This window comes from Colossoma macropomum, unplaced genomic scaffold (genome assembly GCF_904425465.1).
Source record: "Colossoma macropomum unplaced genomic scaffold, Colossoma_macropomum, whole genome shotgun sequence".
In the NCBI taxonomy this organism is placed as follows: domain Eukaryota; kingdom Metazoa; phylum Chordata; class Actinopteri; order Characiformes; family Serrasalmidae; genus Colossoma; species Colossoma macropomum.
Genome location: NW_023494789.1, coordinates 15,058,693 through 15,118,934, shown reverse-complemented (window position 1 = coordinate 15,118,934; position 60,242 = coordinate 15,058,693). Strand labels below are relative to the sequence as shown.

The window sequence follows — 60,242 nt, the reverse complement described above, 5'->3', positions numbered from 1 at the left end:
ATGCTTTGCCAAAAATAGGGCGACAGGCAGCTTTCTGAACACCAAAGAGCATGTAACGTGATAAGCAGTATTTTCTAAATGCATGAACGCTAGACTTTCATTCTTACTGTGCTTTTTGTCCCCAGTGCTAAATATTATACAAAGTCCAAAGCACTCATCATACCCTACAGCACTGCACTGAAGTGCTTTTCGGCTTCACTGGGCTTTTTCTGTTGTCTTTTGTAGGTGACAATGACGCTAAATTAACCTTTGTCCTTTGCTCTCCAGTCCTGGAAAGGCTCCTGCTGAGTATCAGTAAGGCTACACTTCAGTTTCATCTCAGACCTGCATATTGATTCACAGCTTCAACTAACACCACTATCTGCAACACGAAAGCCGCTTCTATTTTGCAGTTGTTCAGGTACCAAAAACAAAGGAAAACTGCGCATCCTTAGCTGGATGCCTGCATCACAACGCAACTGAACTAGCTACAAAAAGGGAGAGGAAATACTGTTTTTGATCATTTTAAAAATAGATATGTCAGCTATACCTATCCGTAAGCATGCCCCAAAAAAGGCTTGGTGCCTTTTTTGATAGTGGCTTACTGAAAACAGCTGTTTTATCACATATTCACCAGTTACAGAGTCATTAGTCTGACACTCAGGTACACTGTACAGATGAAGACTGCAGTGTCTATAGTAAATGGAGCAGGATCCGGGATGGGGAGGAGAGCAGGAATTTGTGTTCGGAGGATGGAGTTGGGTATCACATGCTGACTGGTTGTGTCATTGACAGCTGTAGGAAGGGGCTTTCTAATGTTACTCTTTGTAATGAGTCTTAGTACAGAGCTTTCTGTCCTTGGCTTTCAAATTCCGACCAGGCATCGTTTAGTTCCATAAAAATCATCTTGGCATATTGTTCATAGGGCTCTCCAGTGGCCTTGAGAGGGAAGAAAAGAAAAATATGCACATACATTTTTGCATATACATTTTTATACGTTTATACAGCAAATGTTTAAAACTGACTTTTTAGTAGACTGAACTGTAAAGTGCATATCGTCTCTGTCAAACTGAATTCATATCATCACTGTTGGAAACAAAACCTTGTATTTCTCTCAATTTTTGTTTTTAATTTATTTGTGTGTCAACATTTTATGATGAATGGACCAACAGAAGTGGTATAAATGACTAAAATCTTGTTCCATGAACCTGAAAGTTAAGAAGGTTTTTTTCTCCTCCTGTAAAGTTATTTTTGGAGATACAAGGTTCTGTTTCAACAGTGATGATAAGCATTCAGTTTTAGATTTTGTTAATATTTTAACAGAATATTATACTACTTTGAATATTACACCCCTCCCCCACCCCCGTGTTTGGTTAACATATCTACGTGAAATAGCTATTTATATATTTGTTTGTTTGTCTGTTTGTTTGTTGCATGTCACTTTTCTTTGACCAGGTTAGGCAATTTATAACGATTAATACATTCTAGAAAAACTATTAACAACAAACCTAAAGCAAAATTGTAACACAGTAAGTTCTGAGCTCAGATTGTGATGGCTGAGTATAACTCAATATCGACACGTCGCATTTTAAAAAACTCCACCTTGTTCACTTGTAACCAGCAACAGACGCCAGAATATTTAGACATTTAATGGCACAATTTTTCATCACAGAATATAAATAAACTTCCTGGTTACTATCAGTAACCAGCAATGTCTAAAAAGCTAATAATAAATATCAGTAATGAAACAGGGATGCATTAAATGCAATAATGCCATGAATTTTGGGCTGTACTAAGAGATACTGGCGTTGGGGCTATGAACGGAACACAATAATACCAATATGACTGTTTTATTTCTGAAATAAAAGATTTTTGGATGCTTAGGAACCATCATAGTGTCCTTAAAGCATGCACAGAGACCCTCTCACCTTGTCTGGATGGACAACCAGCACAGCCTTCCTGTAGACCTTTTTCACCTGTTCAGGTGTGACCAGGTCAGCCATGCCCACCGGCTTCCAGCGGGTTTCTCCCTCCCATAGCACCGTGTGCATGGTGGAGAGCAGCGCACGGATATTCCGCTCTTTCCCCTCAATCCAGTCCAGGATCTACCACACACACAACTTTGGAGCTTAACTATAAGCGTATTCAAGCTCTACTCACTTACTCAACACCTGGGCTGTCATGGTAATGACTGTGGGTAGCAATTATATCTAATCTGGGTATCTATTATATCCAATCCTGGATTAAAATGAAACCTTTAACAAGCATCATGGATTAAAATGATTTATTCTCCAGGACTGTCTGTAATATTGATGTAAAGCACAAGCTCAGTGCTACCTGACTTAATGATGCTTTTTGTTGTGTTTTTGGTCATTTTTTTTACCTTGAGTTTCTCTGGGTCCATCTCTTTTGCCATCTCTTCTTTTCTCATCTCTGCTATTGTCTTTGGGCCTTTCTTTTCCTTACTGCCTGTGAAGCCTTGTCCAGAGAGCAGGTCATCAAAGTTAGCGTCTGTGGCCTTCGGCTTGGCTCCTGGAAGAAACAAAAGACTATAACAGGTTATGCTACGTGATTTACTGATTGATTTTCAATTGAAGGAAATGATTCAGTTAAAATAGCTCTCTACATGGAACATGTCATGTGCTGGCATTGTATTTTCTATTAATATTCTAAAATATATGTGTGAAATGCTTTCAAATGTGGTACTGAAGTTTGAAACATGTATTACTTAAGGTTAGTATGTGTGTAATATAAAGTATGGCCTCTTTTTAGCCAGTGTAGTCAATGTGAACAGACTGTACTCAGAATATCAGAGTGTCTGTCAGAACAATTTGTCTTGTGCTACTGACCCATGTTAGGTTGTGCTTTGCCCCCTGCTCCTCCTGGTGAAGCTCCACTCATGCTGGAGAAGCTAACGTTGTAATTGGGTCTGTTCTGTGGAGAGCTGTGGGGCATGGAAGGTCCTGGAGGTTTGGGCTGGGCCTGGGGCTGCCACCCGCCCCCTCCGCCAGGCTGCCAAGATGGGAAGCCTGTGCTGGGCTGCCAGCTGCCAGTAGTGGTGGTATGCTGGGGAGAGGGAGCAGGCCTCTGGGGGGAGCCCATTGGGGGAAAGCCTCCTCCTGTGCCTGTGGGAGTGGTGGGCTTACTGGAAAATCCTGAGCCACCTATATGAAAGGTTGAATGGGGAGATATGTATATCTTCATTTTCGCTACTTCAAAAAAGTTTTTTAACAAATGGACATGTTATCTTTGTCAGTTTGCATTAACCATTAAACAGAAAGCCTTATTAACACAGTGCATAGAAACTTGTTAAGACTGTGGCATTTCCATTGAGAAAATAAGGAAAACTGAAGGAATAACTAACAAAGTGCTACCTTTAACTATAGCCTGCAGAAGTAAACTGTCAAATCATTATTTAGGCAAAACCTGCTCTTCAAGAATGACACACTGATGAACATGAAGGTGAATGTTGCAAAATAAATTCTCCAAAATGGTAACTTTACAGGAGAAGGCAAAACATCTTAACATTTAATGTAAGTTAATGTAAAGAGATTTTATTCCAAGTGATTTTGGAGCTTTTCTATTGGTTCATTCATCAAGAAATTTCCACACAATGTAAAGCACTGCCGTGTTCAACTGATGCAGAATGAAAATCGAAAAATAGAGATACAGGTGCACTACTATCAGATATTAATTAGAAAATTTTAGAAAAGGAAAATTTCCTCTTACCTCCAAGACTGGCTCCTAAGTTGCCCAAGTCAGCAAATGGGTCCAGAGTGTTTGGTTTGGGCTGGTGGGTAGGAGTACTGTGAACAGAGCCAGTGGGACTTGTACCAGCTGACTTACTGCCCATACTGAAACCTCCACCTGCTAGTATGAAGGAACACATCAGTACTGAATGCCCATTCTCTCAGCATCATCAAAACAGCTCACAGGTTGTCAAAGTCAGCATTATTGTCATTTCTTATCATCACATATGTTGAAAAAAGAATGAAATGCAGTTTCTCCAGGAAACGGTGCTAACATTTAAATACAGAACGGCAGCAGACAACAGTGATGGACAGGACATGGAAAACACACATTAAATGTAAAATAAACAGAAAATATACAACTTGTTGTGAACCAGAAAAGCTGCAGCTTTGGCAGGGCCATAAAAATTTTGGTTAAACCCCTTACATGGCCAGGACAAGCTAGTGGTCCAAAATACTATTACAAATTACTATAATTTATTAATTACTCAGTCAGTTTGCATTGTAGTCTGTGTTACTGAATTATAAGCACTGGGATGTGCTGGGATGTGTCAACCATGCAGATTACAAATAATAACAACTTTTTAATTTTATTAAAATATATCTGAAAATGCAACAGCCTGTGTATGGGCACAGATTCCTCACTTTTACAATTAAATAAATAACATATAATTAATTAATGACATATTAGCTTCATATTAGTTAACAAATAATGCTACTAAATAATACAACTTAAGGTTAACAGCTAAATAATACGCCTGCATTTTACAGGGAAAGTTTACAGAAATATGAAATTCATAATCTTTTCCTTACCATAAATGCAGTCAATCAGTCAAGACATGTTTGGTTTCTGAAGTTTTCTTATGTTAAATCTACAATTCAAAAGTATCAAACAGTTGCACATGAATAAAATGTTACTTCTGCTGTTTTTCAGGTTACATTTGGCAAAAACTGCACTGATGTAACACATTTTATTCTTGTGCAACTGAATGACCCGTTTGAATCACATAAATAAAAAAAAATGCCCATAATTGTTTTGATTATATCATTTTACAGCTGATATTTTCATGGTTCAAGAAGCAGCCAGCAGGTGGCCCACTTTAGTTTCGGAGCTCAGTTTCACTTGCCTGGGGGAGCTGGTCTGTTCCAGTCCCATCCACCCATAGTGTTTTGCTGCTGAATGTTTACTGTGGGTGTAGTTGGAGGCCCGGGTGAGCTGCGGCCTGGGCAGGGGATTAGCACAGGTTAGCACTGACTACACTCCTTTAGCTCTTTCAGCCACGCAGGGTGCCAGACACCCAGCATAGCTCATGAGATCATTTTAGACTGAGAAAACAAAGTGGTCTCAAGTGGTCGCAGGTCAATTCAAGAGCACTTTGTGGTTTGCAGTTTGCCATTATGTAAAGAGTTTAAGCTTGGATAAGCTTTTCGAAGTGTAATGCCAAGCTTAACAGACCATCGTTTGAAACAAAAGCTAAGAGACCATTTTGTTAACACACTGCAGTGTTAGACAACAAATTCCCTCGTCACTCACAACCAGACCTTTTCATGCAATCTTGAGCCGAGGCCTTCAAGAAAAACACATATTAACACTTGCTTGCAACATCATTCACATCATCTGTACATTTTCAAACCAAAGGCACCGCCATCCAGGACAAGCTGAAGCCTTCAAAAACTACTAACACTCCCACTCTGTACATAGCAAACCAGTGCAAGCGACAGCTTGTCAGAGAGGCACAGTTAGGGCTGCACAATTAGAGATGTATTACAGTCTGTAGTCCTCATTACAAAACAGTTTGGTGGCTGTCATAGAAACAAGTTGCCCACACAAACACACTGCGGACACACGCTGGCAGCTCTGAGAGCAGCAGGCGTAGGCGCATGCCTTACCCATGCCCATGTTCTGCATAGTGGGAGACGGAGACCGTGCGGCATGCAGGAAGGGGTCCGGCTGCCCCACATTACCTGGACCCAGGAATGCCCCCATGAAGTCTTGAGGCTTTGGGGCAGGTGCAGCGGCCGTCGCTGACCCAAATGGGTCAAAAGCTGAAAGAAAGGACGCAAATGGCATTCAGTTAATGATAAAGAAGCTTTTAGTGAGCTTTAGCTTAAAGTTCTGAAATATTTACATTTATGGCATTTGGCAGATGCTCTTGTCCAGAGCAACTTACAATTTGTTCATTTATTTTACACAGGCAGGCAAAGGTAGTAGGGTTAGGAGTCTTGCCCAAAGAATTGGTATAGCGTATGGTGCTTGCCCAGCCAGGGGATCGAACCCCCTGTATGCCGGGTGGAGGGCAGAGGTGTTACCTACTACACTACACCACATGTAAACATGCAAATGCTTTGAGTTGCACAAAATCAATTTCATATATTGCTGCATTATGAAATGTGTCACTTTGAGATTCATAATGTCACACAAACGTGAGTTGTACTCTATGAGTTGTTGCAAGGAGTTCTTTAGTAGGTAGGGTTGCCAGATTTCAGCCATGGCAAAACCAGACAGGGGGCTGTGTGGGAGAGGGTGCTCAGCAAGCATCCAATATTTCATTATCACATCCCTCAATCTGTCTTTTCTGGCATGTTTTTGTGTTATAAAACATTTTATTGTCATTGTTTATTTAGTTTAGATTCAACATTTTTCTTTTGATTTTCTATAATGAACACTAGGGTGCTGTTACAATAAATTGTCCTACTATTCGTTCTGTCCTTGTGTAACACAAATAAATACATGGGGAAACAACCCTTTGTTTACTCTGTCTTCTGCAGGCTAACACATGCACAGAACAGATTAATATTTAATTGCTTTTTGAAAGTAGCTGTAAATGAGAAATAATATATCTCAATCTGCATTCTACTGTACTACATCTTACTGTACTAAAGTAATATGTTAAAATAGTACTGGTGGTGTACAAATTTGACGTGGTATTTAGTGTGGGATATGCAGTTTGGGACGTAGCCGCAGAACGCAGTTGCCTTCGACTCACCCTATTTGAGAGAGACTGCAATGGCAGAGCTAGAATGGCACTTTATCTACTTAAATATACGAAACACATTTGGAATGAAACATATGGAAACGCCTGGCCAGTGTATTGCAAGTGTACGGCAGTAGAAGTTGTAGCAGTTGTTAATATCTAACTATAGTACGCTTGTTAGTGGATTAACTTTGAACCAAACAGGAGCTTCTTCTGCCCAGACTACGGCTCTGTACTGACAAAGTAAAAATGAGTTTTTATTCCAACAATAAAAGTGTCATCAGTAGAGGAGTGGATGCTGCTTTACCTTTGATTTGGCAAAAAAAAAAAACAAATGAAAAAGAAAGTGGACTCTGCGGCCACTGAACGGATCTCGAAGGAACGATGGAAAGTTTCTCTTGTCCAAATGACAGGTAGGCGTTTCCATATGTTTCCAGCCTAAGAGTTGTTAAAGTAAGAGTTAAATCCAAGAGATATGGACAGGACACTTACTGTCTCCAGGTCGAGGTGATGGGCAGGGTGATGTAGAGGGGGCAGATCTCCTGGGTGTGGACTGGGCAGAGCCAGGGCCACTCGCAGACTGTGGAGGCGGAGCTCCAAACAGATCTCCCAGCAGGTCAGTGGTGGTGGTAGTGGTCGGGGGCTGTGGAGAAGCTGGAGGAGGCTGGACGTCACCTCCATCCAGACCCAGCAGGTCCACGTCCTCAGCAGGTGGCGGGGCAGGGGCAGCCTGAGCCTCTGCTTTCTTTGCCGCTTTGGCTTTCTCACTGCTAGCATTGCTCTGCTGGCTGGAAAGGGACAGCATCTCATCGTCTGAAGGCTCGCTCTCTTCATTTGGCCCCAAGCGGCCCCCAGGGCCCCCATGTGACTGGGAAGGATCTAAACAATGTACCGGGGAATAGATTAAATTTAACAGAGACTTCAAACTTTTGCATATGGCTGTAACCATATAGCTCAGTTCAATTTTCACATTCAGTATGCAAGTGTGGAATCAATCAAATTCTTTTGAAAACAGCCTAAAATGAAACTGTTTATGAGCACAACTACATTAAAACACTACATTACTAATGATCAAATTAAACCTCTTCAGTAACAATAAGTATTCACTATCCACTACCTACTCATCTATGAATTGTTTTCCACTAGGCACCTACACTAAGTCTTACCTTCCAGGTCCAAACCCTCCATTTCATCTTAAGCAAGAATAAAAATGGAATTTAGGAAATGCTTAACAGCACACAGAGAGATTCAATAGTGTCCTACAGAAAGACTTGTGTGATCATGAGTGCCAGTGTGTTTGTCAGTCAGTCATGATTGGAGGATGCAGAGAATCTGTTTGTGTGTGTGTGTGTGTGTGTGTGTGTGTGTGTGTGTGTGTTACCTGCGATTGCAAGTGCGTCCTTGTGTTCCTGGTGGCAGGAGAAGAGCACATTCGGGCTCAGGTCTTTGGTGGGGAACTGTTCCCATGGTGGGGTCAGATCCTTCTGCTTCTCTGTGTTCTCCACCTCAATGTCCAGCAGCACATGGAACAGCTGAGGATACTTCTCTGGAGAATCACACGCATCCAAGTCTGACCTGCACATAAACAATAGTTAATTTCTTTAGTTGAATCCATAAAAAAGCAACACTAGTAAGATCTAAAGTTAGAATGCACTTATAATCTGTATCTATATAATTAGGGAAACTTCATTATGTTTTATTAAACAATTCATTGCACTTCAGAATCACTGTTTTTGATTAATATAAAATTAGCTTTGTTTCAGTTACATAAAAAATGTTTCTGCAATGATACACTTTATATATAAACTATAAAACTTGATATGTTTCAACTAATTTTTAGGAAGCTGTAAAAAAAATCAAGAAATTAAAGAAGTGAAGTTTCAGATAATTAATTAACCAATTAGCATCCACCATTTATCATTTAATAACTTAAATTTTTGGGGCGTTCCCAAAAATATTGAACTCATAGTATTTCAATCTACACTGTATAAGTTATTGAATAAAATGTCAGCTATTATTAATATGACAAGTCATTCCAAACTTTTGAGCGGTAGTCTAGATTTTGCCATATGCATACACACAAATACTGAGTGAAATATGTTTAAGCTTTTAAGCTTCTTCTTAACATAACTTACATGACTTAAGACCTGCAAGGTACTTACTTCATAAACTTTAAGACTGTGGTGCCAGGGGCGATAAAGCCTGTATGGAACTGAATCTGGAATATCTGCGTGTTTGTCACCTGCAAACAGCACAGGCAGTTAATCAAACACTTTTTAACAGCCATAGTATTACTGTGCTGTATAGGGTCATTATGTTGCCAATACTGATTAGGCTTCAATTTGGCCAACACTGGCAGGGCAACAATTTCTCTGTAATACAGTATGACAGTATGAACTTAAAGGAGAACTCCTCTGATTTTTCAAAAGTTTGACATGGTTTAATAGTTAAGATTCATTCAGAGTCATTCAGAGTGGTTTGATGTGAAATTGTAGAGAGACTTACCAATTCATATTTCTACACAGTGGTAGTGAGAGGAACCAGGGGTTGCTATGTCTACAACACAAACATAGCCATTTTATTTACTATCCAACACCACTAGTGAACCTACACAAACCTACACGCGTCTTATAAGTTTTTATATGTAATGTTGATCATGGTTAAATAGTGCAAGATCTGAAAAAGCTTTCTGCATGTACCTCCCTGCCATATATGGATTTTGAAAAACAGTGGGAAACAGAGGCCAAAAGCTTCTCAGAACTATCCTAAACCCTGGTGGGATGTGGGGGAGGGTGTTGTTTTAGGCTTGCTTCACTTCTGTAATCTGTAATATTGTGATAAAGTGCTGTTTGACTAACAGAAAATAAAATCAAAAACTGAAAAAAAGAAAAAAAAGGACTATCCTGAAACAATATCTCATCAGGCAGCATATTCATAACCATTTAATGTAGCAGGTTTCTATGAGCCAGTTTTAAGAGACTCTTCAAAAATATCTGGTTCCCATCACCACTTCTGTGAACCATTCTGACTTGTTAAGTTTCACTAGAACAGAGCAATTTACTTCAAATCACACTGAATGACTTTGTTTACATCTTAATGATTAAGTTATACAGACCACAAAAAACAGAATTCTCCTTTATATCAGACTAAGACGTACATTAAAGTTAAACTAGCATAGAAAGAAACTCTTTCCATGACAACCAGATCCTTACCTTGGCCTGTAGTGCATGGGAGCGCATGTGATAGACTGAGATCACTACATCTCCTTGGACGCTCACTCCCAGAGAAAACAGCACCTTCCCCTCCTGCACTCTATACTCTCTATGGGGTGACAGAGGGAGAGGAGCATGTAAAGATGATTCACAGCCCATGTAAAATACTCTGAACATCACAGCCCTGTAACACTTTCACCACAGAAAGTAATACTGACACTTTTTTAATGTCATTGCAGCATTTGATTAAAGAATGAAACCACCAACATCTGAACACAGCATAACTGTTCTTGCCATAACATTAAAACCTGATAAATAAACAATTTTGTTTGGCTCCTTTTTTTCTGTTTCTATGGATACCACTGGATTCCACCATGTTTAGGTCTGCTGCAGGCAGCCACAGATATGCTGATATGATTTGAAAAAAAAACAAAACAAAATAGACACAAGGGTGATAGAAAACTCCTGTATTGATTTTAACAATATTACATTAGCATGATGTGCTGGTCCAGCATCTTAGTAGCACATTACATTAACTAACCTTGGGTCAGACTGGCAAACATCCGTTCTGTGAAACAAGCAGAGTTTCAGCAGCTAAACAGGCGATTAGCCTTTTTTGTAAAAGACAGAATGTGGCATCAAAATGAAGAAATAATGTTCTTAAACACTGATAAACAAGAGGGCTGTCACGGATGTCATGATTTTAAAAAAGGCTGGTAAACAATTCAGCTCTCAGGTATAGCCACTTATTTTGTGATGTTCTTGGTTTGTCCAGCTCATGGATACCTGATCTGACTCACCATCACGGTAATGCAAACCCAAACTACACCAGTGTCGTACTGTAAACTGTATGCATGACAAATGAATATCTGTGTTTCAATTTCAATATCTAAAAACATAAAAACCTCTCTCTTCCAGTATAGCTCTGTGCACAGTCACCTCTTTTTCCCAAAATATAAATAATGAATAAATAAGCAAACAGATTGCGAACAAGTATTTTATGAATGGAAAATGAAAATAAAAATACAATATATTGAATAAAAAATTAAAGAATAATAAAAAGCCATTGAGAGAGGCTAAAGAAATGTGTGAATATCTGTACATATGCAGATGAGAGCATCTATGCATATGCAGGTATGAGTAGACAAATACAATAAGACCTATAATATACAGAATATTATGGAATTAAAATCTGTACAGGTGATGTCCAGGATGAGAGCAGTCAGCTGTTATTTTGCTTCATCACCCTGCTGTTGTAGATGTCCTGAAGCATTGGCAGACTACATCCAGTGATCCTCTCTGCTGGTTAAATTTCTTCAGCTGTCTCAGGAAGAACATTTTCTGCTCTTCTCTCTTGGCAATGGAGAGTGTGTTCCTCTCCCAAGTCCCTGGATATGGTGGTGCCCAGGGATATAAATGACTCCACAGTGGTAACCACAGAACCACTGATGCTGAGGGGGGTAGGGAGGAGGGTTGCGCCTAAAGTCCACCACCATCTCTTAAGCATGTTGAGCAGCAGGTGGTTAATGCTGCATCAGGAGACCAGCTGCTCGACTTCCTTTCTGTAGACAGACTCATTCCTATTTGTTAGTCCACAGTGGAGTCTTCTCCAAACTTCAGGATCTTCCAGCTGGTTCCTTAGAGACAGAATCATTGGTGAAGAGACTGAAGAGAGGGGGTGAGAGCACACAACCGAGTGGTACTCCAGTACTGAGTGTCCGGAGGTCTGATGTGTGCTTTCCTAGCCGCATCTGCTGCCTCCTGTTTGTCAGGAAGTCCATGATCCACTGACAGATGGGATCTGGCACAGACAGCTGGGTCAGTTTGGTCTACAGCAGCTCTGGCACTGTGGTGTTGAATGCTGAGCTGAAGTCCACAAACAGAACTCTAGCGTAGGCTCCAGGACTGTCGAGATGCTGTGACATGAAGTACAGGGCCATGTTGACTGTGTCATCAACAGACCTGTTAGCTCTGTATGCGACCTGCAGGGAATCCAGCAGAGGGTTTGTAATGGCCTTCAGGTGGGCTAGAATCAGGCATTCAAAGATGTTCATGACTGCAGAGGTCAGGGCTCCAGTCAAGTTTATTTTTGGGGACTCGAATGATGGCAGATGTTTTGAAGCATGTGGGATCAGAGCAAAGATCCAGTGATTTGCTGAAGATGTTCATGAAAATTGGTGCATAATGGTCATAGCAGTGCTTTAGGATGGATGGAGAGACTCCATGGCCCCAGAGCTTTCCTCACCTTCTGTCTGCTAATTCTTATAAGTAATTTTGGACAATTTCTTTAAGTCCATTCATCATGAAAAAAAACACTGCAAAGAGGAAATGGAGTTTTCAAGTTCTGAAAAAAAGAAGAAACATCAAAAATGGAGATACAAGGTTTTTGCATGACTACTGGGCCTACCTCATCCTCTCGTACTCCTGCGCTGTGGAGAAGATTTTGGTCTCGCCGATCAGGACATCACAAAATGGTCGACAGCCACTGCGCTGTTTGTTGAAACATGGGATGGGGCTCATGGTGACAGCTTTGATGACCAGAGGTTTGGAGTGGGGCACTGTGGGTTTCTCTGACACCATGCTGCACACATAACCTACGTACCTGACCGCACACAACACATACAAGAATATTAGACTACCGGCAGTCTATATCACAGGAACTTCATCATAGTTGCTATCTTACATACACTGTCGCTGTCAGAACAAAACCTCATATCTCCAAAATGGTAACTTTACAAAAGAAGGAAAAAAAATCTTAACTTTAAATGGAGGCTAGTGGAACTAGAATTTTTTTAAGTGAATTTAGGGCATTTCTTTTTGTTGATTCATCGTGACATTGTAGCACACGTAAAGGCCATCAGGCATTTTTAAATTCTGTTAAAAAAGATTACAGAAAAAAATGGATATACAAGGTTTTGTTTCGACAACAGCAGTATATTTGTATGTTACACAGTGGCCCTAATGAGCTTCTACTAATGTTCTATGGTTATTCCAATAACTGCGTTATAGAAAAAACACACAGGACCCTTGTTTACTTATAGGAATGGTTCAGTGAAAAATAATTTAGCACAATACCTGCTTTCTAAACTGGCTGCCTGTTGCATTCAGCTACATGGTAAAGTTCTCTTTGCTTTTGTGTATATATATTTATTTTGCACATTGACTAATCTGACCAACCTTAATGAAGACCTGGATGCAGTTTGAGTGGGTTGAGAAAGGTTTTGGGCATGTATTTACAGAAAAGATTTGGATGACTATTTATTGTTTGACAGCAATGTCAGGCTCACAGCCCCAGCATTAATTTAAAGAAGCAAAATTCCATACTAAATAGTCTTGGCTGATGAACCACATCTGGAGTAAGTAAAAAATTGTCTAAATTAACTCTTTGTCCAGGCCATCAATTTCCTGTCCTAAACGTCTGTCCTTTAACCCTTTAATGCTGAGGCAAAAAAATGGCTAATGTTACATTTGCAGTTACATTAACTGCATATTAATGTACTTGTCTCTTTTGAAAGATGATCTCTCAGTGCTGTTGATGCATTTATTTTAATATGTAATGAAGATGATTTACCAAAGCTGACAAAGAAAATGTGTAGATTTTAGTTTTGTGTGTCACAAACTATCTTTTATAGGAAGAAAACATATAAACATTATACTTATGAATTCTGCCACATAGCTGCCTTTTACCACGAATCAATAATCGTATTCTGAATGTTGCGCTCGCTCAGAAACTATCACAACACATTCAACAATAAATGTAGCATCATGCTTGTTTTATATTTGTTTATTTTTAGGATCCCCATTAGCTGCTATTGGGATCCCCAGGATCCCCATTAGCTGCTATAGTGACAGAAAACACAGTAGTACACAAAAAGCTCCAGTTCCATGCTTTTTCATTTTACTGTTCAACATAAACAGACAAGTGATGCAAATACTCTGAGAGCAGATTTTATTGACTAAAAGAAGACAAAGCCAAAGTCACTGACTTTAATGCCACAGATATACTAGGTATGCGGTGCCGGCTCTACTTAATAAGCGACATAAGTAGCTGCTTGGGGCCCATTATGAAACATAAAGAGTCGCCAAAGAAGGAAAAGGAAACTATACTACCTAAATATACAGGAAGTAAATTATTTATAATGCTAAAAAGCAATGTTGTTGCCAAGGCCACAAGATTGTGGTTAGATCAAACTTAAAGCTTAAAGTGAGCTGAGGAAGCAAAGAATACTGCATCATGAGACAGACCCCTGGATCCAGACTGCTGAGAAGATTATCTGTAATTTAAATGGCAACTTATCACAACTACAAACAAGCAATCATCAGCAATACACAATTAGTTATAAATGTGTATCATTTAGACAGCTTGTGGTAATCATTGTTATTAGTTACCCTCTAATTTTACATTACAACAGCTAGCAAGTTGGAAGGCTCAAAAAATCCTGGTTAGGGCCCCTAATAGGCTAGAAGAAAGAGGATACCTATAACTGTCATGTAGTTTACAGCTGTATGTACCTCCTGTGTGAAGGCCACAGGCCGGAGCCTGGTCTCTTGGCGCTGAGTAGCTGCATGGCAGGCACGGGGTTGGCGAAGAGGTGGCAGAAGCAGAACATGGCACACACCAGCACACCTGATGGACCTCTGCCATCCTGAGAGACACACACAGCACAGACACAATCTGAAAAATCTGAACTTTAAGTCTGTAATTACTCAAGATGCAGCCCTGCAGATGGTGGCCAGTAGATCAGAACATGAGGAACCAAGACGATGCAATGCATCTTCTTACAAAAATTACATTAAAAATTAAAATTATATATTAATTAATCCCAAACAGTTGGTGTTTTGAAAGAAATAACTCTTTTTAATAAATCTTACATTTTATTTATTTTTTTTATGTTATGAAAAAAAGTTGTGCTAATTCTTTTGCATTGTTTTAAATGCAATTTTGTTAGTGCAGTTCCAGCTTCAAGCAGCTGGCAGTGATTGATGCTATCAGTTCACACAGGTTGCTTTTGTTTTCTGGGTTATGTCACATGTTCTATTTTCAGAACTCTCTGTTTTGGACTTTTGGGGGTGTTCTCTTACCGAGCAAGTGATCACACACACGTTCTTAGGGTTCTGCTTGAGCCAGTTGTGCATGTTCTTGCACACAGCAAACAGGTTGTGAAGGCTGGGGGCTTGTTTGGATGGCCAGTTGCATTCAGATACCTGGAGGAGGGATAGAGAGAAAAAAGAAACAGATAAAAGAAGAGGTTGAAAGCAAATGAGATTTGAAGGGTGTATAATGGTAGAAAATATACTGGAAGAAGTCACAGTAGTAGTTGTGGTAGCACAGTAGCTTTATAGTTCTAACATAACCTTAAACCAGGTTTTGCATCAAGCAAAAGAGAACTGAGCATCTTTTATTGCAGTAATAACATAAAATGAGCCATGTGAGTTAGAGACTAGAGAGCGTTTATAGAGTTAATATGTTGAGTCATTTAACCACAGCACAGGAAAAAGAGCCCATTCAGCTTTTACTGCAAGACAGTCTTTAAGGGTCTATAGGATTTCCTTAGCCACCAACACACAGGGCCCAGTTGCCAAACCATCATAATAATACTGCTACACACTAATAACACCATAACATAAAATGATACTAGGAGGGTATGAGAGTATAGTGGTGTTCACTCTGCCATCTAACCAGGATTCACTGCACTATGATGATCTGCTTTGTGGTCTTTGTCATGTCAGTCATCGCTCAGCGCGGTAGGGTGACAAAATAGGCACACTTTTCTAAAATCTCACAATATTGCTGAGTTTTCCTTTGATTGTATTGTTCCTTAAAAGAAAACTCTATTGTTTTTAACCTAACCTCTGTTGCTTCTGTAGTTTATGGTCCATTACCACGGATATTACTTTTTTCTACACTTCCATGTACTGCAATTCACTGTGAATTCAAAAAGATTTCTAAGTTAAGCTATAAATCCGTCTGATTCGTTTTACAGGAATAATTTCAAGAGAGAAGAATCTGCAGTAATATGTTACCAGTGTAGTAAATTGTGCAAGGCTTACAGAAAATCTTAGGGAAAGTGAAAGTAGCCAGAACTACTTGTTGGCTTTGTTGTTTCAGTGTCTTAAAGTTGGATAAATCTCATCCTAATTTCTATATTGTTAGAGTGTAACAGTTGTTTTTCAAATGCTTAAAAACTAATAACTGTTTGGCTTCTATTACAAGTGATAACTGAGGCAAAAAAATCTGTCCTTTCCTAAAAACAAAAAAGCACATAGGATTTATTGTCCATGGTAAGTGATAATGTGATTTGATGTGGCAGATGGAGATTTGGCTGAAAAACACATCACTTCCACAGATCTTCCTTCAATGTTTCCACATTTCAACAAGATATTCTTATCAATGTTTTTAAACAGTCTTTTAAACACAGATGCTTATCTTCCCAGATTCTGGACAGTATAAATCCATAGCAGTCTTCTGACCCTGTTGGAGAACTTGGCTCCACGATAGTTCCTCTGGGATAAGTTGAAAACAGTGTAGTGGTCGGCATGACGTGAGTCCAGGAAAGAGCGGATGTCCTCCACATGATTCCTATAGCCCAGCTCCACCGCCTCAGCAGGATATGACATCACTGTGTGGGGAATAGGGCAGAATTTTACAATCATCTTATCACATCTTGCACTGGTTTTAATAGTTTGTGGGCTACAAAACTAAACAGTCTCATATCTTACTGAGGTGACTCATATTAGTAACCTTCAATCAACTCTTTCTCTGGACAAGTTTGTCCATTTTACTTTCGACAGATGTGTAGATCTCACGCACTGGAGTTTTTGTTTCATTTGCATGTTTCCCAGCATTCTTTGCCAGACTGAACATCTATGTCATAATCTAATTGACACCCAAAGTGTATATATATGTGTGTGTTAACTAGAGGGTAATGTTATGCTTGTATGGCCTATTATTAAGTGCAATCTCTTCTACTGTACACATTTTTACCCATTAAATGGCCAATGTTTTATTACACACTTTAATAACTTAAGAATGGCACAGCCAGTTAGCACTGAACTCCCTGTAGTTACTAAATAATACGTCTTAGTATTTAATAAGCCTGGAATTGTAAGGAGTTAAGTAACCATAGATTAGGAAGATTGTACAAAAGGAATGGTTATTATTCTATAAATTATATAATTTATATATATAATTTAAATTATTGTGATATTCGCTAATATCAATTATTGGCCCAGGGCTAGTTTTAGTCCAGGGTCTCTATGCAGTACATATTTTTAATCTAAGACACCTGAGCTCTATGAAGACTATATGGTAGTAGTGTAATAGTATAATTGGGTTAGAATAGAATAGGGCAAAGTCAAAAACATACAGTCCCTGAGTCCCCTATGTGCACAAAGTTTAAACACAATCACACAGAAACGGAGTGATCAGCCTGCCCTCAGGCCCACTCAAGGGCAGTGTTTGCAGTAATAACATTTCAGAACTCCATAACTGAAGAGAGAAATTTAGAGATAAAAGAGAGATGTGCAGACAGTGTTTGTGGATCCACAAGTCTGCAGCAGATGTATAAATAAGGGATGTTTACTCACCTATGATACGTGAGGTGATGTAGGCAATGTCCAGCTCACCTTTTGTATAGCTAAAACACAAACAGCAGAAAGGCACATTGTCTTTACCATTAAAATGTTATGCTATGATTTTATACAGTGCAATATTATGCATATGCTGAAAGTGTTGCTTTTTGAGATATTTATGCCATTATCATGACATAATGAATGTTATCTATAACATGATGTTTGTTATGTCATGATAATGATATAAGTAACTCAAGATCTTGAGAAAACAAGGTTTGTTTTGCCATGATAACAACACAAATATAACGAGACCTTGACAAAACAGAAAACTAACTCTCTATCATGGAAAAAGGCCACGTAAAGACATGCAAATCTACGTCTTTTAGGACTTCCGAACAAAAGCCTCCAACACTGAAATATAAATTTAAATGATTAAATATCAAATCTATCAGTATTTAAATTGTCCACTCTTTACTTTTGAGCACCCTACTGCCACTTTGACTTTAACTTCTCATTCTTACAATCTAAATCCAACCAGTTACAGCTGTGTCCTCCCAACAAAAAAATATAAGTGAAAAAGCAGACATTTCCAAAACTGAAGTTGAAAAAATGGGACTCATAACAATCGTGCAAGACCTAAAAAACAGTACTTAAAGCTTGCAACTTTGAGAGAGAGAAGAAAATCAAGCTCCACTTCTGCTCCAGATCTGAAAAACCCACAAGTGTTTCTCTCCTGAGAAAGAGTCTGAAAGAATGTGTGAAGAAAATTTGCACTGGAACACCAGAACTGGAAATCTGAGATGTGGAGTAAGGTTTTAGGGCCTGAAGGGTCTAAATCTGTATTCTGGATTACTCGGATTGTGATAAGCGAAAAACATAACCAACTTCTAAGACTGAACTTTGGAGATGTGAAAAAATATCCCTGCAGATTTCCTGAAAAACTGAAAGCAAGATTTCTGAAAAGAATGAAAGCTGTAATCACAGGGGGAAACAGGTGGACACACTAATTACATTTAGTTGTTGAGTCTTCTGTGTAATGTTCTGTTAAATATATGTTTTCTGCTTTTTTCTAACACTGAAAAATGAGCAACTTGTACTTAAAGGCTATTTTGACTGGGAATGAAATACATGAAAAGACGTGACTTTTGCACAGCACTGTACATCAAGTTACACAAGTGGGAAAGATTACAATCACAAATGACCCAACATGTCTTGGGAAATAATGATGTAATCCAAGGTTACAGCCTAGTTACCAAAAATAACTTTGAGCAATCACGTCTATTTCAAAATACTTCATGTGTCTGTGCCAGGTGAACTGTTTTGACCTGGTTTACTTCACCACAAAATGACTTTATTCTTGGTCAGTCTAAAGCATACAAGTGTTTACATGCAGTGTACAATGTCAGTGAGAAATGACACATGCATGTTTGGCCTTGCTTAAGCAATTTTACTACAGCAAAGCAGCCTTTCTACAGCAGAGTTTCAACCATATTATTTTACCTAAAATGCTGGTGTTCTTGGTCAACAGAACGTCTTATGATGTGTACAAATGTACAGTAAATTGTACATAAAGTGTGTAAGACACTGCATATGCACTATTAGCCTTACTGAAGTGACGCTGTTCTATATTATGCAACAAGTCAGTCACCCAAGTAAGCTGTGTAAATCTCCAATCCTTTTAATGAGATAATACGGTAATGTCAACAGTCTGCTATTCTAGGCTTCTGTGAGACGTGAACAGCGCATGCAAGTTCATCCACACACACAGACAGACAAAAAACATACACAAACACACACATACATAGAGTACTGTACAAAGTCCAGAGACCAATTTCCAGTCAAAATAGCCACTAAGTAAATGTTACTTATTTGTCAATGTCAGAAAAACAGCAGAAAACATGTAATTAACAGACAAGTACACAAAAATCTCAAAAATATTTTTGTGTCCACCCTTTGCTTTCATTATAGTTTCCATTCTTGTTAGGAGACTTTCTTTCAGTTTTTCAGAGAAATCCACAGGGATAATTTTCCACCACTCCAGAAGTTGGTTGTATTTATTCCTTCTCACAATCAAAGTAATCCCAAACACATTCAGTGATGTTGAGGTCTGGAATGACCTGTCGATTGTTCCGAGAACGTCAGTAGCTTCTGCATCTGATTCTTTTCTGAGAAACGACTGAAACTATTGAAAGCTACACATCCTTTAGATCCAGTGAAGCGCTGAGTTGTCTTCTCACAGCGGAAGGATTTACAGAAACGCCTGTGGATTTTTTCAGATCTGAAGCAAGAGTGGAGCTTGATTTTCTCCTCTCTCTCAAAGATGAAAGCTTTAAGTACTGTTTGTCCGACAGTCACAGTTTTGGTGGTCTACCAGGCTTTGCATGATTGCTAGGAGTCTCATTTTCTCTGTATCTTTTAATTTTTTTAACTCCAATTTTGGAAACTCCTGTTTTTTCACTCATTTTTCTTTACATTTCCATACCTTATATATCTTACAACCTCCTCATAATGTCTTCTGAAAAATGAATAACTTGTACTTAATGGCTGTTTTAACTAGGAATTAATTTTCACAGTACTGTATGCACCATAAGAACTATATCATTTAAGAATTAGAATTCAAAGAGAAAGAAATTCAGACAGAAGGTTATATTAAAAAGCACAAAGCACATGGCTGCACAACAGTTTAGCAGCAAGACCTCCCATCTTAAGCTCTTTTCCTAAGCACCCCATGCTGTTTTTGTGAAAAAACGAGACCTAGCTGTGTCTGGGGCCATGCAGGGTCACCCGGCCAACAAGCCAAATTACGTCACAGCAGCTAAGAAGGCAATGCATGTCAAGGACTGAAAAAAACTGCACAACTATGTGAATTATAAGTATGATAATGTATTTCAAGTCCTAAACTGCAGTTAAACACAATTAGCTATCAAAAGCATAAAAACAGAATAAAATCAGTCAAGCAACCGAGCATTTAACTTGTACACTGACATGTTTCCGGTGATCCGTGACATGTACTGGTTCAAATCGTAACCCTGCCATAGAACTACACTGAACTACTGTACTTCAGGAAGCATGTCCACTCTTGATCAGATGCAGGTTGCTATGGAGCCATATTTTCTCTCAAGCTGCTTAATGTTGATATGTTGAATGGTACATTGTGTCAGTAGGCCTACTGAACGTGCACTGAGTGCTTCACAGTCGGTGAGGCTTACTGAAGACAATGGGTGGGGTAGGAGAGACTGCGGTCATATGGAAAACAGTTCTAGTTATATAGAGTGTAAAACCCAGCATACAAACCAACTTCCAGAGATCCACACAGAGAGAGTCTCTCTGCTGCTGTAGCAGTGGACCATGAGAATCAATTATTATAGAAACCTTTTCCCAGTGAGACACCTTTTGGCATGACACAGTTGCTTGTGAGGCTTCACACACCTCATAAATTAGCTCTGTGTTTTTTGCAAATAGCTCAAGTGATGCTACTTCAGTGTTGCAATGCTGACAGACCTCCTGAGGTCGAATGAAGATGCTTTCTGTGGTGGTTTTCTGCTATTTAAAGTGGATTTGAAAGCACTGGTAGTGATTTCATTTAATAGGCTTTATTTTGAAGGAGAAAAACAGCTACTGCTGAAAATGCTAACTGCTAGCCTCAGTCACAGTGAGCTGACGTCAATTTAAAATGAACTAGTCATGATAGTTCAACTTAAGACTCAGAACTACAAGACTTTAAACTAGAGTATGAACCATCTATTGCTAAGAACAGAAGAGAGATGGAAATAATGGAGTGATGAAGGGAAATCTGAATGGTCTTTTACTGTGAAGTAAACACACATAAATAGTTCATGAGATTTGGAAAGCAGCCACCTCTTGCATTCCCAGATGCTTTCCTGTTTCTGAAACTTGGGCTGCATTCCAAATCACAAACTCATGACACATTGGCCCCACTTAGGCAGGGCTTTTCTGTTATGCTAAGGCTAAGCAGCAGTTACAGCAGTTACATGTTAGGGATTTCCAGTGTTCCAAACAGTGATTTGGCTCTCAGAGAGTTCGTAATGATTGTATGAAGAAGATAAGATAAGACTGCACCATGGGAACACTTGTGTGTGCAGAGCTTTTTGTCTAGCCAGATGCCGAGGCCACAGAAACAAGCAAAGCGCTTCCCTTCTTTTATTGACTCTTTCTTTCTTTTCACAATCACTTTCATTTAAATCAATTAATCTCCTGTGACTTTACTTCTTTAATTATCAGACCCATTCCTGTCCCATTCGCATTTCCCCTCTCTGCCTAAACAAGGATTCTTGAATGGAAAAAAAAACATCTCATTTCCATCTATTTCAAACTACCACGCACTTGATGGGTTAAATGTGTTTCTACTTCAGTAAAATAATGACTAAACTAAAAGTACCTTTCCAATCTGAGAAGTACAAAAGCTTCACGTCGAAAAAAACTACTTAAAATGCACATATAATTGAAAAACAAATTTAGAAGGAATTTGGTGTAGTATATAAATATTGTCTTTCAAAGCATTCCACTCACTCCCAGTCCATACACTTCATATATGGAAACCATACTGCAAAACAATCTCTTTTAAATTCATTGTTCCTGTGACGTCATAAGAACCAACTCTTTCATACTATCCAGAAAAAAAGTCAAAATATTCAGCTTACAGCACTTTAGCTCCACCCATTTACACTGAAGTTCTAGGGAGTGTTTCTGCTCTGAGTGCTGAATGCTGAATGAGGCGCAATACAGAACAGCCAATCAGAACAGAGCTAATTTATCTTATATCAGTCTTAAAGGCACAGTAACAAAGACAGCCTGTTTAAGAAAAAAAGAGGGGTTGAACAATTGTCATGTAAAATGATTTATGAGCTGAATTATGAATTAAAGTATGATTCAAAATTTAGAAAGATTAATTATAATTGTAAAAACACCAATGTCATTTGTGGACATCAAGGGAAAAATAACAAAAGTAAATCCAGCTTCTATCAGCATAGAAACTGAAGTTAGGCGTTACTCCTCTCTTTTTGATGCACTCTTGACCCACATCTAGTTCATTATGCTCAAAAGTCAGATTGTGACTAATCACGAAGCAGTATAGATGCATAATAGAACGAAATTAAGCCCAAAAAATGGAGTTAGTAACTAAATGTTAATGAGTAAAAAGTGCTTGTAGACGTAAAATTATTGGCATTTGAAAACAGAAAAACAGGAAAGTACCACTCCAGTTCTGTGGTTCTGTTGGTGTATGGTCTGTGGTCAGAGACACTCTTGGCTGTTTATTTTTAGGTGGCGTACCACTCTCAGAGCAGTGACACTAACATGTAAAAACCCCAGCAACACCGCTGATACACCACCACAAACAGATGGGCTCATAGTCTGTAACTGTACACCTTTATAATGGACATATGAATTACAGTATTGTGAAAAAGTCATAGGCCACCTTTCATTTATGTAATTTCCAGTCAAAGTGGACATTACGACAAAATTCGACAGAAGCCTCAACAACTAAATCTAATATCACAGTTTTAAGGATTGGCTGTGTCCACTCTTTGCCTTTATAACAGCTTCCTTTCTTTTTTGAGAGACTTGCTATTATTTTCTAGAAGAAATCTACAAGATTTTTTTCCTTATGCCCAAAAGTCAATCTTAGAAGTTGGTTGCATTTTCTGCTTTTCACAGTCTTAGTAATACCAAACCCATTCAGTAACTGCACTCTTGGGTGGCCAGTTCATTTTTCTGATGACACCAGCAGCTGCAGTTTTCCAAACAAGAGTAGAGATTAAAGCTTAATGTTACTGTTTATCTGATGGTGTCAGTTTTTGTGGTCTACCAGGTCTTGCATAGTTGTTAAAAGTCCCATATTCTCTATAACCTTTATTAATTTTTTGAACTCCAGTTTTTTCATTTATTTTCTGTTCTCCTGAAAAATGTATTACTTGTACTCAATCTCCATTTTAAACAAATGAATGACAGTCTCTGACTTTTGCACACTATTGTAGGTATAACTCATTTTGTGGTCACTGGATGGAAGTACAAAAGCAAGTGTAAGGTAGGGGGTTTCTTATTAAGCAGACAGTGGGTGTATAGAGTATACATCATTATAATTCAATTAGTGATCTCAAGCATACTTGTAGTATCACACACATACATATACATTCGTAAGTGTCGTTCAATCGCACTTGTAAGACTTACGTGGCCACTTGATGCATAACCTTGGTTGACGTGTCTTTGATTGTGTCCTTCAGGTTGTCCTTGAAGTTGCTGAAGAACTTTCCGGCGCCTCCTTTAACCATGTCCAGCAGTCCGCCCCCATAATTCCCGTCCATATCTGGAGACGGAGGGCCTTCAAATGATCAGAATTTGATGTCTTACAACAACACACACAGGACGGCACACCACCAAAAGTGCACATGCTGAAACTAGGGCATACAAAATAAACCAAAACAATGCAACATGCAGAAATACACATGGCATGCATAAGCAGTAAAGCATGTACTTGAGGACTCTCACCTGTAATAATAATAATACTTAAAGCCTCTCAATGCTATGAAATGCAGTCAGATTTCTCCCTTACATAAACAGCTTGCTATATACTTAATGCAATTCAGTACTGTCAAGAAGCCCCTCTGGCTTTATGAACAAATAGTTAGCATAGGCCCTAAAAATCACACTCAACCTTCTTGATCAAATAAGCGACTCCACATAACAAAGACGTGTAATGAGTAGTAAATTAGCTCCACTTTGGCACCTCAGTTTTCACCCAATGTTGGACATCTTTTTAAGCTGCTGCTCACATTGCAGTATATGAGTGCTAAATTCTCTGTGTATTTGGACAAGCAGCCACCCACGATTGATTAGCTTTGCTGTGTATTGACAGGAAAAGAGGAACTATTATCCCCCCAATAAGCACGCATCACTAAATTCATAGTCTTGTTTAAAGGAGCATTCTGGCGTAAAACCGGCATTATATCATATTATGTAGCTCAGCATGGCATCCCCCAGCCTCACTGGTTTGATGGAATTCACAGTTTTGTATCATTTTTGGGTTTTCGTCCTTTACTTACTTACCTTTCTCACTACATTAACCCAGCATGCATTACACAAATACATCAAATTACTGAGACACTCCACCATAGTCGCAAAGTAATCCTGACTGCAAGTGTAGCCACTGATGCAGAAGCTAATAAAAACAATCAGGATGTTTGGCTTCCTAGCAGTACGTTAGCTATTTGGCTTCCTTTTGCCTTAGCCAGATAGCAGGAAAAAGTAAGTATCCACCCCAAAGTGCTTGCAGGTTTTCAAAAATTCCACCCACCAAAATACATCATTAGAAGGGTTTTTTTCTGGTCTTTAAACTAGAATGTCTCACTCTAGAGGCTGCTACAGTACAGTTGTGGGATGCAAGTAGGCATGTTTGCAACACACACTTCTCCTAATAAACAGTCATATGCAAATGTTTGACCCATGTTTTGATGATTTTCCTAAGTTAAAATAAGTCCGCTAAAGAGAACTTCTGCACATTTTGATACAAAATCACTGGCTACTTGAATATAATATACTATAAAAATCATCATATACTATATACATAATATACTATAAAAATATAAAATATATATAAAATATGACCTGTGTAAAAGTTACAGCACATTTTATATTTAACATTTTATTATTTTCCAATATATGACAAAAACTTACAAACGTTAACACCTTGATTAAAACTCAGTGTGTACGGGTATCTTTCACATGCACCCACGCTGGACCACTCCCAAACTATTAGCCTGACTCAGGCACCTCCCACTTAGCTCTGCAGACCTTGTCTGCACTTTCTTAACATACAACACACACACATATACACTCACTAGATATTTTATTAGAAAGCCCTACCTTGTAGCTCCCCCTTGCTGGTGTACAATTAGAGAATGTAGTCTAGCTGTTGCTGTACAATTATTGTTAGCCATCCTCTAGACCCTCATCACTGGTCAGTTGCTTGTGGCTGGATATTTTTGGGTGGTAGCCCACTCTCAACCTTGCAGGGACTCTTGACATGTGTAGAAACATCAATAACACCTCTGGACATGATCCGCTTGTGCTGGCACTTCCATGTCAGTGTCACTGCTGTGCTGAGGAATATCCACCACCCAAATAATTTCTGGTCATCACTGATCCTGTGGTCGGAAACTGACCAGTGACGAATGGAGTAGAAGGTGGCTGACAAATTGTGCATTGACACAGATACGATAACAGATACAGTGTGAAACTGTACACCCATAAAGTAGCCCTATAAGGTAGACAGATCACACAAAGTGACAGGTAACTGGAAGGTAGTGGCCAGTGAGCGTATATATAACATACTGACTGTACCAATCATTTTCTAAGCTGCACAGAGAGCGATCAACCACTGAAAGACTGTCATCCCTGTTTTTAGGCATTGAGTCATTGGAGAACAGGTCAGACCATTTAGCGATGATTCAGCGCTCTGTCACGCAGTTAACAGCATATTTAACTGCTGCTGGATCGATCTCTAATATATTATGGACAAAAATTACCTTCAAAGGAATGTATTTAGGAGTGCTTCTGCAGGCATGTGAAACTTTTTTATGTTCTTTAAAATGTCAGTAAATACTCATTAAATTCAGTGATTTTAAGAGCAGAATATAATTGCACAGGCATGAGAACCTCTAAAAAGTCTGTTTTATCTGTTTTAGTTGTTACAACAACTATAATTTTTGCTAGCATCTCTAAAGGTATCACTGTATAGTGTTAACATAAAGCTAACTGAGGTGTACTTTAACTTCTCCACACTGGATTTAGTACCACTTTTGGCAGCTCTACGTAAAAACAAGGACATTTGAACATACCATGCTGGTAAGACATACGTGTAATATACTCTTTACTTAATTTAACTTAAGTTTTTTAGTGAATTCTTCAGAAATTATTTTAGCTTAAAGCCTTATTCTCAATGTTAATGAAGGAGACTGTTAGCCTCCTGGCATACTGAGCTAATCATCCGCAAAGTAGTTAACCTAAAGGACATTCTCACACAGTGTATGTTCAGTATGATTTCACGTAATTTACTTCATATATATGCAGTTTGTCACTGCAAAAACATGTAGGTTAAGTGCATTTATGCATTCCTTGCATTTCAAGAGTTGTTTCCAAATGCTGGCCAACTGTCTTTACTTCACTATGTATATTGCTGTATCATTAGCAACCTAGCTCTCTATATACACTCACCAAGCACTTTATAAGGAACTTTATTAGTCTCAGTCTCAATCTGTCCATTTTATCAGCTCTGCTTACCATTTAGGTGCAATTTATAGTTCTACAATTACAGACTGCAGTCCAGCTGTTTCTCTGCATACTTTGTTGTACCTTTTACCCTGTTCTTCAATGGTCAGGACCCCCACAGGACCACCACAGGCCAGGTATTATTTGAGTGGTGGATTGTTCTCAGCACTGCACTGACAATGACGTGGTGGTGGTGTGTTAGTGTGAGTTGTGCTGGTATGACTGGATCAGACACAGCAGCGCTGCTGGAGTTTTTAAACACTGTGTCCACTCACTGTCCACTCTATTGGACACTCCTACCTTGTTGGTCCTCCTTGTTACTTACAAGTCAGAGACTGTAGCTCATCTGTTGCTGCACAGTTTGTGCTGGTCATTCTCTAGTCCTTCATCGGTGGTCACAGGACAAAACACTGCTGGCTCGATGTATTTGGTTGGTGGACTGTTCTCAGCCCAGTAGTGACACTAAGTTGTGTAAAAACTCCAGCAGCACTGCTGTGTCTGATCCACTCGTACCAGCACAACACACACTAATACACCATCTCCATGTCAGTGTCACTGCAGTGCTGAGAAAGACTCACCACCCAAATAATGATGGCTCTGTGGTGGTCCTGTGGGGGTCCTGACCATTGAAGAACAGGGTGAAAGCGTGATAATAAAGTATGCAGGAAAACAGATGGACTACAGTCTGTAATTGTACATATACTAAGTGCTCCTACATGGTAAGTGGATCTGATAAAACAGATAATGAGTGTATATACAAGGTGATGTTCCTAATAAAGTGCTCATTGTGTGTTTAATTATACGTAGGACCTAACATAATTTCTCTGGAGAAGCATGAAGGGCTTGGAACCAGGAACAGCCCTTCTCTTCACACAGTACTGCTTTAAACATGGTTTCTTAATAGGGAAAGCCATTTTAACCATTTTTGCTATTTGCATCTCTTAAATCGCACAGACACAGATTGAGCCTAGGCCTACACTAAATGTGAATTTTAAGTGGTGAAAATCCATTAGAATTGTTGATGGGTCAACAATTAGGCTCAATCCATGACTGCGAAACCAGCCCATAATGTTCAAATATCCCACTGTGAACAAATTCTATAGATATAGATAGACAGAAAGACTTTATTGACAATTTCTGTAAATTTACCTTATATATGCACAGATAGACCCCAGATGGTAGTTTCAGCCCCTGCACTTTTGCCTTTACCCCTCTTGTGCAGTACCACTCTAACCTATCACGCATGCATGCATCACTACAGTGCTGGACGTTCTGCTGATAAAGCACTGATAACCTCTGTAAGAAATCATTACATTGCACAAAGTGGTTATTTTTAACAACAACCAAACAAACATCAGTAGAAGCCTAGAAGTAGAAGTAGAAGTAGAAGTCAGCTTTTGTGACTGTAAAAATCAGGGATTAGTGCAAGACTCTGTGGAGCAATGAGATTCCCAATTGTTACAGAATATATTTGTGTAATATATAATGCTGGGTATCATAGTCAGATACATAACATGACAAATAACAATAAATGCTAGTTTTAGGCCAGAATGCTCCTTTAATAAGAGTTGTAACTCTGCACTTTATAGCAATTAGATCGCTTTGGGCATCTAATACAGCATATCGAAGCAACAAAGAAAAATATGGAAAAATATGGCCAATAAATGTATGGCAGATCTAGAACAGGGGTCACCACACCAGTTTTATCCACAAGGCCAGTGTGGCTGCAGGTTTTCAATCCAGTCAAGCCGAATGGAACCTGAATGAAACCAGCAGCCATACTGGCCCTTTGTGGATAAGATTGGTGACATTTAGGAGCGAATCAACAGTAAAACCACATTTTCAGCAAATCATCAAAGGTCTACTCATTTAAGAAATCTGCTGATTTATCTTCTCACAACATACAGTGCATCTCTATAATGCAGCCAATACAAAATGACACATGCAAAAAATTCAATCCATTGTCTTTTATATTGAGTGTGTGGCAAGAAGCAGCACAAAGTTTTTACTTGCTTTTTGCCATTTGCCACTATAGTAACGAATAAAAAGTAGTGGGTTTAACGGGGCATGATGATTGGATAGTGGAGCAAAAATAACACCCTGACGCCAGGCCTGAAATTACCATGTAAGGTCACAACAGGTATAATAATACAAGTTTACTCATATTTGTTAGAAGCAGAGCCCAGACTGCAGTGGATGACCTGTCCTCTTTTTTCCAGCTTGAACACACACACACACACACACACAGCATTTACTGCCTCTCACTTTGAAGAGCAGGAGTCATTAGACTCATCAGGCTACACTTCTGCATAATCCTGCATCTGGGAATGTTTCTAATACCCATTGGGACTCTGCTCCAAATATTCACATGGCCGTATACTGAAAATAACTTCTCAACAACACACTATGCTGACAAAAGCCTAAACAAGGCTATAATTGCAGATAAAATGAACTTTCCCCAGATTAGTTTTGCTCTATAAAGGACTGGTAGGTTCATTGGAGAGCAGAATATATTACAATGCAGCAACATAATGCACGAGCAGACTTTTAAAATGGTAGCAATAGACTTTCAGATGAATAGTTGTGTTGTGCCAAGTAGAACATCAATACATGCCGTTGCAGGACGACTGAAAAACAATCAAAATGTTGTGCAAGTCCATGAAGGAATGGATAACTGATCATGATATTGCAGCAAAGGAAAGAATGGGTGGACCAAAGATTCCTACTGATATGAAGACATACATATTAAGGGGTGTTCCTGTCACTTGAAGCTATCTGTTCTGAATTGTAAAATATATCATAAACACCCATGGGTGCTCCCACAGGGAGTAGCAAATAGCAGTGACATAAATGTCCATGGGAGCGCAGTACCAACTGACCTATTCATGCTAAGCCTACAAATGCATTCTTTTGCAACAACTGTTGAGAGGTTGAACAAGCTGTATAGAATGCTGGTAAAAATCCCATTTAACGTAATGAGAAATTGTAGTGCGCAATTTGTCAAAATGCAGAAATTTAAAGTGTGTTAATTTATTATATAATTTGAAAAAAAGATATTTATTCTGTATGCGTTTGACAGGTCACACTGTCACATTACTTATTTCCCCACTGGATTTTTGCCAACATTCGACCTCACAAAAGTTGCTAAGAACTGCATTTGTGGGTGGAGCCATAGACCACCAAATGAAATGGCAATAAGACTTGCTTTGAGTCAAGCATGCAAAACTGCCTCTAAATAAATGGAAAACCATCCTATGGAGTGACCATATGCACTCTTTCAATTAGTTTGACAGGTGTGGGTATGACAAATGCCTTGAGAATGATTGCTACCAGAGGGTGTACATCCCAAGTATAGAATTTGGAGGTGGTGGTGTGCTGGTGTGGGCATGTTTGAGCTGAATGACATCTCGAATTTTGATAGTGGACTATGTATTCTACTCAAAGCATACACTAGACATGAACGGTTTGAGTAGAACTATTTAATTGGCCTGCCTTAAGCCCAGTTAGAACCCAAACTGAGCATCTTTGATACAAATTGGTAGCTAGAATCCTTTAGAGATTATCATCCTATCATCATGTTACCAGAAACTTGTAGAGATCCTTCCACAATGCCTTAACAAGATTGACATACATAATATAATACAATACAACATAATACAATACAGTAAATAATATAATACAATGTATTGTATTATGGAAAAGATCTACTACATGTGTTTTAACACTACTGGTAACTTATCAGTGTATCTGGATTATTATCAAGTTTTACGTATTCTAGAATTTTGTTCTCTTTAATCGTCATGAAGCATTAAAAACATGATCCAACACAGCAGTTTCAGAGCCCAGTGAACAGGTTTATATATATCATTACATTCTGAATCTATCTGGAAAATAGTTATATGTCAATGAGTGTTTATAAACATTCATAAAAAGACTATTTTAGATGTCATTCTTAACTGTGACTTTGATTGGAGGATTTAAACTAGCATTAGTTACTATACATTTTGTAGCATGTTACTTGGTGGCTTTATAAACAGGAATGCAGGCCTCAGCAAAAACATTGCAGAGACAAATTGAAAAATCTTTGAACTGTGGGAGAAAAATAAAAATTAACTCACAAAACAAAACACTTCTTTACCTGGAACAGACAGTTTTGCATTATCACTTGTCTCATGAGTCCTTTTTCAGAGAAACTGATTTTATGGTGCTCTCTGTCTATTTATTGAGGAAAACAAATACTTCTCTATCCTAAAGTGGCCTAGTCCCATGACCACAATTTCCAGCTTGGCCCCCTACGTTGTGTTATATGAATATATTCCTCTACAGTGCTTTCAAGACAAGAAATTACACAATAATGATGGAACCTGAGTGAAATGGCCTTTTAAACGATTGACCCTGTTAAACTCTAAAGACCTGTCAGCAGGTCCAGACTCCTTATTCATAACTACATACCTTACATTGCTACAGTAACTACAGTTATATTACATTTAATGATGTCCTTACATTGTACACTGTAAAAATGCAAATTTTACAAATTTAAATCATGGTCTGTTTTATATTTTACAGCTAAAAAGTACATAAAGTGTAAATCCATAGTACCGTATAGTATGATATAACAGACATATAATCAGAATTACAACAAAATATAGTAATTGACCTGAAAATCAGTTCAGGTGCCAGATCTTTACTGTGCACTTCTACAGGTAATGTCTAGTCACTGGTGTAAACTATCATGGTGCAACCAGGCCACGTACAACAGTGTCTGATACCCACTGAGCCTGGGTAGACACTCTACAGATATTCTAACTTCAGCACAATCCAACCTACTGATTGATTGACTTACACCTCTTATATATAGACCACCAAAACTAAACAAACTTACTTCATGGCATGCTACACCCATCCGTGGCCAGGAGTCTGAGAGAGCAGAATTGGCCTTGCTTTCTCTGGGCAAGTAGGATGGTCCTCCCTCTCCCCATCATTCAGTGCAATGCTAACCAATGTGGGCGTATGTTAGCTGACATAACAGAATTGGCACTTAGTGTTCTCCTCCAAATGTGTTGAGCTCTCCAATGACTTTGCACTAGCAGCAGCTTGAAAAAACATGCAGTGGCTGCCTTCCCATGACTTTGAGGAAACATGTGTTTGGCTTTACCCTCCTAGCACTGGCACCATTGTGCGACTCGGGGGGTGACCTAGCTAGTGTATGTAGGTGGACACTTCCATATAGGGAAGAAATTTGGGGGAAAACGTCAAAAAAATATTTTTGTAAGACTGCTGTAGAATTTAATACAATGTTCTTAGCTTCCCTATTTAACTTTTACAGCAATTTTAGAGAATTCTGGGCTACTTCATCTTTACAGCACACTGTTAACAATGGACATTCGCTTCCAGAAGTATAATAACCTACCGTAATTTAATAAAACAGTAAATTATTGTAGATTGTACTGTTCACTACTGTGAAGTTACCACAACTGTTTACAGTGTACTGCCTTAATAATTCATAGTTACTGGATAATATCCACTAAGATAAAAAAAAATGGATAATAAGCCTTGAATGTATGGAGATAAATGGCAAGCACTCACACCCCAGACTCGAAGCACAAGCAGACTGAAGCCTAAATTTGGGCTCCTCTTGATGAAATACTGATTAATGTTGTAGAAGTCTGCTCTATACACCAATGTGACTGAGTCAGCACTTTTGTCTCTTAGCTGACCACACACTGCTGATGCTTTTCACAGTCAGAAAGGAGCAGGGTGGCCTGGCTGTGCTGAAGCAGTGAACTTGGGCACAAAGCAGACTTCCTGTCAGAGCCATAAAAGTACAGAAAGGCTCTATTTGGAGTGGGCAGAGACTCAGAGGCCCAGCTGACTTCAAAGTCCAGGACTGCTCTCACACACACACAGAGCCTCTGAACTCCTACTAAAGTCCCTTTTATCCTACGAGGGGTTGTGTGTGATGAGGAAAGGAGAGAGAGAGGGAGAGAGAGAAAGAGCCCATGAGGGCTGCTCCATATAAGGCCAGAGAGATCAATAAAGATGAGATATAAAAGCGTCAGTCTCTCACACATTTCCTTGTTAATTCTCCACCCTTTTGTTCTCTCAGCCCAGCAGGTTACAGTGGCTCTCTTGGGCACTGGATTTCTGTGTTATCATTGTGTGATTACATATTGATACTTAAACGGTGCCGTTCATTTGCATTGTGTTAAACTAACTTGTTAAACTAACTTGTTAAACTAACTTCCATTACAAGTTAAACAAGTTTTTTCTTTCTCCTATAAAGCTGCTATTTGGCATATGACATATATGACAGAAATCATATGTGTATATATAAATACATACAGGATATATTATTATTACATTTAGGTCTAGATCCTTGCATATATATAGTACACATGAATCATATAATTTTACATATAGGTACCTACATATATAAAATCCATACATGGCATATGCATATGTATAAGCCCACATTCTGACACTGTATAAAACAAACCCATGTGTGTGTGTCCTGTAACTGGACCCCGCTCTACCTCTTTAATTATAGATCACATTCAGACAGACACAAAGCTGCTCTTTTATTCATCCACACACACAGCACAGAAAATGTCTAACATTCACTTCCGTAAATTTCACTGTTGATTTGTTTTTTCCGTTTAAAGAGTCAGGGGAGATCCACAGCACAAAAATGCAGCCACAATAAACAAAAAAGAAAGCTTGCTCCAGGTTGTGTCACTGTTGGAAAAATTAGGAAATTTGTAATGAGACTCAAATGAGACTGAAATAATGAAACACTAATTAGAACAAGAAAAATGTCCAGTCAACTTAGATTCATGAAGGTTGTTCAAATAACAAAAAATGTGCATTTTTTTCAAGTAGTCTTAAAATATGAGTTTTAACAAACTCGTTACTTAAGGTTACAAAACTGTGGGGAATAAATCCTATAGCCCATAGTGTTCTATGAGTGCTACAGTATTTGGAACACAGTAAACGTATGAAAAAAATGTTTTTTAAAGGAGTCGATTCTATGGCAGCATGTTTTCAGAGGTGCACAAGCTGAGGACTGCTTTAAAAAAGCTGAATTTACTTGTCTCCATAGAGTCTCATGGTCTGTTTCACACTTATAGCACAAAGACACCTCCAATCTCACCTCCTCTAACACACACAGACAGACAGACACACACACACTGCGGAAACAGACAGTGGCAGACACCAGCTGAGACGAGAGCACCTGACAGCGTGTATTTGAAGAAGAAACGCCCTCTCCCCCCACACACTACACTCTTTTCAGGCCACTGCAGTACGCCAGCCACGCTAGCCCACCCACAAAACACCCAGCAGACCAACTGTCTCTTACACCATCCTCTCCATACTAGTGTCTGTTCCATTCTTAGCTACCTGCATGCTAATCCAGCATCACCAGACCCAGACCAATAACTTCCATCCATGTGTGCTAGCGTGCTGACATTCCACTGCATATGGGAGCTGATCATGACACAGCAACAGCCACAGTACAAAGCATGCTTCTGGGATGGGCTACAGTGGGATGGGCTGCTTTCACTGCTAATGTTCGTGCTCACCTACTACAAAAAAAAGATCAAAGACACACAGCAATGCAAGACATTTTCATGCTGACTCTAATGGCACTGTCAAAGGCGTCATGATTTTCTTTCCCACCCGTATTCCGGCTTAGCCCTGCCTCCTACGCTGAGACTGGCTAGTAATTCATACTCACAAGCAGTCCGCCTACAGCAGAGTCTGGCCTACTAACCAATCCTAGCGCAGGAGGAGAGCAACCGCCGGCCAACCCTAATGCAGGAAGGCGGGGCTTATCCGGAAAACGGGTGGAGGGACAAAAACAATAACGCCGTCTATAGGCTTACCTGAACTGTCCATGGTGCTGAAATCGTCCGGTCGTGTTTTGGCACCGAAACTCGCTGCTGTCAGGCCTCCTCCTCCTCCACCTCCTCCTCCTCCTCTGCCTCCTCTTCCTCCCCCGCTGCTGAAGTCTCCGCCGCTATCGACCAGCTGCAAAGATTCGTAGCCATCGTAACCGGGCTTTTTCTTGTAGCCGCCCAGCAGGCTCATGAGCACCAGTTCACACGGTTGAGGTGAATTCAAGACGGTCTATGCATCTTCACGCTGCCTTTTCAGGGGGTGTGATTCGCCGGTGATACCCCGTTACCGCGCTGCGCTAACTGAGGACTGGCGGGTCCTCGCGCTCTAGCGCCTCCACATCACCGTTGACGACAATAGGAGGCCACAGCGCGCCTGATTCGCACCGGGTAACGTGACCGGCAGCGACGTGATGCGAACGAGACGAGAGCGTCCTGCCTGTATGTGAGCTAGAATTACACAGCAAAATCCCCAGCGCTGCACCGAGTCTCACAGTTTTGACTGAACTATTATTACCGATTGAACACCTGCAGTGTTGAATTAACTCTTGCAGAGCATTAAAGGGGAACTCCACCGATTTTTCAAAAATTTCTACAGAATTAAATGATTGAGATGTAAACAAATTTATTCAGAGTGGCCTGATATGAAACGTCCGGCTCTAGAGAAACTTGCCGAGTCAGAATATTTGTCACTTTTGTGATCAGGTTTTGGCCTAAAATGTATTTAATCCATTCATGGCGGAGGGGTACATGCGAGGAGTTGTAAGATAAAATAGTCCCCAGAGAAAACTTAATATTTACAAATGTATGACTATTTCACCATCATCAGCATTATATATAAACACACAGAAGACACGTGTAGGTTCACTGGTGTTTTTGGATAATAAATAAACAGGCTAATTTGTACTGTAAACATTGTGGCCCCTGGTTCTTGTCACCACTCCTTTAAAGATCTTGGTGTCTGTAAGCTTCACTACAATGAACCATTTCATGTGAAACCACTCTGAATGATGCAGTTTAAATCTCAGGGTCTGAATTATTCAGAATTTTTTAAAAACACCTATGAGACTGAATGAACACCTGCAGTGTTGAATGAACTCTTACAGTGCATTAACACCTGCAAGACTGAGTGTTGAATAAACACACTTTAAACATCAAAGTTGAACATCATTCATTGAACTGAGTAAAGAAAACTAAAAACACACCCAGCAGTTATAATTAAATAAATATATTAAGTGTGTTCAACAGTTTCCTTCTTTTTAAGTTCATGAAACTGGAAACTTTTGATATGGTAGAGTAGGTAGAACTTCTCAGCATTCTTACTGGTTTTGCTGGTTTCTGTTAGTTTTCTTTTAAAGTTTATTTTTGGTAATAAATGTTATTTTCATGCAAGGCTTGGATGCATTTTACAGGTGTATGTTATATTAAACTGTGAAGGTGTTGTGTGTTCAAGTTTATCAGGTCAGTTTGAACTACTAACATACAGTAAACAAATCGTGTTGGTAGGCCCTAAAACGGCTTAGGGATTAGACAAGTATACCCTAGAAATGGGTGTTTCAGGTAATTTTGAAGCCAACTGTTCATTACTTATAGTAGTAGTAAATAATAATAAGTGTTCTTTGATGCCAATATTAATATTATATGCTATAATATTATATGTAGTGTTCTTTTTCAAAGAAGTTGGCTTAAATGTTCAAAAAAGCTTAAATGTTCTGCGGAAACATTTGTATGTCCATTCATGACGTATTTTTATTTTTCTGCCACAGAATACAGTCACTCATGTAATTTTGAGCTTTAATTACTTTTAAGGGTTGAATTTTATTGAGTGATAGACATAAACATTTTGAGCTTCATTAACTGAAAATATTTGTTACCTTTCTCAATATTACATATGTTTAACCATCCCTAACCCAGTATGTTCTAAAGACATATGACTTCTGAATTTATGAATTTAAAAAGTATCAAGGGAACAGATTTATTTCCTCAGTTATTTGGTGTTATGTGCAGGTTTACAATTCACCTATAGTGTTAAATTAACTCTTGCAGTGCAACTTTTAAAGTACATTAAGTGTGAAATGATCATTCAAATATCTATCTATCTATCTATATATCTATCTATATATATATATATATATATATATATATATATATATATATATATGAGATTTTCAGTCATTATGTCACTTCAGCCATTAGCACTAAAAGTCTCACACAGAAAAATCTCCAGTATTTAACAAACACCTGAATTAACACAATGAATGCAATTTAAAGCAATGGTTCATGCAAAAAGCATGCAGTTTACACAATGCTTAACTGCTGACAACAAACTTCCATTTCTTGTTAGCTACATTAACCTTGTAGCTCCAGTGCAAAGCTAAGTAAGTAACCTTGGGACTCTGAATATGTGTTGGCTGATCGACTATATTTGTGGAGAGGGGGAAATTGCGCACATTTGATTTCTGTCCAAATCATTGTTTTAATTCCAGCTGGATATTGAACACTTTCGTTCAGCACTGGGGATTCACACATGTTCATTCAGCACAAGCACAATGATACATTTCAGGTGCAAAAAGATTCACTAAATTCATATCAATAAAATGAATAAAGAAGTCCATCACTCTGAGTAATCCATCTGTCTAAAAAACGTTTATGATCTGGTTTTGTTTCCATGTAGACAGACATAAACAAGTGGACGAGGGCGCAACCCTTTAATCAACCTTGACAAACCATTTAGTGCTTTGTCAGTGGGGGCTCTCCAATCCAAGACTATTTCTCTGAGAATGATTTAGCTCCAAGTCAGCTACATGGTGTTAAACGCTTCCGTTTTTGGCCACACTCCTTGGCAACCGTGGGGCGGCATGCTTTCTCACAAGAGCAACAGAGCCTGGGAAACTGAGAGAGGAGAGGCTGGGAACTCAGTGTGTAGGAAGTGTCACATAGAGAAAGTCTCCGGTTTCTGTTTGCCATTAATTACCAACTTAATGCTGCCTCTGACTCTGTGTCTCATTGTCACCATTACAAGATGAGCAATAAAACCACATGGGTTCAGCAGTGCATGTAAACGCAAATGCGAATGTACTAAAAGTGTACTTTTCCTACAGGAGATGCAGAAGCTGAAAAGGGCTGGGACATGGGTTAATGAAACACCACAATGAGGTGGCTGGTTAACACAGATCTTGTGATATTTTACAAGATCTTTAACTTATAAATGTCCCTCAACCTTCTGCATAGCCATTATTGGATGATACAGCTCATCCTACTGAGCAAAGTCCTCAAATGCTCTATAATCACCTTAGACTTTGTGCTACTGTAAGGTAACACGTCAGTGCATCTGAATAAACATGATGAGATTTATTTTTTCACATCAATTTTTGTGCATTTTCTTCTCACAACATAAAAATGAGCCTCTTTCCAACGAGTTCTTACAACAGCAGCAGCAACCTACAGAATGAATGTCTATGACAGCTGAGCTAGAAATAGATCTATCATTTTAACTCTAATACAATGACAATAACCCTGGCATTCAAATATTTCTGCTTCTAGTTTCTTTCCTTAACCCATTAAAATCTCAGGCTTATTACATACTAAGGCTTATTTTTCAGTAACTACAGGGACTTCAATGCAAACTGGCAGAGCTATTCTTAGGTTATAGAAGCGTGTATTAAAACCATGGGCCTGCTGGTAGCAGGTGCAGTTAAGAGCCAAAATCTGAAGCAATATGAATGGCAAACTTAGGCTGTAACTAGAGTTTAAGCCTTACAGTATACACTGATGAGCCAAAACTTTCTGACCACCTGCCTAACATGCTGATGGTCCTCTGTGTGCCACCAAAACAGCACTGACCTGCCAAGGTATGGACTCTACACAACCTCTGAAGGTGCCATGTGGTATCTGGCACCTAAAGGTTAGCGGCAGATCCTTAAATCCTGTATATTGTGAGGTGGAGTTGCCTCGGATTGGACTTCTGGTTCCAGCGCATGCCATGGATGCTCAACCGGATTTTGATCTGGTGACTTTGGAGGTCAGGACAACACCTTGAATTCCTCATCATGTTCCTCAAACCATTTGCGAACAGTGTACGCAATGTAGCAGGGTGCATTAACCTGCTGAAAGAGGCCACTGCCTTTGAGGAATGCCATTGCCATGAATGGTATACCTGGTCTGCAACGATGTTAGGTAGGTGGCAAGTGTCAAATTGATGTCCACATGATTCCCCAGACCCAGGGTTTCCCAGCAGAACATTGCCCAGAGCATCACACACCCTCCACCAGATTGTCTTCTCCCCACCGTGCATCCTGGTGCCATCATTTCTCCAGGTGAACAGTACACATGTATCCAGCCATAATAAAATTTTTTGTGACAGCAGCCCTTCTGTCGGTTTGGACCACACAGGATAACATTAATGAGCCTTGGGCCCCAACACCCTGTCGCTGGTTCATGGTTTGCCCTCCTCAGACCACTGTCAGTAGGTACTCACCACTGCAGACAGGGAGCACGCAACGCTTGCTGTTTCAGAGATGCTCTAATCCAGTCGTCTGGCCATAATGATTTGGCCCTTGTCATTTCTTCTGCATCCAACATGTCAACTTTGAGAACTGACTGTTCACTTACTGTATAATATATAATAATATATCCCAGACCTTGATATGCACGTCAACATTATTTGCTTCATCTGTTAGGGGTCATAATGTTTTGGCTCATTGATGTACAGCATACAGAAGTTTGAACACCTTCAGTCAAATTACATGTTTGATTTTCTTAGTGAAAATATGTTACACATCCTCTACAGGGAATTACCTTAAATATGGCATTTTCTGTGCACAATTTCTATTTCTTTGCTGGAATTTCATATTGGAAAAATAAAATATAAAATGTGTCATAAGTTGTGGTGCAGGCCACGTTTTACATATTATTTTTTTCCAATATGTTAAATTCAGCAAATAAACAGCAATTGCGCAATAAATTGTGCAGAAGTGTGTTCTCTGTAAAGACTGTGTTAACTTATCGTCTCTTAGAAAATCCAAAAAACACGTCATTTACCAGGGTTGCCCGAACGTTTGATGCAGTAGGATCCAATAAATGGTTAATCCATTCTACTCTTGCTGCTGTTAAATAAGACTAATCCTTTCAGTTTTTAAGGTGCAAAATCTCCACCTGAATAGAGAGTTGAATGAACATCTGCAGGGTTTATATAAGCCCAGCTGGACACACACAAACACAGAAATAGTTTGTTCTAAGGATGTAATGATTTTAATGCATATCAAAAATGAATTTGAAACAGTGTAAAGAAATTTATAAACTTCAATTATAAAAGTTAGGGTAGTATGTGAAATGCTAATAAAAACAGAATGGAGGGATTAGCACATTCTGTTTGACCTGTAAAAAATGAGTATTTGATGTTTTACCTTATGAAGTTTTTATTTATTTATTTATTTTTGGTAAACATATGACCATTCCAAATTTATTGCTTGCGAAAAAGTTGGGACAGGAGCATGTTTACCTCTGTGTTACATCACCTTTCCTTTTAACAGCACTTAACAATCGTTTGGGGACTGAAAACAACTACTGATCCAGTTTTGGAAGCAGATTTTTTGCCACTCTTCCATTATACAAAGCTTCAACTGTGCAACTGTATCATTGTTGGGATTTGCACTTTACAGTGCAACATGCATTTTCAATGGGAGACAGGTCTTGCACCCACAGTCTCAGTCTCAACAGCCATGCTGTTGTAACATATGCAGAAAGTGGCTTGGTGTTGTCATACTGAAATAAGCATGGACGTCCCCAAAAAAGACATTATCTAAAAGGAAGCGTCTTGCTCCAAAATGTATATATATCTTTTAGCATTAATGGTTTCTTCACAGTTACCCATGCCATGTGCACTAACACTCTGAGCTGATTCCCTGAGTCTTTTTATGATATTATGCACTGTAGAGGTAGGAATACCTAAAAATCTTGCAATGGCTCATTAAAGAACATTGTTCTTACACTGTTGGATTATTTGTTGACATGTTTTTCGGCAAAGTCTTAAGCCTTGACCATCCTTGCTTATAAAGGACTAGGCCTTTCTTGGATGCTCCTTTCAAGCATAACTGTTCAAGATGTTTTCTGAACATTTCACAATATTCCTAGTCTTAACTTCCCAACTTTTTTAGAACACGTTTCAGACATCAGAGTCTATATTTAAAAAAAACAATGAATTAAGATAAAACAATACATATCTTGTCTTTGCACTGTTTAATTTAAATACAGGCTAAAGTGGATTTACAAATCATTGCTTTCTGTTTTCATTTGCATTTCATATACTTTTCTAATTATTTTGGAAGTGACATTTGTAAATTTGAAACCCATCTCTCTGTTCTGAGGGTCTCTAATTCACCATCTTTTAAGAGAACCACTGTCAGTGATCAAAACTAGGCATGTTGGTGCATCCTTAGATTAGAGTGGGTGGGAAAGGGGGAGGGAAATTTTCTACGGACACATTTACATTTTTGGGGGCTATTTTGCTAGATGGCAATGTGTCAGGCATTGAAAAAGTTCTATTTGAGAACTTTATCTGAGTCACATCAGTACATCATTAGAGCTCTGAAGAGTCAAAATATTTTTAACACATTAAATATCAAAAATTTAACTGAATCCTGACCTTAGAATCAAACAACATATCAAACCTGAAAATATAAATATTGTCACACCCCTAATTAATTTCACACTGTAGGTTTTAATTCAACACTGTAGCTAGATGATTTGATCCAGTGTAGAGGAACAGAGACCACAGTCTAACACAGCCCCTGTTTGCCCTGTGGTAACACTCCGATTAAATGCAACAATTGTCTGCTGAGTTGAATCAGGAGTGTTTGAGAAGGAAAATCACCAAACTACACAGAAATGTGACACTCCAGGACCAGAATTCTCCACTCTTAGTTTAATCCATTCTCAACTTGTCATTGTTGCCGCTGCACTAGCCTAATCTTTCAGGGTAAACATCCATGTTCTCTTCTCAAATTAATAGGGGTGTCTGAATATATAGAGTATTTATAGTTAAATCGTTGAATATAAAGCTGCTGCATGGCTGCACAGCCTGCCTTGGCCAAGGTGGAAGTGGCGTCAGCTCCATGGAGACAGAGCAAGCTATCTCTGTTGTCTTTTTGTTGACTGTCCTTTTGCTTCTACTTTTTGGTTAGGCTTATCAATTTTCTTTGCAAATAAAAACAAACTACCTTTAACTAAAAGTTGTGTGATGTATTATGCTAAATACATCTCATATACCGATCCAGATGTGGAGCCTACATCAAATACAATTACAATGGGTAAACACGACATACGAGTGCATTTTTTTCGCAATACCCACAAAGTTTGATATTTTTTAAATGACTTTGACTTTAAATACTTCTACAATGGTTAATAACAAGAATAGTTTAAAAACGATTAGAATTAATGATGGTGTTATAAACTTCTCATGAGTCCTTTTTCTTTCCTTTTTCCGTTTTGCTTTGTTTATTTTATATCACCTACATGTTAATATATTATAGAATGTTTTCCTGACAGATACTCTTTTTTGTCTTTGTTAGGTACCATATTTTGTTAACTGAAAGTCGTTGCAATTTAAAAAAGCTCTGTATCCAGGGCAACACGCACTTCCGCTATGATGTCAGTATTCAGGATTTCCCCAGCGCTTTTTAAACTCCTTTTTTGTCTCGCTGCGAGCTTTACTAGTATTTACCCTTACTGGACAGGGGTTCTGTGCTGTGTTACGGCTGACAGACAGTGGCTTTAATCGAGGAGAGCGGAGAGCCCTCACAGCTGCTAACCGGCCAAACCCGACACCAGGTGACGTCAGCGACCCGCCGCTACACTTCCGCTTTCTTTTCCGTTCACTCCAGTTTGTGGAGGAAAAACATCAGAAGTCATTTTGTCCTGCAAACACGCACGAATTGTTGCCATCTTGTCCGGCATCCACGCTTAAACCAGCTGTTAAGTTAATGCCGTCGAAATGTAGCCTTAAACCAGCCGTTCATGATCGTCAGCCTGACTCATAAAGCCCCCCGGTTTTATTATAAGAGACAAATCAGAGCTGATCCCACCACAGAGAGGAGAGCTACCTCCACTGAGTCCAAACACTGCTCAACAGAGACGCTTTACTGCAGCACGAAGCTGAAGTAGCCTTCTTTTTCGTCAGCTTCTTACCCGAATTTTCCGTTCCACCTTAAACGGTGCAGCAGTTCCTTTCATCCTAATAGACACCCGAACGGAACTGCTGCAGCATTTAAGGTGGAACGGGAAATTCGAAAAAGAAACCAACTTCAGCAGTGTTACTGCAGCTTTCACTGATGGTCTGTCCTTCATATGAGCCAAAAGCCTTAGAGCAGAGCGCGGAATCCCCGCCTCAGCAGGCTGTGTTCACCGTGTCAGGGTGAGATGCACAGCAGCCTCTGCGATAACAGGGATAAATGTAACGGGCACGACTTGTTGTGTAATCGCTCAGTCTCAGTCACAAACGCACGACGCTGTGAACGGCCGATTCTGAAGGTTTCGGAGTAAAAGCAGATTTGTTAGCGCATCCTACCTTCCAGGGCGCTCATCCTCCGCGGCTCCTCAGCTGACTGCAGAAGCGCTGACCTTTGCTTTGTCATTCGCTGCCTGTCAAAGGTCAGATCACTCACTGCTTCCCCATGGAGTCGCTCTGCGGTGCTAAGGAGAGCTCGGGAGATGGAGGGAGCAGCTGGTTGAAGGACGGAGGCTGAGCTGCATCAGCGGGTCAGCAGGCTGCTTTTCATCACGCGCAGCATCATCTACAGCTCTCATCCGCCAGAGCCTCAATGATGAACGCCTCCACTGATGTCACAGCACCGCTCGACAGGCTTAGTACTGAGAGCAACATATTCAAAAACAGTGCAGAGAAATGATTTATTAGATAAACAAGATCTTATTTACTGTATATATATATATATATATATATATATATATATATATATGTCTGTGTGTGTGTGTGTACATGTATACTTATGAGATATGAGATGTGATATGTGATATTAATTGTATCATTAGTCTGTGTGTGTGTACTAATAATTAATATAATATCTGGTAATACAGACCCACATGCGCACGCATACATTAAGCACAAGTTAGCCTCAACAACTAAATATTATATAATTTGTTCAGTTTTTAGTGTGTCCACTCTTTGCTTTTATTACAGCTTCCATACTTTGGAGACTTGCTTTCAGTTTTTCAAAGAAAAACCTTTAGACTCACAGTGTCTTCTCACAGTAGAGGGATGGACAGAAACTCCTGTGGATTTTTTCAGATTTTTTCAGCAAGAGTGTAGCTTGATCTTATAAAGATGAAAGTCTAAAGTACTGTTAATCTGTTTTGGTGGTCTACCAGGTCTTGCACAGTTGTTAGCAGTTCCATTTTCTCTAAATCTTCTAATAATTTTTTGAACTCTACTTTTGGAAACTTCTGTTTTTTTTACATATTTTCCTTGACTTTGCTCTTGCTTATGCAAGTGGATTATCTTATATCTAATTGCCTTAGAAATATCTCCTGGAAAATGAATAACTTGTACCTTTATGGCTATTTTGACTGCAAATTAAGTAAATGAAAGGTGGTCTTTGCCTGAGGGTGGTCTTTGCCTGAAGGTCCTACATAGAACTACAGAGATTGTCGGGACACAAGCAGTTGATATTGCAGTGAAATGGCTTTATCTAAATGGAGCTGTATATGAAAACATTTCAAATAAAAAGATGAAAAATTCGTACAGTGTGAAGATTTATTGTCATGTCATTTGACCAGGGGCACCCAAACGTTTGCATACAACTGTATATATACAGTGCACATAAATATAAACGATTATAAATAGAATATATCAACATATGAACTACACACACACACACACACAAACACTATCTAAGCCGCTTATCCTTCTGGGTCACAGGAGGTGCTGGAGCCTATCCCTGCCGACATTGTGTGGAAGGCAGAAAACACCCTGGACAGATCACCAGTCCATCACAGGGGAGGACAGACAGATATTAACATCCACACACTCGAACCTAGGGGCAATTTAGTGTGTCCAATTGGCCTGACTGCATGTCTTTGGACTGTGCGAGGAAACCAGAGCCCCCAGAGGAAACCCAGGCAGACACGGGGAGAACCCAAAAAGGACCATGGTCACCCGAACATATAAACTAATTATATTATAACTAATGTTTTAATTAACTTTTTTTTTTCACTTAAAATATATTGTGTCACTGAGAATAAATATGAGATGATACACAGATCAAATACTCTTAGTCATCCATCAACATGGAGAAGATCAGCTAATACACTAATTAATAGTACATGTATAGAAAAAATGGTTCTTCAGGGGGTATTTTGTAAAGAAATTGGTTCTATATGCTTCTATTATTGTAACTTGACATCATAATAATAGCAGAACCCTTTGTGCTATGTAGAACCCTTTTCAAAAATGCTCTGTAGAGAACCTTCTACACACTCAAAAAAGTTGTTTCTTGAATGGTTCTTTAGTACAGAAAATGTACTAAAGAAAAAACACTCAAAGAACCCTTTGGATGATTAAAGGGTTCTTTGCATCAAAAAAGCTTTCTTCAGATTGATGGAAAATGTGCTGTAGATGGATCTATATATAACCTTTTTGAAAATTGTTCTATTTAACACTAAAAAGAGTTCTTCTACCACGACAAGCTTGACATCTTTTTATCACCCTTTTATGATGCGAAGAACCCTTTAATCATGCAAAGGGTTCTTTGAGTGGTCATGATTCTATACAGAACCATTTTACTAAAGAACCCTTTAGGAGTGATAGACCACACCATTAACATAAGTGCCTGGATCTGGGTTCTAAGGTCAGATAAGGCCACAAAATACAGTTTTTTGGCAACAGACGTTCAAGATGAGCTTGGTGTAAAAAGAGTCAAGGTGGAAATGGCCCTAATCCTCAGTATTAATTAGTGCTGTTCTTGGGAAAGGGACAGTGCACAAATGTGTGGAACATTTTTTTTGTTTTGTTTTTAGAAAAATCTTTATTTTTTACTCAATAATTTTAAGCTACATTTTCAGTTCAAGCTTATGCTGATATATAAAGACATTTTTCAGTGTTGTTTGGTCATTTTTACTATGGATGGCAATAATTCTGGAAGGTACTGTAAATCGTCACTGCCCCCCCCCAAACCCTCCATATTTTTCTACCCCATTTGTGCACCAAGGCTGCCCTTTATATTTGTGAAAATTCCACAATGAATGGACCAACAGAACTGTTCCAAAATTACCTGGAATGAAATCTCTTTAAACTGACTTGGATTAAAACTAAAGAACATTTTTGCCCTCTCCTATTAAGTTGCCATTTTGGAGATACTCGTTTTTCTTTGGACAAAGATGAAATATAGATATGTAAATTGATTAATATAATATATATATATATATAATGTAATGTATCTATGATATACAGTATATAGTTTACATTTAAACTTTCTGTTAATTATGCAAAATATATTAACAACTTAGCAATAAATACAGTTAAATAAAGTTAATAGGAAAGTTGTTTTTCATTTAAATATAAATGCACAGTCAGTTTAAAAATATATTGAGGCCAGATGTTGGTCATTACATTTTTGGCAAAAAACATACTTTTCCATTCACAGCATCACCAATACTGAGAGGCAGTGATAGTCAAATATATGTTGTTACTTGGTGGATGAAATAAAGCGATAACAACACTATTCATTTTTGAAAAAATATGTTTATTTCTTTTGGAAAGGGCAGATTCAGAGCCCACATAAAGTTAAGGCATCCCGTGTGGTACTGCACAGCAGGAGGGTGTGGAGGAGTGGAAAACTTTTCCACAAGCCCTCAACATTTTACAACCTTTGGTTTGCAGTTTTAGTGTCTTTTCACACAAAGAGAGAAAAAGAGAGATCCCGAAAACTTTTTCAGAGGTAAAGCAGTATTTTCTCTCATTTTGAGTTACATGATGAGCACTGTACAGTCTCTCTCTCTGAAGCTGATGCTCTGACACTGTGGTTTAGAAGCTTATCTCGTTTATTTTTCAGCAGGTGATTGTACAATCAGATGCTCAGGGCTGGGATTTGGTGCAGCCCAAGTTGAACTATATTCACAATTTTATGATGAGAAAAGCCTTTATCTTTAGCTTTATCTGGTCAAATGACATGTTTTGTAGGTTTTCGAAGTGAAACTAAGTTAACACATCCTCTACAGGGAACAAGTTTAAATATGAGAATGTTATTTGGCACACAAACTCCCCAATATGTTAAATTTAGCAAATATACAGTAACTGTGCAGAAGTGTGTTCTTTGTGGAGGATCTGTATTTATTTTCACTTAGAAAATCAACAAAACATGTAATTTGACTGAGGGTGCGTTTGACATTTGCATACAACTGTTTATCTTCATCAAAATTATGTGGTACTGAATGACATAATATGTCTTAAATTGACATATATTTGCTATATATGTTGGCTAGGCCACAATAACAAATAGAAAACATCATTAAAACACTTCAGAAGTGCTACAAAGGGGAGTTCACTCATCACTGTCTGCATGTGGCACTTGTAATAGATAAACACTCACTTGGCATCACAGCGTAGAACACTTTAAGCCATTCCTTACATGTAACATTGTCTCAAAGTCTGTTGGTCCGAGTGTGAAGAGCCAAAAGACCAACCATCAAATTTCTCACAGCTAACATTACGCCTCTATCACACTCTCCTGAGGAGACTGCACATACAGTATCATTTAAATCTGTACACGCACTCAGTAACTGTAGGATTCACATATTGTAGTGGAAAATTTCACCGTAATAAAGAAGGCAGCATAAGCCATAGGTGCAGCTTAAGTATCAAGAAAAGGTACAAAATCACCTACAAAGTCATTGGAATGTTGGACTGAATGTGATGTTAAACTACTAGACATTCCCTTTCACAGCAGTCACATATATTCATTATTCCCATCTGATTCATTTGTAATTACTTACATACTACACTGGGTAAATATGCGAAAGTGAGCCTCGACTTGTCTAATTTTAAATTTCTGAATATTCGTTTACTCTTAATCGATAGCATTTATGGCCGTACTTCCTGGAAAAAAGGTAAAAACGTAACTAATAACCAGGTCTCTGTTACTGGCTGAGATGCAAACTTGACCAATGATTACCGCAACAAAAGCTGTTTGAAATAATAGCCAACGAGTGACAGAAGCAGCCAATAATTAGCATTCCTTTGGTCTGTTCTTTAAGAATTAAGGGCTTATCTGTCTTTCAGATGGATCACTTTTCAGATGCTTTATTTGTGGAATAATGTAGTGAAGGTGCAGGTGATGTGAGATAAAGCAGCGCTATACTGGTGTTTGATATGCAACAATTCCTTCAGTGAGTTGAGGCTCTCTGTGTGTCCAATCGATCTGCCGGAATCTTGGTGCTCAGGAGAGAGCTGATATAGGGCCAGATCTGATCCGTGTCTGTGTCCGAGAATGTGTGCAGAATTCCTTTGGCCCTGCACGTAAACAATACAAGTGTTATTAGAATTTAGACTCTATAGCCTATTACAGTAATTTAATCTAAGAGTGCATTTGAGCAAAATGAAGAGAATCAAGTATTATTTCTGACAAAGTGCTTCGTCTTTAAATGAGCTCTAAGAAGGAGCAATGGTGACCACATACAGTGGGGTCCAAAAGTCGGAGACCATATTGAAAATCTGTCTCATAAAGAAGGTCTGCTCAATGTCTAGGTCTCAAAATCAACATCATACTGATGAAGATATGATGACACAAGTGAATAATTCACTCACATCCTCACATACTTCACCAAGTTTTGATTGAGTTCTCTTTTAATACTCTTTCAATGTGTTTGAAATCATTTATTGCTCCTCAAGGAAGGAGTCCGAAACACAGCCGACATTACGAAATATTCTTCAAAGGTTCTTCAACCTCACTAAGGCCTTTGTACAAAAAGATCAGACTGTATTAAGATTGTATTAGCAAAGAATGCTTTTCACTAGTAGCCTCAGACTTTAGGACCCCACTGTACATTTAATACACATTAAACTACCAAACAGCATAGATTATTTATAAAACATGAAACACTAACAAATGTAAACATGAAACACTAACGAGTCTAAAACTACAGTCCATGCCAAACCAAAAAAAATAACCATTGATGAGTATTAAATCTGTTATCTAAAGCTACAAGTGTAACCTTATAAAACTGAAAAATAACCTATGCAGTTAAAAATACTTTTAACATACATTTCCATATATTTCCACCTTTTCCACTGCAATATTGCATCTATTAATCCACATGCTGTCAGCACTTGCTTTACACATTTCATCCGTGCATAGCATTTGAACTAATACTGCTGTGCAAGGTTTCTCTAACACTACTGCAATCATTTCTGCACTGACTTAATCCTTACCACACCTCTCTCTAGAATGTAACACATTGCCTCTTTTACTTGCACTGGCTGACCTGGCAAGCTCTGACTATCAATGCTCAACAGACTAGTTACTCTTATAAATCAGTGTTGAAGTAACTCTTAATGTGCTTATTTCACACCAAACAAAGTTAAACTGGACTCAAATTAACCATGAAGTTAATTAAACACTAGTGGATTACTGTGTAGCATAACAGTAAGAGTGTCAGCCTCTAAAAGACCACAAAGACCGCAAAATTAAAATTCCAGACAAATGCTAAGCCTAAAAGCTCAAACTGTGCTCACAGAACACCAATACACCAATACTCATTATTCAATATTCATTATAATGCGGAAATGTGCATTCTGTGCGTTGTAAAAGGCCCAAATCCTACATTTTCCTGTATTTTTTAATCCTAAAGTCTACTTTAATGTTTGTGTCAGTAATTCAATTCACATTCAGTTTAAATTTTCTTTATCCCTTATAATTAAACAGGCCATTTTTGTTTTTGTGCCTTTAAGAATGATATATAAATGACCTCTGTTCTGATTGGCTGTCCTGTATTGCACATTGTTCAAAAAGCAGACCAGGCTGAAACATTCCTTATAACTTCAGGGTGAGGCAAAACTGTTTGTTTTTGGGACATCAGAAAAAAAAAAGAATTCAGAACAGGCTGTTTGGGCAGTTTAGTTTCCATACATAGACTTAAATAGTATTTCCATGCTACATCAAACTGTTCTATTTAAAAAAAATTGAGGATAATTTAATTTTATATGGTATAAGTCCTTTAAGTAAAGACTGTGGCAGACATGCCCTTTTTTACTACAGCTACTTCCACCACTTTTATCTGGTAAATAGTTTATCTGGCTTTTATCCATCCATACTGATGCAGTTGTTTGCTATAGTTGCTTATTATACATCATAACTGGTTACTGATAAATAACAAAATACCATTTGACCGTAATAAAAGAGACAATGGCTACATAATATATTAATTTAATTGTAGTGCAAATGTATGGTACCATTTTAACCACACACCACGTTAGCAATGCCAAAAGCTTGCTCATGTACATTGGTGGCACTACAATTTACTAATATGGTCCAAATCAGAATTAACAATTTCCATGTGACCTTTTTAAATTTCTACAACATTTCTGTAGTACATGACTTTTCATATATATGTATGAATTGGGAAAGTGCTTTGTTCAAATGTGGTTAAGAGAATGAGATTAATCTGAAGTCTGACAATGCAATAAGGAGAATATCAAGAATGAAGATGTACAAATGCTCAGTTCTTCAGCACATTGCTTAGTAACAAAAGAGAATGATTCTGTCCTCGTCCTGTAACAAAGTCTGAACTGCCCATGAATAATTGATTCATAACTGCAGGGAGTTTATTTGGGTCACTCTGTCAACAAGCATCTGTCGCTCAGTCAACTCCCACAACTTACTTGTATAAGTCTATGACTGGCTTTGCCACATCTTTGTAGTGCCTCAGTCTGGCAACCAGAGCCTCTGGCTTGTCGTCTTCCTGTTGAATTAGAGGCTCTCCAGTGATATCGTCCACTCCCTAGACACACAGTACAGAACAGAGGACACAATGGGACATAAAATAGGCTCCTAAATGGTTTCTGATGACATTATGGGGCACAGAAAGTGATATGATAGATATTTTACCACCCGTGTGATTCTGATGCCATTCCAGAGAACATTCCAACATGACAGTGATATTAACATTCGAATAATTGGCCATGCTATGGTGTTTCTTGTGCCTCAGGCTTACACGTCTATACGTATCCCTTTATTGTTCACCGCTGCAATTAGTTCAAATGCCACAGGCACAAGTTTTAGTATCAATTGCACTCTGCTAGCGATTAGCGCTGTCAAGTTCGGTTGCAGGCCAGTTAGTAGCACACAATAGCTACCAAACACATAGAAGAACATATCATTACTGATCACTAATAAAATAATGACAATTAGGTATTTAAATTTATAGAAATATTTGCAAGCATCTAACAGCTATTCAGCAATTCAGCCTCTCTGTACAAAGTGATGTGTCTACTTTTAACAGTAACAGGCAGAAATACATTCTCCACTTCTCTCTATGGTCAGATGGCAGACTTTTTCTGATTCTGACAAGCCAACACTAAAAATTCAGGCAGAGTGTTGCAAGGTAAGCTAACAATCACATAATGTTTGCATATGTGTAATGTAGTGAAGCTGCTACTTTAGCTGTTTGGCTAAGTGGTGCTACACAGCCACTTCAGACACCTGTGCTAGTTAAAGACTTTCTTTGCCTGAACTCAGTGCACACAGGCTTTCATCGACTCAAGCACTCAGTTTTTCTGGCCTAGAACGTAATATCATTAGCCTGGGGGACTTGCTGGGAAAATAAGCATATCGTCACTGATGGAACAAAACCTCTTATCTTGATTTCTGACGTTTTTTTTTATTTATTTACGGAATTTACAAATGCCAGTTGCTTTTTATACTGTGTAAATATATTTTAAAAATGGAACAATAGAAGGCTTTTTCTCACAAACATGACAAATACTGAGACCCATCTTGAAAAACCTTTAAAAAAAACTGTACTGCTTTTTTTGGATTTACAAAAATTGATGCCTGGTTGAATAATTAAAAATAAACCTGAATGATTTATTTGATTTTAAATTCATTCTTAGTAATATATTTCCAATTTAAGTGACCATATTCTCACTACCACAACACAGTATAGCCCTGTTCACACCTCGTATTGACACCCATCTCGTGTGATCTGATCATAAGTGGACAGCGCGATGTGTAGCTGTTTACACCTGTGTCTCAACTGCGTCTCAGTGATCGGATTTGTCACACAAAAATATACCATATTCATATTAGACCACATGAACTGCTAACACGACTTGTAAACAAACAGTAGACGAGATGAAAAATGAAGCTACGCAGTTGCTTTTGTCTCTACCGTGATGAGCAGTTGATTAAGGTGGTCCTTTGATGCTGTCGACGATGCATCAAGATGCTTTAGCACACCGTAAATGTTATGTGGTCAAATGTGCACCTGACCACCCCCAAATGTGTTTTGAATGATCTGATCACAATGTGTCTACAAGATGTGTTGTACCCTGTTCACACCTTAACTTATCGCTGTCTACTTATGCTCAGATCACCCAGGATGCACGTTAATGCCAAGTGTGAACAGGGTGTACTTTTCATAATCTGTATTCTGTTGTTGAATCAAGTATTTTAAAGCAAATAATCAAAAACATATATTTTACACAATAAAGTATTCTGCAAAATTATCTCACTGAAGCCATTGATGTTTTTCATTCTATTTGTTTCACATAACATTTAGTTGTTTTAGCTCACTTCCTTAAGAGTTTATAAGGAACACATTAAAGAGATGCAACAGTCAAAAGTGACACAAGTTCATTTTTCCTAATTAAAAAAGGGTAATGAGAAACAGATATGTAGGTCCACTGCAGTAATGAAAAAAAAATTAAAAACAGAAAAATGATTGCTGTACCTTATTCAGCTTCAGCTGATCTATTAAATTATATGTGTATTTGTTTTTATCTATGTGTTGATTATGGCACTTAAATATTTAGGGACAAGACTTCAGGTGGTTTTGTGAGAATGACCCAGAAATAGTCCAAAATCAGGTGGAGAAAAGTCTTTTTACATTAACTAACATAGCGTAAAGAATGATTTCGCTTTCTTCTATTAAATTACCATTTTGGAGATACATGGTTTTGTTTCTGACAGTGACGATATACCCTTATTAGCCATCTCATGCCTCCAGACTGGAAGATAGTGTGTACTGCATGGAATATTCTTGACAAATAATGTATTTAAAATTCAAAGGTATTAGGATATGTGACAAAAAAAACTCGAAATTTAATTTCTGAATGCAGCTGACAGCCCTACCAGGCATGTAGATTTAGAAGGTATTCGACATTGGTAGTTTGACATTAATTACTGGAATCATCCAATTTGATAATAATTTTGCAGTCAAAGGCAAAGTCTTAATGATATTTTATTAACAATAGCTCCAGAAATCACATAAGTGCTTCTTTTGACTTCAGGAAACCTCCAGTTTGACAGCCTTCCTAACTATGAAACAGGCTACCACAGGGCAGGAAAGGAAAGTGCCTACCTGCACACGAGGAGGGTTGAAGCACATGTTGTATACCCTCCCGCTGGCTGGGTGGATCCAGCGATGACTCAGTCTTTCCTTCAGTGTCTCCAGGGGGATGTTAAGGCTAATGACTACGTCCAGCTCACAAGCACTGTTCAGAGCTTCAGCCTGTGCTAAAGTGCGGGGAAAGCCTAGGGAAGGAGGAAGCATTCTAAATTTCACTGATTTTGCTCTTCCAAAATATTTCCAGCTTAATCATATTAAATGACCATTTAAACTGTACAAATAGGAAAAGCCTAAAATACAGGAGGAGCAACAGTATTGTGTCCTAACATGGAGGTATTCTGGTGCAATTTGTAACACTGTTAAGAAAGAACAGCAACTGCTGGCCATCTCTAATTTTTGTTACTCGCCAAGATGTCAGTCAAACATATTACAGTTTTATGCCTGGAACTCCAGGCTGGAATGACCTGTAGCAAAGGACTATTATTTAAGAGTAATCCAGCATCACTGTTCACCAGCCTTTAGAGCAGAGCAGGCTGGATCTGTTTCGAGGTCAGACGCCACCTTCCTCACTTGGTTAGTGTTTGATATCTGATCTTTTACTGGGTGAAGGCATTTAACAAGCAAGCAAAATGTGCTTGAAGTGTTCACTTGGAGTGTTTGCTTAAGTCTGTTTCTAGAATATTCAAGTACACTGTAGCAACTGTGGTGAATTCCTCAAAGCAGAGATAACGGTGGAAGGTAATGGATTACAAGTGAAAGGATTCTTTGGATGATTTGTAAACAAAACACTTCTACAGAAGTGCTTCATGATATCACTGCCTAAATGAATCAGTTTCTACTTGAGCTTACTACTCTGTGGAGCCCCTAATGTGACATGGTGATTATTTCTTTATACGATGAGGCCATAAATTAATATATTGAGGCCACGAGGCTACAAATGAATATATTGAGGCCATGTGGCCACAGGAGACGTAACTCATTGCTTCAATATAATAATTTGTGCCCTCAATATATTCATTTGTGGCCTAAAAATATAAATTTATGGCTTCAATATATTCATTTGTGGCCAAGTGAAACTTCACTGATGTAATCACCATGTCACCTTAGGAGCTCAAAACTATTCTACTATTCAGCTAAAATCATTTTTGAAGTAACACTGTAAAGAAAAGTCACCGTAGGTTTATCATTCAGTTCCTCATCTTAAGGTTTATTATTTGGACCCTTTTGGAAAATTTATAAATTATTCAGTAACTCCTTTGAAACTAATAAGTAAGTTATGTAGTTATGAGTATAAATAATTGAAGTGAGGGCCTACAGGCAGATTCTTAAGGTTTAAGGGGTATTATGGATTATATTTATAAAAAATCTACAGCTTTGACACACAGAAGGGGAATTCCACCGATTTTTCTAAATTTCTGAATAGGTCAATCGTTGAGATATAAATGAAGTCACTCAGAGTGGTTTGATGTGACGTGGTTCATTGTAGAGATTACTGACTTAAACTTCTTTACAGTGGTGGTGACCGGTATCAGGGGTCATTAAGTCTCCAATGCAAATATAGCCATTTTATGTATTATCCAAAACCAACATGTGTGTCTCCTGGGTTTTTATATGTAATGTCAATGATAATGGTAAAATAATTGTAAATCTGAAAATCTCTGCATGTACCTCTTTGATATGAATGGATTAAAATATATATCTATAGTTTTAGGTCAAAATGTTATCTTATTGCAAAAATAAAATAATGTCTTAGACATCAGGCAATCAGAAAGTGTATTCATAACTATTTTGTGTGTTAAATTTCAGCTTTTAGCAGTATTAGGACGTCTGGTTCCTGTCACCACCGCTGTGAACAAGAATGTAGCATTTCACGTGAAACCACTCTGAATGACTTTGATTGTAAAGTAGGAAGAAGTTCTGAAAATATTCTTTACATGCAATTACAACATTATATATTTACTTGCACAGTTGTGTGCTGAATGTTATTTACACTGAACTTACATTCTGTAACAACAAGCTTGCTTCCATGTCAAAAATGACAAAAATCATGAAAAAAAGGCTCCTGTATTTATGGAAATCTATTAACAGAGCATTTCAATGGCAAAACATAATGCTCAGACTTCTTGGTATACATAGCAGGCGTATACACGCCACCATGTATTTTTTGCAATGTCACAGAAAGTTATATTGTCCGAAAAAGTGAGAGACTCATGAATGCTGTGTTTCTTCTCCATGCACTCACTGCCCTGTGTAGCAGTGACTCAGCAGGTTAAGGCTGCACACTGAGAACACATGTGGACCAGGAAGATTTGTGTTCTGATTCTATGATGGGCACCAAAAATGTTGACTTCCTCTTTCCTCTAATCACTGTTGTTATGTCCTTGAGCAAGAGCTGTTGCAGCATTTAACAGAGCACTACTGTCTTTGCTACCCCGCCATGGCAACCTTGCAAAAGAGTACAATGTTCAACGGCTCCGTCAAAAACAGATAAAAGCAAAAATACAATTGTGGCATTTCAAAAATATGAGTTATTTTTGAAGTGCACAAGTGTTTCTGTTTTTATGGATAGCCTTACAGAACTCCTCAGTGTTCACGGTAGACATAGGTATATGTTATCAACGATTAAAAGTCCAGAGTTATAACTATTTAAGTCTGCAAGACTTTTTGCATTTGTTCAGAGGTAAAAAAATGACAAAAACACAGCAAAAATGTAAAAGATTGTGTTTCTTTTCTAAGCAAAAACTGTACGCAGATTAATAAAGTTTCCACATATAGGACAGAATTCCTCAGTTTGCTTCAAAGAACCACAAGTGAAAAATAATTCATTTAACATTACAAAATGCTTTTGATTCTGCCAGTGAAAAAAAAGATACGAAGAATTAGGCAGAGCGTCACTGAACAGGAAAAAAGGGAGCCTATTATTCTACTTTAGCTTGACATATACAGTGATGGTAATCATAAGATGATCTGAAGATCTAAGGGAACTGGCTGATAAGCCTGCAAGCACATAGAGAAAGAAAAACAAAACTAGCCAAAAATACCTCTATGTTTATATTAGGAGCTTGAATTTGCATGTTGATCAGTCTTCAAGCTTGTGGGAAAGATGCTAAGAAGTGGTGCTAGAAATAGTACAGCTACAAATCATGAGGAGACGTTTTCTACTGTACCGTCCAAGAGCCAGCTGTGACGGGTCATCGCCTCCAGTCGGGGAAGCAGCAGACGGGTCATGACATGGTCTGGCACAAGTAGACCCTTATTTATGTACGTTTTAGCCAAGATTCCAGCCTCTGAAATGGGAGATAAAAGCATTGTCAGTGTCCTTTGTCTTTAAATGAGGAAGATAAACTGATTTTTTATCTCTTTATTAATGGTAGTTTCCTTATTAGAAATGTGAGTCACAACCTACGAGATGTTTACACTGACCACATATGTATGCAGTACACAAGCAAGCTTGAAATGGTTCTTCTACATCTACCCCACAGCTAAAATCTGCAGTGAGCAATCACTTACACACGAAATAAGATAATAAACATTGACACCCAAAAACAAGGTATGAGAATAAGACTGTTTAATCCTTAATTTGGCAACTGCAACCTTAAACTTATCTTATAATGAGTCTCTCTGAAGGAATGAAACGTGGAAACAAGTGAGGTAACCATACCACCTCATTAAATGAATGTAAGAATGTGATGCAGCTGGTGTACAGTTTATGGGTTATGGGTTATTTAAAACCCTGAGGAAATCTAGCATACAGTGGAGTCATTGTGACTCTGGAGAATAGATGTGTTGAACTATATTCTCAGAAGAAGTAGTGGGATAAAGTAGAGTAGAGCCACAGGGTTAAAGCATTGTTTTCAAGTTAAAGCAATGTTATTTTGATTAAATAATGACACAAGGAGAAGCAGAAGTAGCTAGCAAGAACAACTTGAGTAAAAAAATAGCAGGACCAAAATCTTCTCAAGTATTGAGTAACATATAAAACTGCAGTGGACCTTAGTATATTCACATTCATCAGTATAGGAACTGAAAGCTGTTAAGCTGTTCTCTCCTTTTTAAGATCCTTTTGGTATGAAATGAAGCTCCAAACACGAGTGATTAAAATGAAACTAGGAAGGAGCAGGTTCCTGTCCTCCTAAATATAGAGTATATTATTCTGACTGAAAGCCCACTTTAACTCTTTAAACCCCTTCATGGATGGGCCAACACAAATAAAAGATGTGTGCTGTTAAAAATGTGACTTCAGTAAGGAATTCTGTTTTAAAAATGCCAATAAAATGTGCCTTAATTAATATCGGCAAGAAATCTGTGTGCGTCAGAAGATTATATTGCTTGACATGAAACAGTCTTCATGCCAAACAGGTTTACCTGGTCGCTTCAGCACAATCAGAATATGTTCTAATGTTTTTAGCTAAAATATCAGTTGATTCAGGGGTTGAGCTGTTGGCTTGTTCTGTATCAGTGAATTTATGTGATAGACTCACATAAATGTTTACATTTAAATGGTTTGGAGTTTTCAAGCTTTTCTCATAACTTTTTTTTGACGATTTCAGACATTCAAACGAAATCTTTGAGTTGAATCAACTTACTGCAATTTAGTTTAGACCTCTCAGCTTTGCTTGATAAATGTTTGGTCAATGCAACCTTCTTGAGTAAAACCCCACATCATTCCTATGGGCTTTTTGTACCATGTATTGCATATTGGACGTGTCTTTCCACCCTGTTTACCCTACCATCTGTGTGCTGTCACTCTCCCCAGCCTACCTTCCCTTGGGCGTTTTCTTGTTTTCTAAACTTCTGTAGCTCATCTCAGTCAGGACTGGTTGAAAATCAGTGTCAAGGGAGTCGAGTTAACAAGTTCTCTGGACTAAACTGTCAGCATTGGCAAGATGGTCCAGGGTAATATTAAGTTGGTTAAGACATTTTCACCAATGTTCAGGTCAATTATCAAGGTTTTGCAAAACGATATGAATTTTTTACAGTGATAGTCTAGTTTAGCCTAGTAGTTGATTTAATTTACACTTAGTTGTCCTAACAACAACTCAGTAGACCTATCTGATATAAGTTCAAAATCGATGATTTAATTTTTTAAGTTTTCTTGTTCATTTATGCATCTATTATAGTACAAGAATTACAGTACAAGTCAAAAGTGGCCATATTAGCTTATTAGCCATCTTGCTTCTTAGCCAAGCTTACTATGTGCTCTCAAACAAACGTCTCAGTTACACAGGATCATGTGTATTCAGGCAAAGCCTACATTTTTGACTTGAGAGTTAAAACATAAGTAAAAAAAAACTCTCATACTGCTAGCATGCATGCTAAAAACATTAGAATTAGCTAGATAACTAACCTATAACTATAACTAGATAAATAACCTATAACTAACCTAGCTAACAAATAAACAACCATTTTCTCAGCGCAACATGAACTTTTCTCGCTTCCATTAGTCCTATATGTCTCAAAGAATGTATTTACTATTGACATTCAGTTATTATTTTCTATATTATTTACATTCAACATATTTACCTCAGACGACTCCACGACTCTCAATTTACATTTTGTTTGCTGCGAGTTAATATTACTGTAAATCTTATGTGGGAAGTGATGACTGCGATCATCTCAAATAACTGCGATTAGGCGATTATGTAATTCTGACAGACCTACTGCTAATCTGTTAGAAGCAAGTGTGCAGAGCTGCTGTCCTGAATCAAGGAACAGAAATAACTTGCAAAAAACGCTCAGTAATGCCACTGTAAGGCGCTCAGCCAGCACGGCAGCTTCAGCTACTGCCGTTTTCCTCATTTGAACTCTCTCAAACTCCGAGCAGAGTCACTCTCTCACTCCGGCTAACGTGTGAAACGTGCGACCAGAGCTTTCGAAGAAAAGTTTAGACACGTGGAAGTGACCCACCCGTGTTGGCAGTGATGTTCTCCCTTAGGAAGTCTCCGCTGGATAGATGTTGCAGGCCGAAACCTCTGGCGATCCGCTCCGAGATGGTGCCCTTCCCCGAGCCAGGCGGACCCATGATCACGGCTCGGAACAGTCTGGACATTTCCTCGGTCCTAAAACAGGACACATGATAAACAGACCAGAGCAAACGGGGTTTAGCACAGGCGAAGCTGGATGGGCAAAATGAGGCTAAACTGTGTTTAGCAAGTGGACCGAGTTGGATGGGAAGCTAAAATACCCTAAAGACGGGGAAAAAATGACAAGTTAAAAAAGGGAAGCAGAAGGCAAACTAACTTAGTCCCACCTGATAAACCCCCTCTTGTAGCTGATGGTGCCTTTCAGTTTCCACTGAGACCAAATCAACGTGTTTTAGTACAGTTAAGCTAAAAGATTATAAATGCCCTCCACCCACTTCTGCACTGAGATGGAGGCCGCCTCTCTCTCTCCCTCCCTCCTTCTCTCGCTCTTTCTCTCTTTCTCAGTCTCTGCAAATGAATGGGCGAGAAATCCGAACGCCCTCTTTTCCGAACACCTCCCAACACAGCGCAGGGAAAACAAGACGAAGAAAAAAAAAAAAACGCAAGGCGCGCACAGGATCATGGGGTTTGTAGTACCGTTGTCTAACCCTGATAAATAATCTTGATCTCGAGTGTAAACTTCAGCTGCGTGCAGGAGCTCAGTGGAGACCTCACAAGGAACCTGTGGGAAAGTCTGCAGGAGCCTAAAATCACATTAAGTTACAAGGGCTGTTACTTCAACAGCTCTCTGACTCATGTAGAAAAGTAGCTCCCGAAAAAATGAGGCGGAAAAAAAAATCAAGTTTAGAACCGCAGTGGAACTTTTTAACACATCAAACAAGAAGTTTGAGAAAAGGCACCTTCAGAGGAAAGAAACCTCCAGAGAATTAAATTAAACCCACAAAGGAAAAAGAGCTGAATATACCTAAATATAATAAACCTAAAATTATTTTCCTCACAAACATAGGCTACATACTGGCAAAAATAATTACAGGAAAATAATCAGAAAAGCACTAATGCATCAACATACTTAAAGAGA

The 60,242-nt window shown here is 38.6% G+C and overlaps 2 protein-coding genes across 13 annotated transcripts; both read right to left on the bottom strand.

Moving 5' to 3' along the window:
* Positions 1-217: 217 nt before the first annotated feature.
* On the bottom strand, positions 218-43,475 carry dnajc6 (DnaJ (Hsp40) homolog, subfamily C, member 6). 11 transcript variants are annotated; one of them, XM_036570246.1, is made up of 19 exons: positions 43,231-43,475; positions 34,656-34,800; positions 23,677-23,827; positions 17,503-17,552; positions 16,387-16,535; positions 14,998-15,120; positions 14,428-14,561; positions 12,323-12,517; positions 9,916-10,024; positions 8,866-8,945; positions 8,085-8,278; positions 7,196-7,582; positions 5,619-5,774; positions 4,856-4,951; positions 3,709-3,849; positions 2,829-3,143; positions 2,363-2,511; positions 1,908-2,084; positions 218-918 (listed from the first exon to the last, which is right to left on the bottom strand). In XM_036570246.1, exons 2-19 carry the CDS (start codon positions 34,666-34,668, stop codon positions 817-819), a joined length of 2,721 nt encoding a protein of 906 aa, XP_036426139.1. In that variant the 5' UTR covers positions 34,669-34,800; positions 43,231-43,475; the 3' UTR covers positions 218-816. The 11 variants fall into 11 exon arrangements, with proteins under 11 accessions (XP_036426139.1, XP_036426133.1, XP_036426134.1 ...); XM_036570240.1 differs by lacking the exon at positions 43,231-43,475 and having other exon boundaries at positions 34,656-34,995; XM_036570241.1 differs by lacking the exon at positions 43,231-43,475 and having other exon boundaries at positions 3,709-3,846; positions 34,656-34,995.
* Positions 43,476-46,401: 2,926 nt separating this feature from the next.
* Positions 46,402-59,710, bottom strand: ak4 (adenylate kinase 4). Of its 2 annotated transcripts, none has more exons than XM_036570253.1 (6): positions 59,599-59,710; positions 59,148-59,299; positions 56,408-56,527; positions 53,253-53,425; positions 50,554-50,672; positions 46,402-48,186 (listed from the first exon to the last, which is right to left on the bottom strand). In XM_036570253.1, the coding sequence occupies exons 2-6, from the start codon at positions 59,287-59,289 to the stop codon at positions 48,060-48,062; spliced, it is 681 nt and encodes a 226-aa protein (XP_036426146.1). In that variant the 5' UTR covers positions 59,290-59,299; positions 59,599-59,710; the 3' UTR covers positions 46,402-48,059. The 2 variants fall into 2 exon arrangements, with proteins under 2 accessions (XP_036426146.1, XP_036426145.1); XM_036570252.1 differs by having other exon boundaries at positions 59,491-59,671.
* Positions 59,711-60,242: the final 532 nt, after the last annotated feature.

Bases quoted from the DNA above. Each gene is read 5' to 3' on its own strand.
- ak4 (XM_036570253.1), bottom strand. From the start codon at position 59,289: ATGTCCAGACTGTTCCGAGCCGTGATCATGGGTCCGCCTGGCTCGGGG. The intron at 53,426-56,407 runs GTACAGTAGAAA...CTCCTTCCCTAG, and splicing joins TCACAGCTGGCTCTTGGACG to GCTTTCCCCGCACTTTAGCA. The intron at 48,187-50,553 runs GTAAGTTGTGGG...GTTTACGTGCAG, and splicing joins CCAGTCATAGACTTATACAA to GGCCAAAGGAATTCTGCACA.
- dnajc6 (XM_036570240.1), bottom strand. From the start codon at position 34,860: ATGAGCCTGCTGGGCGGCTACAAGAAAAAGCCCGGTTACGATGGCTAC. The intron at 14,562-14,997 runs GTAAGAGAACAC...TGTGTCTCTCAG, and splicing joins TGTGTGTGATCACTTGCTCG to GATGGCAGAGGTCCATCAGG. The intron at 2,085-2,362 runs GTAAAAAAAATG...TGTGTGTGGTAG, and splicing joins TGGACCCAGAGAAACTCAAG to ATCCTGGACTGGATTGAGGG.